Genomic DNA, 72,089 nt, shown 5'->3' with positions numbered 1-72,089 from the left:
TGAGGACAATATGAGGGGTTCGGTTGTATGACTTTTTCTTTCTATCTCTTATCCGGACACTGACCAAGCTGTCCGCCCAGACTTATAGGGAGCAATTTGGGTTTGGGGGGGGGGGGGGGGGGGGGAGGTCCGATAGCTGGAATTTGGAAAGATTTTCATATGTTTCCAATCCTTTCGAAATTTAACAAATATTTGCCTTTAGATCACAATAATGGTGGCATACATATTCCTATGAAATAGATTCCTATACTTCAACTCCTTCAATAGGAATTTCAATAACTACTCAAACCTTTTTAAAAACTTAATCCAGCAGATTGACGCAAGTTTCTAGCGTTTCATCCAAACGACTATCTTTATATATATTTTTGCGTAATCCTCTGTTTTATAATGTCAATCATGTAAGATTCTTGTGTTTTACAATTTGATGATTCAAAGAGGCGCTATAGGAATTAAGAAAACACAGTAATAAAAGGGAATACATACACAGAACATACATGAAAAATCTGCTACTTTGATACCTATGATACTCTATAATATTATGCACTATGAAGGTAGTATTATACATTATGATACTCTAGGGGTACGCGCACGCCCCGTAAACTGAGAGAGAGAGTACTCTATGATACTATGCACTATGAAGATAGTATTATACACCAGTATTATATGCATGATACTACTATATGATACTCCCCACTATGAGTAGCCTAAGTGGCTAAAATAATAAAATATACTTTTTCATGCCACACTTAACAGCGTTGGTGCCTAAAATGGATGAAAGTGCCACATAGAAAACAAAATTTACAACTAGTGACAGATAGAGAATGTTTTTTTTCTTTACGAGAAATAGGAATGCACATTCTAAAAACTGACTGGATAAAAAATTCTTGTTTTAAAATGGATTAATGTTAATAATGCTAATATCTCTGTTCGTAGTACTATACTCGAGCAGTACTCGTACTGAGCAACAGGGTGCAAAGAGCGATCAGCCATCGGACGATCTCAAAAGATGCTCTCTATGCATTAACAAACATGCATGTCTCTCGTGCTTAGCGCCTCAAAGAAAACAACATTGTTAATTTAGAGCGATCTCGAGGCCTTTTTAGGTGACAGCTTTTTGAACAGCGATCTCCTTCCCCTTTCCTTGGGGCAACCAATTTGGCGCTAACTACTGCTAATTGTTCCATCTGACGGTTGATTCTGCATGCCAGTTATATTTAATCTACTTGATCAGTCATCAGCCGTACGTAGATTAGCTGTGTATGTCCATGCATGTGATCGACCAACCTCAGGTTTGAGAACACTAGTTAAACTCCACTAGCTGCTGTTAACCACGGATGGGGGTGGACTAATCTGTGGTGCGGCATTGACTACCATTAGCCTGTGCAATGCAGTACTGATTCTAGTTTAATTAATTCGGGTGCCAGAGTAGGTCTGGGTGTATATCTGACAAATGTATTTTTTTTTTGCAAAAATATGTACTGTGACAAAATTAAGATAAAATTTCAGCCAAAAATGACATTGTTCATGCATTATAATATTTGCCTGCGCGTCACCAATTTAAGAGAAATTAAGCCTCATATGAGCTAAGATAATATCTTAATATGTTCATTCCAAACGACATGCATGACTTCAGAATTTTTTTGCAGTTGACTTGCTTGTTCTACGGTTGTTCTCAACATTAATTTATTCATTTTTTTAACCCGCAAAAAAAATTATTCAGTTTTTTTAAATAGTTCCACGCTATAAATAATCATGTATTTATACAAAAATAACGGTCAAAGCTGCCAAACGGATGCTGTGCAATATATTGGACAAATCTAATATGTGAAGTAAAAGAAAGAGCATTGCTATTTACTCCTTGTTTTCTTCTACTTGTCTTTTCTTTAACACAATATAGACGCAAGTGCTCATATATACGCACACGCATACACTCAACTCTATGACTTACACACGCACACCCTACCCCTATGAGCACCTTCGAGAGACTGAGCCGGCATATCATTTTGAGATTTTAAACAACCAACAAAGCATAATCAAACTAAAACCCTACTAATCGGACTTGGCGAGGGCGAGCAACTCCGCCCTAGAAATCCCATCGTCCATGGGGTCAGGTCATGTGACGTCGTCGCCGGAGTCTGGGAAGATCCTCCGCCATTCTTCAACGTCAAAGTCGCCGTCAGCGCTGCCTCCGTTGTCGACGTCCTCGTCAGTCGCTTGAGAGGACGATGACCCCCCCCCCCCCCCGGTCAGCCGCTCGCTCAGCGAAGATCTTGTTCTCCACCTCCACCAGCTTGGGGGACCGGCGACGGAGGTCCGCCATGTACTCCTACTCCTCATCGGCGGCCTCCACCGCGACCCACTTCCTCGCCTCCCGGTCTTCTCGAGCCGCCACCAGTCGTCAAGCGGCGGCATCTCGCCCCACGGGAAGTTGAGTTGGGCATCGGCGCCGTGAAGCCGGACCTGCCACTAGTCGTACTCATGGCAGTGAGCTCGGCAGTGTGGAAGGACCCGAGCCAGTGCTTCTTGTGGGTGTCCCGGTCGGTGATCTCGGCCACCCACGTCCCCCACACCCGCTACCAGACGCTGAGGTACTTTCTATGTGGCTGCCGCGGCGCGTGGAGATCGAGGAAGCCGGGGACGGGGCCGCATTGTCACAGCGGTGGCGGCAGCTTGAGGACGCGCCCGCGCAGCGGATGGGCGGCGGGGACTGGCGGCCACGGGATCTGGTCATTAGGGGAACGGGGAGGAGGAGAGGCAGAGGAGGCGTGGAGATTATTTTGAACCGGGTTTAGGGGATAGAGTTGGCCTAACATGGAGCTCCATCCAATGAATCCGCGGCGATGCGAAGGCAAAGTTCTCGTGACCACCGATGCGCACTGCTGCATCGATCTGTCCGTACATACCCAAGCTAAGCCCCTGCGTCTTTTTCCTCGTGAACCTCACCTAAGCCTGCTTCTTTCCCTTCTTTGACTCGATGAGACGAGCTCCATCGAAAGAAAGCTTCATGTAGGCATCTCTCCATCTCCATACATATCCGTTGTGTTTTTGTCGTCGACGTACGTACACGAGCACCTCGATATACGCATGCATGCACTGCATGGCAGTAGGAGGAGTATATACATGGTTTGTGATGGATTCGGTCGTGGAGAGTCGCGCGGCTCCGAAAGGGAAAGCCGGCCGATGCCCACCAAAAACCGGCGAAAGAGAGCCAAGCAGCAGGTGTACACATGGTCTTCAGACAGCGTAGATGCAAGGCTGGCTGTAATTCTGTTTCCGGTCTCTTTTATGTCTACTTTCGCTGCTCCTGCAGCTACACTCATTTTCATCTGGTTTGCTCCTTTGGTCTTTCCTTCCTTTTGATGCTGGCTAGCTATACACTGCTTCCTTTGATTTCTAATCATACGACCGCAACGGCCTTCCTTCTCCAGTCAAAAATAACAGTAAAATTTTGGTGGAAACCACGTACTTAGCGCCTGTTCGGCGGCTCTCCGCGGAGCGGAGCGGGCGGAGCGCCCTTTTACCAGCTCCTCAATTTATAACTGCATCGCCACTCCGCTCCGCGGAGGGAGTCCGAACGGGCCCTTAAACTACTACGACGATCTCTTTCTCGTGGAGTACATTACATGGACGGTGGCAGCCCGCACAGTGGTTCAATTTAACAGAATGCACGGGCATCGGCCGGCGTGCACGTGGAGCAGTACAGCAGCGTCTAGTCCATCTTGTTAGGTGCATCCACATCATGCACGTACCAACACGACCTTGTAATTGTAGAGGTACACTGGTACGTGGTGCACCTCTGTATCGCGACGTTTCATGGGTGTACGTTCTTTTTTTCTCCCCGAGTGCGTGCCCAGGCCACTGTACCGTGCGTACCACACGGCCGGGCCGGGCCATCGCATTGATCGGTCGCAATTAACCAGGGCAGGTACACGGCACGGCATGCAGAGGGCACGGACATTCATCTATCCGTCGCAACCGACTCGGGTACGCTTCGCCGAGCCAGGAGTGGGCAGGCCGGCGCCTCCGCCCGCTCGACACGACGCGCCAAGTACGCGCGCAGGCCGGCGGCAGCCAGCCGTATGTGCATGCATGACGTCGCCGGCCGGAGCTGCATGCACGCAGTCGCTTTCCGAGTCGGTCGTTATGTGTCAACCTGTGATTCAGGGAAGTGCTCGCCTTGCCCGCTAGACACGTGTGTAATAACCCTTTTCTTTCTCTACGGAAATTAGTACATTTTCATATGTTTTTCGGGGGCATTCGTAAGCTGCCTTAAAAAATTGACGTCACTCGATCTTCCAACTTCCTGGATTCAGTTCAATGGTTGGCTGTGGTCTCCTTGTTCGAGCATCTATAGTCGGGTCCCTCAAATTCCTCGCCAAAAAAAAAGCCGGACCCCTCAAACTGTCACTGTATATCGGCGCGGACAGCCAAGTCAATGATCGGTCACAAAAACTCAACTCAGTCAGACCCATCAAACAACCCCTCTACGTTCGGGTTGTCCGGCAAGGGCACCTCTCAAACACAGCCCATATCTGGGGTGGATATGGAGAGGTTCTGGCACGCCCGGACGCGTCTGCCACATCGTATCCGGCACAACCGGCCAACCCCGACCCCATAAATATCCCCTCCTTTCCGTATGTGGATTAAACCCTAGCCACTCTAGTATTTTGAACATGCCAATTTATGATAGTCCGATGGCGTGTATGATGAACTGTCCCTACGCTATGTGTGTGATCTTGATGACCTACGTGTGCTTTATTTATATGTTGCATGAGAATGTATGGGCTGGACGATTTGAGGGGTGATATTTGATGGGTCGGCAGTACATGCTCTTACAAAACTAACGGCCTATTAGAAACTGGTGGGCCCAAATCGGCCACTTCTCCTTCCTTTGGTCAAATGTAAAACTTAACTTAATGTGAACACTTATCCCTCACCCCCTATCTCTTTTATTAAAGGGGAGCTGATGATTGTATGTCCGTATATCCCTCTCCCCTTGAACCCATTCTCATGTCCTGCATTAACTCAATTAATTCAAACCATATTTTATCAAAACGTCAACTAAATTAAACATTATTTGCTTTTTCTTATCCATACCCAAATCAAATCTTACCAAAATCTCAACTAAATCATAATTTTCCTTGCTTTCCCCTACCCATACTCAAATCAAACCGAATCTTACCACAGACACGGTTGATGTTGAACCACTACATATGTATGCTCGCGTTACAATGCACAGATAATTAGCTACTAGTTATATAAATAGGAGGGCGTCCTTTTTGTATGTACAGTTGATGAATCCTAAATAAAGAGCTCTCCAACCATAATTCTCTGTGTCAAATTTACTTTAAGAAACACTGCTAATCAATAATCTGATTAGAAGCTGACATTGGACCACACGAGTACCGTCGAGTCTAGCATAATCTCATGGCCGACATATCACTATTTTGGCCCGCTGCTAACCGCTCGCATATCACGCACCCCTAATTACTCGCTTGTTTATTGACTAGGACGCCATGCCTCTCTCCTGCCTTGCACACACCTCCGCCTACGACCCTACCTTGCCGTCAACCCTACCACCAATGTACTCTTCAATTACGCCGCCTAGTTTCCATCTACTCCCTCCATCCCACAATAAGTGTCTCAACTTAGTATAAAGTTGAGACACTTATTATGGAACGGAGGGAGTACTACGCACCGTGCTTCCTTCACAACTCGCCGACGACCACACCATCCACCCTCTCTACCCAGATCTGATCCCCTGCCATTCCCACTCCATCTACCACACCATCGATGGCCCCTAAGGGGGGCCTGATGTTGCGCCATGTCGGCATTAGGAGGGCTTGCCCACCATCTCCTCCCCGTTTGGTGCTTCACCAGGTTAGCCAGAGGTTCAACCTACTGTCGGTGTACCACTCTTTCGCTAGAGAACAAGCAGACGCCTCTCCATTTGTATTTCCCTCTTTGAAGCCCCTCCTCAAAATATAAAGTATCGCACTCCATCAATCCCCCCACCCATCCCCTGATTCCATCACCTCATGTCCTTTGTTCATATTATTCTCAATTTAATGATCTTTAATTTCAGCATTACAATTAGGTATATAATACATTGTGTGCTTAATATTCATTGGTACATATGTTCATTGTGCGCTAAGTATTACCTATTGTTGGTGTAAAAATTGTTCTATCAATGCATTCCGTCATTAGGTCAACAAGAATTTTAGTTGTTTTAGGTTTTTAGACTACCCGGACTCATTTTAACATAGTGTCTGGGCTTTCAGTTAATGCCAAAAAAGTAAGATCTTCTTCAGTGGTATTTCCTTTTCTTTGAAACAAACTATTTTTGACTTGCATAGCCACTCCCTCCGTTCGAAAATAAGTGTCGTGGTTTTCATTCAAATTTGAACTAAAACCACGACACTTATCTTGGATTAGAGGGAGTAGTTGTTAGTTTCTAGTTTCAAATTTGAATGCTTCCAATAAAGTTAAGAATTATCGATATAGAAACATGCTTCTTATATATGGAGCTTCCAGAGTGTACTGCAATTGTATAGATAGTATTTACTGCAAATACTTCAACTCACTTGTTGAATTTCTAGTATAGTTGGCAGAAATATGAATCTACATGTTGGTGTGTACTTTGTTTAATTTCCATTTCAAATTTTTATGATACCAGTTAAATAGGTTCCTTGTGACATAGCACACTGCAACGTGCATCATACTAACCAATTCTACACCCGGAGCACTCTTTCCCCGCTTCATATTCAAGCTTGTTCTAATTTTAAATTTGTATGCTTGAAACTAACACAATACCTAGTTATCCTCGTTACTGGTTTGTACTCTTTTCTCATTACTGTATTTTGAGTCCACGTGACTAACACCTTAGCCACTATATTTGGCTAAGAGATAATGGACACTGTAATATTGAATGGTCCCAAAGTGTATCTCTCGATCATCGGAGGAGGAAGTCTTGGTCTTGGCACATCGAACATGACAACATACTTTCTTGGTATAACTGAAAGCTACCATTCTAGTCACCTAGTTAAGGAGTGACTTTTGGCAACCTCAAAGTAACCATGTGGAATCCGGTTATGTGATATTCTCATGGTCTATGGACACAAGTAAATGTTAATACCTTACATGAGAATACCGACAACATATTGAGGAGTGATCACACATTATTTCATAAGTTGGGTCTATCCAACATCATTGTTATCATAACAATGTGTACACATTATTCTAGGCATCCTTGTTACAATAACAATGCCTATGGTTAAGAAAAAAGAACTGTAAATAATACATGAGCTAGTCCAAAGGCATGACTAGGGATGTGTTTGGTGTTTATTCTTCCACACATGTTAATAGTTGGCAGACCACGTTGTGGCGACTACAATGAAGCACTTTGGCAACACAAACAATTTTCGAGCTCGCTGCATGCTGAAGATCAGATGGCTGCCATTCGAGACTGTTTGATGATGTACGAACTTTAGGACCTGGAATTCTTAGGTGTTCCATCTAGATACGATAATGGGCAGCGGGGCAGTCACAATGTCCGTGTGCAAATGGACAGGGCATGTGTGGATGAAGCTTGGAAAGAGATGTTTTTGCTTGCTAGAGTGGTAAATCTAGCCACCTTATGCTCTTACCATTGCCCGTCATGGTACACTTTACAACCGACGAGGGGCAACAACATTGCTGACCACCCAACCTCCCCCTCCCCGCTGAGGGAGTCCTGGATTAGGGGGTCCCCGGGCGTCCGGACTATGTGACGTGGGCTGGACTGATGGGCCGTGAAGATACAAGACGGAAGGCTTTCCCCCGTGTCCGGATGGGACTCTCCTTTGCGTGGATGGTAAGCTTGGCGTTCGGATATGAAGATTTCTTTCTCTGTAAACCGACTCTGTACAACCCTAGGCCCCTACGGTGTCTATATAAACCGGAGGGTTTAGTCCGTAGAGGCAATCACAATCATACAGGCTAGACATCTAGGGTTTAGCCATTACGATCTCGAGGTAGATCAACTCTTGTAACCCCTATACTCATCAAAGTCAATCAAGCAGGAATTAGGGTATTACCTCCATCAAGAGGGCCCGAACCTGGGTAAACATCGTGTCCCTGTCTCCTGTTACCTTCGATCCTTAGACGCATAGTTTGGGACACCCTGCCCGAGATCTGCCGGTTCTGACACCGACATTGGCGCTTTCATTGAGAGTTCCACTCTGCCGTCGTGGAAAAGCTCGATGGCTCCATCGATCATCCACAGCAATGCTGCCGTGAAGGAGATTTTTCTCCCCGGCCAAATTTTTGTATTCGGCGGCTTCACACTGCGGGCCAACTCGGTTGGCCACCTAGAGCAGATCAACAGTTGCTCCCGCGGTCATCAGATCAGTTTCGGAAATCTGAATTATGTCGCTGATATCCGAGGAGACTTGATCTTCCAAGGGTTCGCGGCCCCAACCACCGCTCTGGCCTTAGATCCGGAGCATGTCACCAGGTCCGAAGACGGGAGTTTAGCGCCTGCCGGACTCTGAAGGAAATATGCCCTAGAGGCAATAATAAAGTTATTGTTTATTTCCTTATATCATGATAAATGTTTATTATTCATGCTAGAATTGTATTAAACGGAAACATAATACATGTGTGAATACATAGACAAACAGAGTGTCACTAGTATGCCTCTACTTGACTAGCTCGTTAATCAAAGATGGTTATGTTTCCTAGCCATAGACATGAGTTGTCATTTGATTAACGGGATCACCTCATTAGGAGAATGACGTGATTGACTTGACCCATTCCGTTAGCTTAGCACCCGATCGTTTAGTATGTTGCTATTGCTTTCTTCATGAATTATACATGTTCCTATGACTATGAGATTATGCAACTCCCGTTTACCGGAGGAACACTTTGTGTGCTACCAAACGTCACAACGTAAATGGGTGATTATAAAGGTACTCTACAGGTGTCTCCGAAGGTACTTGTTGGGTTGGCGTATTTCGAGATTAGGATTTGTCACTCCGATTGTCGGAGAGGTATCTTTGGGCCCTCTCGGTAATGCACATCACTTAAGCCTTGCAAGCATTGCAACTAATGAGTTTGTTGCGAGATGATGTATTACGAAACGAGTAAAGAGACTTGCCGGTAACGAGATTGAACTAGGTATCGAGATACCGACGATCGAATCTCGGGCAAGTAACATACCGGTGACAAAGGGAACAACGTATGTTGTTATGCGGTCTGACCGATAAAGATCTTCATAGAATATGTGGGAGCCAATATGGGCATCCAGGTCCCGCTATTGGTTATTGACCGGAGAGATGTCTCGGTCATGTCTACATAGTTCTCGAACCCGTAGGGTCCGCACGCTTAACGTTACGATGACAGTTTTATTGAGTTTTGATGTACCGAAGGAGTTCGGAGTCCCGGATGAGATCGGGGACATGACGAGGAGTCTCGAAATGGCCAAGACGTAAAAATCGATATATTGGACGGCTATATTCGGACATCGGAAAGGTTCCGAGTGATTCGGGTATTTTTCGGAGTACCGGAGAGTTACGGGAATTCGTATTGGGCCTTAATGGGCCATACGGGAAAGGAGAGAAAGGCCTCAAAAGGTGGCCGCGCCCCTCCCCATTGTCTGGTCCGAATTGGACTAGGGAAGGGGGCGCCCCCTTCCTTCTTTCTCCCTCCCCCTTCCCTTCTCCTACTCCAACAAGGAAAGGAGGAGTCCTACTCCCGGTGGGAGTAGGACTCCCCCCTATGGCGCGCCTCTCCCCTTGGCCAGCTGCCTCCCCCTTGCTCCTTTATATACGGGGGCAGGGGGCACCCCATAGACACAACAATTGATCCTTGAGATCTCTTAGCCGTGTGCGGTGCCCCCCTCGACCATATTACACCTCGAGAATACCGTTGCGGAGCTTAGGCGAAGCCCTGCATCGGTGGAACATCATCATCGTCACCACGCCGTCGTGCTGACGAAACTCTCCCTCAACACTCGGCTGGATCGGAGTTCGAGGGACGTCATCGAGCTGAACGTGTGTAGAACTCGGAGGTGTCGTACGTTCGGTACTTGATCGGTCGGATCGTGAAGACGTACGACTACATCAACCGCGTTGTGATAACGCTTCCGCTATCGGTCTACGAGGGTACGTGGACAACACTCTCCCCTCTCGTTGCTATGCATTACCATGATCTTGCGTGTGCGTAGGAAATTTTTTGAAATTACTACGTTCCCCAACAGTGGCATCCGAGCCTGGTTTTATGCGTTGATGCTATGCACGAGTAGAACACAAGTGAGTTGTGGGCGATATAAGTCATACTGCTTACCAGCATGTCATACTTTGGTTCAGCGGTATTGTGAGATGAAGCGGCCCGAACCGACATTACGCGTACGCTTATGCGAGACTGGTTTCACCGTTGCGAGCACTCGTTGCTTAAAGGTGACTGGCGGGTGTCTGTCTCTCTCACTTTAGTTGAACCGAGTGTGGCTACGCCCGGTCCTTGCGAAGGTTAAAACAGCACCAACTTGACAAACTATCGTTGTGGTTTTGATGCGTAGGTAAGAATGGTTCTTGCTAAGCCCGTAGCAGCCACGTAAAACTTGCAACAACAAAGTAGAGGACGTCTAACTTGTTTTTGCAGGGCATGTTGTGATGTGATATGGTCAAGACATGATGTGATATAATTTGTTGTATGAGATGATCATGTTTTGTAACCGAGTTATCGGCAACTGGCAGGAGCCATATGGTTGTCGTTTTATTGTATGCAATGCAATCGCCATGTAATGCTTTACTTTATCACTAAGCGGTAGCGATAGTCGTAGAAGCATAAGATTGACGAGACGACAACGATGCTATGATGGAGATCAAGGTGTCGCGCCGGTGACGATGGTGATCATGACGGTGCTTCGGAGATGGAGATCACAAGCACGGTGCTTCGGAGATGGAGATCACAAGCACAAGATGATGATGGCCATATCATATCACTTATATTGATTGCATGTGATGTTAATCCTTTATGCATCTTATCTTGCTTTGTTTGACGGTAGCATTATAAGATGATCCTTCACTAAATTATCAAAGTATAAGTGTTCTCCCTGAGTATGCACCGTTGCGAAAGTTCTTCGTGCTGAGACACCACGTGATGATCGGGTGTGATAGGCTCTACGTTCAAATACAACGGGTGCAAAACAGTTGCACACGCGGAATACTCTGGTTAAACTTGACGAGCCTAGCATATAACAGATATGGCCTCGGAACACGGAGACCGAAAGGTCGAGCGTGAATCATATAGTAGATATGATCAACATAGTGATGTTCACCATTGAAACTACTCCATCTCACGTGATGATCGGACATGGTTTAGTTGATATGGATCACGTGATCACTTAGAGGATTAGAGGGATGTCTATCTAAGTGGGAGTTCTTAAGTAATTTGATTAATTGAACTTAAATTTATTATGAACTTAGTCCTGATAGTATTTTGCAAATTATGTTGTAGATCAATAGCTCGCGTTGTTACTTCCCTATGTTTATTTTGATATGTTCCTAGAGAAAAATTATGTTGAAAGATATTAGTAGCAATGATGTGGATTGGATCCATGATCTGAGGATTATCCTCATTGCTGCACAGAAGAATTATGTCCTTGATGCACCGCTAGGTGACAGACCTATTGCGGGAGCAGATGCAGACGTTATGAACGTTTGGCTAGCTCAATATGATGACTAGTTGATAGTTTAGTGCACCATGCTTAACGGCTTAGAATCGGGACTTCAAAGACGTTTTGAACGTCATGGACCATATGAGATGTTCCAGGAGTTGAAGTTAATATTTCAAGCAAATACCCGAGTTGAGAGATATGAAGTCTCCAACAAGTTCTATAGCTAAAAGATGGAGGAGAATCGCTCAACTAGTGAGCATGTGCTCAGATTGTCTGAGTACTACAATCGCTTGAATCAAGTGGGAGTTAATCTTCCAGATAAAATAGTGATTGAAAGAGTTCTCTAGTCACTATCACCAAGTTACTGGAACTTCGTGATGAACTATAATATGCAAGGGATGACGAAAACGATTCCCGAGCTCTTCGTGATGCTGAAATCAACGAAGGTAGAAATCAAGAAAAGCATCAAGTGTTGATGGTTGACAAGACCACTAGTTTCAAGTAAAAAGGCAAGGGAAAGAAAGGGAACTTCAAGAATAATGGCAAGCAAGTTGTCACTCCCATGAAGAAGCCTAAAACTAGACCCAAGCCTGAAACTGAGTGCTTCTACTGCGAAGGAAATGGTCACTGGAAGCGGAACTTCCCCAAATACTTGGCGGATAAGAAGGATGGCAAAGTGAACAAAGGTATATTGGATATACATGTTATTGATGTGTACTTACTAGTGTTTATAGCAACCCCTCGGTATTTGATACTGGTTTAGTTGCTAAGAGTAGTAACTCGAAACGGGAGTTGCAGAATAAACAGAGACTAGTAAAAGACGAGATGACGATGTGTGTTGGAAGTAGTTCCAAGATTGATATGATCATCATCGCACACTCCCTATACTTTCGGGATTAGTGTTGAAACTAAATAAGTGTTATTTGGTGTTTGCGTTGAGCATGAATATGATTTGATCATGTTTGTTGCAATACGGTTATTCATTTAAATAAAAGAATAATTGTTGTTCTGTTTACATGGATAAAACCTTCTATGGTCATACACCCAATAAAATGGTTTGTTGGATCTCGATCGTAGTGATACACATATTCATAATATTGAAGCCAAAAGATGCAAAGTTAATAATGATAGTGCAACTTATTTGTGGCACTGCCGTTTAGGTCATATTGGTGTAAAGCGCATGAAGAAACTCCATACTGATGGGATTTTGGAATCACTTGATTATGAATCATTTGATGCTTGCAAACCATGCCTCATGGGCAAGATGACTAAAACGCCGTTCTCCGGAACTATGGAGAGAGCAACGGTTTTGTTGGAAATCATACATACTGATGTATGCGATCCGATGAGTGTTGAGGCTCGTAGCGGGTATCATTAATTTCTGACCTTCACAGATGATTTGAGCAGATATGGGTATATCTACTTAATGAAACAGAAGTCTGAAACATTTGAAAAGTTCATATAATTTCAGAGTGAAGCGAAAATCATCGTAACAAGAAAATAAAGTTTCTACGATTTGATCGTGGAGAAGAGTATTTTAGTTACGAGTTTGGCCTTCAGTTAAAACAATGTGAAATAGTTTCACTACTCACGCCACCTGGAACACCACAGCATAATGGTGTGTCCGAACGTCATAACCGTACTTTATTGGATATAGTGCAATCTATGATGTCTCTTACCAATTTATCACTATCGTTTTGGGGTTATGCATTAGAGACAGCTACATTCACGTTAAATATGGCACCATCAAAATCCGTTGAGACGACGCCTTATGAACTGTGGTTTGGCAAGAAACCAAAGTTGTCGTTTCTTAAAGTTTGGGGTTGCGATGCTCATGTGAAAAAGTTTCATCCTGATAAGCTCAAACCCAAATCGGAGAAATGTGTCTTCATAGGATACCCAAAAGAGACTGCTGGGTATACCTTCTATCACAGATCCGAAGGCAAGATATTCGTTGCTAGGAATGGATCCTTTCTAGAGAAGGAGTTTCTCTCGAAAGAAGTGAGTGGGAGGAAAGTAGAACTTGATGAGGTAACTGTACCTGCTCCCTTATTGGAAAGTAGCTCATCACAGAAATCTGTTCCTGTGACTCCTACACCAATTAGTGAGGAAGTTAATGATGATGATCATGTAACTTCAGATCAAGTTACTACCAAACCTCGTAGGTAAACCAGAGTAAGATCCGCACCAGAGTGGTACAGTAATCCTGTTCTGGAGGTTATGTTACTAGACCATGGCGAACCTACGAACTATGAAGAAGCGATGGTGAGCCCAGATTCCGCAAAATGGCTTGAGGCCATGAAATCTGAGATGAGATCCATGTATGAGAACAAAGTGTGGACTTTGGTTGACTTGCCCGATGATCGGCAAGCCATAGAAAATAAATGGATCTTCAAGAGGAAGACGGACGCTGATAGTAGTGTTACTATCTACAAAGCTAGACTTGTCGAAAAAAGGTTTTTGACAAAGTTCAAGGTGTTGACTACGATGAGATTTTCTCACTCGCAGCGATGCTTAAGTCTGTCCGAACCATGTTAGCAATTGTCGCATTTTATGAAATCTGGCAAATGGATAAACAAAACTGCATTCCTTAATGGATTTATTAAAGAAGAGTTGTATATGATGCAACCAGAAGGTTTTGTCAATCCTAAAGGTGCTAACAAAATATGCAAGCTCCAGCGATCCATCTATGGACTGGTGCAAGCATCTCGGAGTAGGAATATACGCTTTGATAAGTTGATCAAAGGATATAGTTTTATACAGACTTGCCGTGAAGCCTGTATTTACAAGAAAGTGAGTGGGAGCACTACAGCATTTCTGATAAGTATATGTAAGTGACATATTGTTGATCGGAAATAATGTAGAATTATTCTGCAAAGCATAAAGGAGTTTTTCAAAGAAAGACCTCGGTGAAGCTGCTTACATATTGAGCATCAAGATCTATAGAGATAGATCAAGACGCTTGATAAGTTTTTTCAATGAGTACATACCTTAACAAGATTTTGAAGTGGTTCAAAATGGAACAGTCAAAGAAAGAGTTTCTTGCCTGTGTTACAAGGTGTGAAATTGAGTAAGACTCAAAACCCGACCACGGCATAAGATAGAAAAAGAATGAAAGTCATTCCCTATGCCTCGGCCATAGGTTCTATAAAGTATGCCATGCTGTGTACCAGATCTATTGTATACCCTACACTGATTTTGGCAAGGGAGTACAATAGTGATCTAGGAGTAGATCACTGGACAGCGGTCAAAATTATCCTTACTGGAATAAGGATATGTTTCTCGATTATGGAAGTGACAAAAGGCTCGTCGTAAAAGGTTACGTCGATGCAAGTTTTGACACTAATCTAGATGACTCTAAGTCTCGGTCTAGATACATATTGAAAGTGGGAGCAATTAGCTAGAGTAGCTCCATGCAGAGCATTGTAGACATAGAAATTTGCAAAATACTTACGGATCTGAATGTGACAGACCCGTTGACTAAAATTATCTCACAAGCAAAACATGATCACACCTTAGTACTCTTTGGGTGTTAATCACATAGCGATGTGAACTAGATTACTGACTCTAGTAAACCCTTTGGGTGATGGTCACATGACGATGTGAACTATGGGTGTCAATCACATGGTGATGTGAACTATTCATGTTAAATCACATGGCGATGTGAACTAGATTATTGACTCTAGTGCAAGTGGGAGACTGAAGGAAATATGCCCTAGAGGCAATAATAAAGTTATTATTTATTCCTTATATCATGATAAATGTTTATTATTCATGCTAGAATTGTATTAACCGGAAACATAATACATGTGTGAATACATAGACAAACAGAGTGTCACTAGTATGCCTCTACTTGACTAGCTCGTTAATCAAAGATGGTTATGTTTCCTAGCCATAGACATGAGTTGTCATTTGATTAACGGGATCACCTCATTAGGAGAATGACGTGATTGACTTGACCCATTCCGTTAGCTTAGCACCCGATCGTTTAGTATGTTGCTATTGCTTTCTTCATGACTTATACATGTTCCTATGACTATGAGATTATGCAACTCCCGTTTACCGGAGGAACACTTTGTGTGCTACCAAACGTCACAACGTAAATGGGTGATTATAAAGGTACTCTACAGGTGTCTCCGAAGGTACTTGTTGGGTTGCCGTATTTCGAGATTAGGATTTGTCACTCCGATTGTCTGAGAGGTATCTCTGGGCCCTCTCGGTAATGCACATCACTTAAGCCTTGCAAGCATTGCAACTAATGAGTTTGTTGCGAGATGATGTATCACGGAACGAGTAAAGAGACTTGCCGGTAACGAGATTGAACTAGGTATCGAGATACCGACGATCGAATCTCGGGCAAGTAACATACCGATGACAAAGGGAACAACGTATGTTGTTATGCGGTCTGACCGATAAAGATCTTCGTAGAATATGTGGAAGCCAATATGGGCATCCAGGTCCCGCTATTGGTTATTGACCGGAGAGATGTCTCGGTCATGTCTACATAGTTCTCGAACCCGTAGGGTCCGCACGCTTAACGTTACGATGACAGTTTTATTGAGTTTTGATGTACCGAAGGAGTTCGGAGTCCCGGATGAGATCGGGGACATGACGAGGAGTCTCGAAATGGCCGAGACATAAAAATCGATATATTGGACGACTATATTCGGACATCGGAAAGGTTCCGAGTGATTCGGGTATTTTTCGGAGTACCGGAGAGTTACGGGAATTCGTATTGGGCCTTAATGGGCCATACGGGAAAGGAGAGAAAGGCCTCAAAAGGTGGCCGCGCCCCTCCCCATTGTCTGGTCCGAATTGGACTAGGGAAGGGGGCGCCCCCTTCCTTCTTTCTCCCTCCCCCTTCCCTTCTCCTACTCCAACAAGGAAAGGAGGAGTCCTACTCCCGGTGGGAGTAGGACTCCCCCCTATGGCGCGCCTCTCCCCTTGGCCGGCTGCCTCCCCCTTGCTCCTTTATATACGGGGGCAGGGAGCACCCCATAGACACAACAATTGATCCTTGATATCTCTTAGCCGTGTGCGGTGCCCCCCTCCACCATATTACACCTCGAGAATACCGTTGCGGAGCTTAGGCGAAGCCCTGCGTCGGTGGAACATCATCATCGTCACCACGCCGTCGTGCTGACGAAACTCTCCCTCAACACTCGGCTGGATCGGAGTTCGAGGGACGTCATCGAGCTGAACGTGTGTAGAACTCGGAGGTGCCGTACGTTCGGTACTTGATCGGTCGGATCGTGAAGACGTACGACTACATCAACCGCGTTGTGATAACGCTTCCGCTGTCGATCTACGAGGGTACGTGGACAACACTCTCCCCTCTCGTTGCTATGCATCACCATGATCTTGCTTGTACGTAGGAAATTTTTTGAAATTACTACGTTCCCCAACAGACTCTCTGCAGCTATAGAGGTCGATACTGGAGAACTGGAGGAGATAGCATCACCGGTAGGCCCGGGGTTACGTCAGGCTCCTTCTATCATCATAAAGCCGGACTCTTCTCCGGACACTAGCTCCAAACCCTCGAAGTCCGCGTCATGTGAGCTCGACCAGGGAACTTCTGTCCCGCCCAACTCTGCGGACTCTCGTTTCCCCGTCCAAACCTCGCTCTTAAACGAGGCTCTGGACTTAATGTGGTTCCTCGCCATCACAGAGGAATCGGTTCCGAATTGCGCCCAGCCCGGACTAGGGGCTGAGAGCAGGGAAATTTACCTCCCACCCACCACCCACTTCATAGCCACTGTCGAGGATTTAACCGACATGCTCAATTACGCCTCTGAAGACATCGACGGTATGGACGATGATGCCGGAGAGGAACAGGCCCAAAACCCGCCGTTCACCGGACGCTGGACGGCCACTTCCTCATACGACGTGTACATGGTGGACACATCTAAGGAAGGCGACGGCGATGATGAGAAGGATCCAGTCGAGGACGAACCTCCTGAGATACCACCAAAGCGTCGACGTCAGCGACGCCCCTCTAAATCGCGTCGCGGAAAAGATAGGAATACCGGCACGGGAGACACTTATACTCCGGAAAATGCAGAAGACCAAGAAGCCTCCATCGAACCAACATCTGAATAGGATGGTCGGGAGAACGGGCAAGTTGACCCTAACAAGCCAGCGGGGAACAAGGGCTCGGAGGATAGCAATTATCTACCACTCTATGAGAACGACGTGAGCCTCGGCGACGAAGTTTTCATCGTGCCAGAGGAGCCCCTTGAACAAGAGCGCTTTAAGCGTCGGCTAATAGCCACTGCACGAAGCCTGAAAAAGAAGCAGCAACAGCTTCAAGCTGATCAAGATCTTCTCAATGACAGATGGACTAATGTCCTGGCAGCCAAGGACTACGGCCTCGAATGCCCAACTAAGAGTTACCCGAAGCGCAAGCTGCTACCCCAATTCGACGATGAGGCGCTGGACTAGCAGTTTCACCTCTGTCGATTGCCACGTACATCCACGAAATTCATACTACGCACGCATAATTATGCACTCAAAATACCTTGGGCATCAGCGGAGGCACAATACGGACAGGCCTATAGTATGGTTCAACCCTATGTGGCCTTCACCTTTTCTTTAATCATTTCTCCTCTTTTACCACAGGTGAATCAAAACCTATTCATCCTACGGACTTACAAAGACTCTCTCCGAGCCCAGTTTCGTACAAATAGTCGAAGACCATTCCTCTCAAGGAATCTTTCTCTCTAAGGCGACAGCGGCGCAGACGTGCGGCAGGAGGTCCAAAGGATTTTGTAGACCAAAACTTTATTCAAGAACCTGTATAGAGCTTTTCCCCTTAGTCTTAGACCCCCGGCATGTAAAATGGCCTTGGTGCTTATGGTCCCTCTGTAAGATTACGTTTTGATGTATCAATCAGATTCCAGTAAACACAATTCTTATTCGGTATCGCCTTTATTCATAGACTATATTCCGTCTCTTCAGTTGTCTCGCGCACACACCTCGGCACAAATTGCCAGGGGCTCTATATGGTAACATATGTGTTGCCAATCAAAAACCCGGACAGCTTTAGAGCACAATTCGGCGTCCCGAGCTTGGCATTATATGCACCGGCTCCGAATCATGTCTTTGGTCAATAGTTGGGTTGCCCGGCTCCTGTGTTTGCTACCTTACGTTCCGTCTGATCGGCTAGGGTACTAAAGGGAGAACTACTACGATTGTGTTTCTTGTTCGTCCGGTTAAGCACCTCAGTACAGAAAGCCAAAAACTGACTGTCATGATGCGGCCAGAGCTGGTCAGCCACTCGGCGACTTATTAAAATCTTTAGCGATTTTTTCCGTATTACACGAAGGACTGTTTTTCGGTCTCATATGTAACGCATCCGCATCCGGATAGCAACGTACATACGAGGGGCTACCTCGTAGACCCATCGTCAAATTCCTATGGCTAAGTGAGAGTGGTAAAGCCTCATAGTCCGATTGCCTGGTTCGCCGCACTGGCACCTCCTTCACGGACCAAGACGTTGGGTCAAGTGTGATCATGTGCTATTCTGAACACCCCCGTAGTATCTACGTGGGGCTGAAGCCGACGACTGGAAAACTCTCAGGAATACAACAACGGCCGCACAGGAGGATAGAACTTTCAGATAATAGCACAAATATATCGCAAGGCCTTAGTACATAATAAAAATGTCCAGGCAGTTCAGGTACATTCATTCGAAAATAATGTCCTTTGAGCACTGACCCTCTATCAAGCGGGCGCCCTCTAGGACGTCGTCTAAGTAGCGCTCTGGCGTGCGGTGGTCCGTGCCTTCGGGCGGGCCCTTAACTACAACATCGGCGGCCTTCATCTTCACCCAGTACATCTTGACGCGGGCGAAGGCCATCCGTGCACCTTCTATGCACACTTACCGCTTGACTGCGTCGATTCGTGGCACTGCATCGATAAGTCGCCGCACCAGGCCAAAATAGCTGCTCGGAATAGGTTCGGCTGGCCACAGCCGAACTATGCCGTCCTTCATGGCAGCTCCGGACATCTTGTGAAGCTCGTCCCATTGCGCCATTTGGTCCTTTAGCAACGCCGGGCGTTCCTGTGCAGCGAATTGTGACCAGAACAGCTTCTCCGTCGCATGTCCTTCCTAAGCTTGGAAGAACTGCGCAGCGTCAGCGGCACTCTTCGGCAGGTCCGAAAACGCGTCTGGATAACTCCACAGTCGATTAAGCAACGCATATTTCGGATCGCCGAACTTAGTCTGTAAAAGAAAGGGCTTACCAGCCGTTATCTGTCCAGCTTGTCGGATCTCCTCTCGAGCCGCTCTAGACTCGGACCGCGCCTCTTTGGCCTCCTGAAGGGCCTTGTCGAGTTCGGTTTCCCTGGCTTTATTATCCTCCTCGAGGGACTTGCACTTGCAGGCGGCGTCCCGGAGCTCTTGCTCTATGGCAGATATCCGCTCCTTGAACTGGCGCCGGGTGGCCTGTTCGGCCTTCAAATCGGCAACCGCTTTGTCAGTGGCCGCATTGCTCACCCTGGCCTGCTCCTTGGCCCGGGCAAGTTCAGCCCGGAGGGTCTCGACCGCGGCAGCACCATCTGCAATTATGCATATAACAATGTGTAAGTTTCAACCTAGTATTCGCACCGTCCTATAGGCACAAACGGGATGTCCACAGTATACCTTGCGCCTCGTCAAGCCGCTTGTTAATAAGGACAATGTCCTCATCAGCCAGCTTCAGTTTCTGCTTTAGTTCGGCAACCTCCGCAGCCTGGGCGGTCGCTGCTAACAGTGAAGCATGTTTTTCCAATCAAATAAATATGTTACTTCCTGAAAATATCTATAGATCCTCTGTTCGCCTCTCTTTACGAGCCGACCAGAGTCTCAGGGGCTACTATCTATATACAGGCGTATTTTTCATATGGAAAGCGGCTAAAGACATTACATCGCATACCTCAAAGCCTGTTAGTAGGCTCATGAAGGCGTCATTCAGTCCGCTTTTGGCGGACTGAATCTTCTCAACCACCATACCCATTAAGGTACGGTGCTCCTCTAAGATGGATGCACTTTGTAGTGCGCCCGTCAGAGTGTCCAGCGCCTCCGGATTCATGGAGGTCGCCGTGGGAGTAGGCACTCCCCTCTCCCGTGAAGGGGGCCGCTTACTTGACTCCGGATCCGTCTCCGGAACAGTATTCGGCTAGAGACTGGACAATCTAGGGCCCCCATCACCGGTTCCCACGGGGGTCCTGCCCCCCGTACCCTTGACAGCTGAGGTGTTACCCTCTGGCGCCGTCTTAATCGTCCCCTGCACCTCTTGCCGATCCAGAGAAACCCTCCGGGATGACACCTCAAGGTCATCCGCCCTAGGGGGCGAGGAAGCTTGTGGAGGCGTCTTGCTCTCCATCATCTCCAGCGGCAAATCCCACGACGAGGAGGATTGTTGAGGGAGATCGCGGGCCGGACTGCAACACGTAATTTGATATTATTCCCGCAACTCAAAAAGAACTGGATATGTGTAGAGCATCCTTAGTTACTTACAATTCGGCAAGGGGCTTGTCCCTGGGGCGGTGTTTTGGGACGGCTTCGGATTCCGAATCCGAGCCATACGACAGGGATATCTTTCCCCTCTTGGGTGCCTCCACCTCCAGGTCTTCGGAGGCCGCCCTTTTCCTCCCCTGGGGAAGAGGGTTATCGCTTAATTCCTCCTCTTCTTCTTCCCCTTCTTCGTCGGCGCTTGGTACGGCGCCAGGACCAGCATCTTCATTAACAGAGGATCCGCTGGGTTTTCGGGAAGGGGAGCCGAACACCTAATCCGCTCCGCCTTCTTTATCTAGCCCTGATTAAAGGATGGAATTCTCAACACATCACCTTAGATCAACGAACTAAGCTATGTTCGGAAATTGAGCACTTACCGGGGTGTCCGGATGGTTGCAGTCGAGGCATATGTCCTCAGATGTGTCCGACCATGACTTTTGAGCCTTGAAGAGCAGTTTCCAGATCCCTTTGTGCGTTGTGCCGAAGAATTGCTGCAGGGTCCGCGGCCCTTCCGGATTAAACTCCCACATACGAAGAGACCATCGCTGGCACGGAAGGGTTCGGTGGACGAGCATCACCTGGATCACGATAGTAAGACTGGTGTCTTTTTCGATGATGCTTTTGATGCACTTTTACAACATCAGCACGTCGTCGGACGATCCCCAGTCCAGACCCTTATTGATCCACGATGCGAGCCGCAGTGGGGGACCGGATCTGAATGCTGGAGCGGCCGCCTTGGTGCCGCAGGGTTCGGTGATGCAGAACCACTCCTATTGCCATACCTTGACGGTCTTCACGGTCCCCTTTGTCCAGGTAACGTTGGAGAACTTGCTCACCATAGCACCGCCGCACTCCGCGTGATCCCCGTCGACCACCTTCGGCTTCACGTTGAATGTCTTGAGCCACAGGCCGAAGTGTGGGGGGATGCGGAGAAAAGCCTCACACATGACGATAAATGCCGAGATATGGAGGAAAGAGTTCGGGGCAAGATCGTGAAAATCTAGCCCGTAATAGAACATAAGACCGCGAACAAAGGGGTGGAGAGCAAACCCTAACCCGCGGAGGAAGTGAGGGATGAACACAACCCTCTCACCGGGCTTTGGAGTGGGGATAACCTGCCCTTTGGCAGGGAGCCTGTGTGGGATTTCCGCAGTCAGGTACCTCGCTTCCCGGAGCCCCGCCATGTCCTCCTCGGTGACGGAGGAGGCCACCCACTTGCCTTGAGAGCCGGATCCGGACATGGCTGGAGTGCTAGGTGGTTGTGGGAGAAGTCGAGACTTGGGCGCTGGAGCTCGAGGATGGGAGGGGCCGAGGAAGAAGAAGGCGTGGGGGAGAAAGATGGGTCTTTATCCCTTTATAAAGGAAATTAATATCAAGCGCCTCCTCACGAGCCTTAAAACTCGCCTATTCCCAAGGGGCTGTGCAAACGGCACGGTTGGATTATCCAAACCCGTATTCATGAGCATCCCATAATAAGGGGACATGATCTCTGCTTGGACAAGACGTGTCAATGTGGGCCATGCCTCGAAATGCGAAGCGAGAGGCTGAAAATGGTTCGAAATAATAATGAGGCCGAGCATAATGTCTCGCCGAAAAGAGCTGTCAATAGACATGACTTATTTTTTAAGTATTATGCCCTTGTGGTAGTGGGTTGTAACTGTTAAACAGAGTCGGATATAGTTCTAGTTGATCAACTACTTTGAAGTGCTCGGAGGAGGAACCCGCCTTGCAATGCTGAAGACAATCTGTGCGCCGGACATATTGTCATTGAAGCCTGGTTCAGGGGCTACTGAGGGAGTCCTAGATTAGGGGGTCCCCGGGCGTCCGGGCTATGTGACGTGGGCCGGACTGATGGGCCGTGAAGATACAAGACAGAAGGCTTTCCCCCGTGTCCGGATGGGACTCTCCTTTGCGTGGATGGCAAGCTTGGCGTTCGGATATGAAGATTCCTTTCTCTGTAAACCGACTCTGTACAACCCTAGGCCCCTCCGGTGTCTATATAAACCGGAGGGTTTAGTCCGTAGAGGCAATCACAATCATACAGGCTAGACATCTAGGGTTTAGCCATTACGATCTCGAGGTCGATCAACTCTTGTAACCCCTAAAGTCATCAAAGTCAATCAAGCAGGAAGTAGGGTATTACCTTCGTCGAGAGGGCCCGAACCTGGGTAAACATCGTGTCCTTGTCTCCTGTTACCTTCGATCCTTAGACGCACAGTTCGGGAGCCCCTACCCGAGATCTGCCGGTTCTGACACCGACACCCGCCCCCCGTCCGTTCGAGATTATGTGAGAGCGTGACCCAGACTTGCCAGAGAAAATTGCAGCATCATGGGAAATAAAACGACCCATTGGTAACCTTGCTTCGGTTTTTTATTCTCTTTTGGAGTGATGAATAACTTTCTCTCCTGGAGCAAATAAAATATTTCTCACGTAATGAAGGATATAGAGAAGCTACAGGCTTAGTTGGTTGATCTACATCTTGCTGATGCTAGTCGTGTGGCGATCCAACAAAAAATGAATTAACTGGATGAACTGTTGTATAGAGATGGATGCTTTGGCTACAGTAATTACAAATCACATGGTTGAATGAGGGGGAGCGCAAGACATACTACATTTTTCGACGAGCGGTTTGGAGAGCATGGGAAGCTCGTATAAAAAGACTCCACAAAAAGGATGGTACTTGGTGTAAGGTCCCTTCTGATATTGAACATATGACGGCTTCGTATTTTCAAGAACTATTTACGAAAGATCGGACCCTAGCCCCTGATGTGGATTTGGATTGCATAATACCAAAGGTAACAGAGTTGATGAATGAAAAATTATGTGCCCCGACCTCGGAAGAGGAGGTCTCAAATGTGTTATCTCATATTAGCCCCTTGAAGGCCCCTGGTATGAATGGTTTCCAGCTTGGTTTTATCAGTGTAACTAGGTTGCTCTGAAGAACAAATATTGCAGCGGTTCTGCAACTCTTTCACACAAAATCATAGTGAAGGGAGTTAATGAAACGCTATAGTTATGATGCCAAAGGTTCCCCATCCCACAGATCGGAAGGATTATATACAAATAATTCTTTGCGGTGTAAATATTATTTCTAAGTGCTTGGTTAACCAATTGAGACCCTTCCTCGCAGAACTCATCTACAAAAACCAAAGTGCTTCAATTCCTGGTCGGTTTATTTTGGATAATTGTATGATTGCTTTCGACTATATCCATTATATGCATCCTCTAAAAAATTGCTCTCAATTTGTTGTGCCTATAAGTTGGATTTGTGGAAGGCTTACGATTGTGTTGATTGAGATTTTCCAGAGAAGGCACTTGGTAAATTGCGCTTCTCCCCGATATGGATCTCTCGGATAATGGCGTACATGACCTTGGTGTGGAACTCGAAGCAATTCAGTGGGAAATTGATAGAACCATTGTCCCCGTTGAGGGGCCTCTGTCAAGTTGACACATTGTCTGCTTTTCATTTCTCTTTATTGCTGACGCACTTTCTGCTCTCATCAACAAGTCAGTTGCGGAGGAAGGGTTGGAAGGTGTTCAAATTGTAGAGGTGCTCCAGTATTACCCATGTCTTATTTGCGGACAATTCAATGTTACTCTTTCGAGCTTGTTAAAGGCTTGTTGAACACATATCCATCAGTGATGGGTTAAGTTATAAACCTTGCAAAGTGTTTCATCCTTTTCTCGGATAATTGCCTGGAGGCGGTGGCCGAGGAAGTTAAGAGTATTCTGGAAATTACACAGGAAGTGTTTGAACTCAAATATTTGCGACTTCCGTTGTAGAAGGGTGAATGCATAAGGGGAGGTTTGAGACAATGCAAGCCATTTTGAGAAAAAAGATTAGTTGACTGAGGCAAACAATACATATCTTCTGGCAGTAAGGAGTTGTTAATAAAATCCGTTGCTCAGCCTATCTCCACCTATGTTATGAGTGCTTTGCGTCTCCCGACATCGGTTTGTGATGGTTTGACTCGTATGATGCGGCATTACTGGTGGGGTAGAGAAAGGAAAAAAGAATATGGCGTGGCTTAGCTGGGATAAGATTATGTTGCCAAAATCTAAAGTTGGTACCGGGTTCAGAGATATGAGAGCCTTTAACCAAGGATTACTAGCAAAGCAAGCTTGGAGGTCAATAGATGCCCCTGAGAGCTTATGTGAACGACTACTGCATGTTAAGTATTAGTCGCATGGGGATATGTTGGATAAAGTTTCTTACAGCAATGCATTTGCTGTTTGGAGGGCAATTGGGCATGGACTGGAACATGTCGAGTAAGGACTTATTTGGAGAGTGGATGGCGGGTCTCTCATTAGGACCTGGCGCAACCCATGGATCCCAAGGCCACTAGATTTCTGGGCTATAACGCCAAAGAGAAATTGCCGTTATAACTGGGCTGTGGATTCCTCGATGAACATGGGGCTTGGAACATGTAACGATTGGATGATATCTTTTGGCCAATGGATGTGCAAGAGATTGTGAAGATATGTATTTCACGGCGTAACTGAGAAGACTTTTTTGCTTGGTTCCTGAAGAAGAGCGGACGTTTTACGGTGAAGAGTGCCCACCGGTTAGCCAGGAGCAAGCATGATGAATCATTTGCAGGGGGGCGATGAGCTGCCACCTCGAGGGGGAACATCCAGTCTAGCATTGTATAGAGAATTCGAGGGTACGTAAAAAGAATGAAAATTACGGCATGGAAGGAGGTTGTAGGTACTCTTGCCACGAACCAAACCATGTCATATAGACACCTATCAACATGTGGTACTTGCTTCCTGTGTGGTGACAACATAGAAGGGAGCTTTCATGCTATTGTGGCTTGTGGACATGTTCTGCTTCTATGGGAGCGAATGAGGTCTATTTGGCTGCTCCCTAAGAAGTCTCTCTTGATTGACACTGGTAAGGACTAGTTATTGAATGTCATAGCGGGGTGCCAGGAAATTGTGCAAGACATGATTATCATGCTTATTTGGTGTACTTGGCGGCTTCGTGTGGATATGGTACATGGAAAGGAGATAGTCAAGTTCCTTCATTTTCGATAAAGTCAAGTTCCTTCATAGGGACACAAAATCACTGACACACTCATGTTGATGATCAAAGGAAAGATGCCACTGTTTGACTATGTACCTAGAAGGAGGCCAAAATACCTAGCCCAGCAAAACTGTGGTCGCCACCGGCAAACCATGTTGCCCTTTTGATCCATGGCTTATTCCTCGAGCAGGACGAGATTGTTATGGTTGTTATGGTGCTTAGGAGACACGATAAAAGTGTGATCTTTGCTGCATATCAGTTTGTCTATAATTACAATAATGCTCTCGACATGGAGATTCGCGCATTGATGCATAGGATGGCTCTTGCGATCTAGCAATCAGTAGGGACGGTCATGGTCGAGTCGGACTCCTCTGAGGCATTGACGATATTATTGAAGATGGCTTGTCTTGTCTTGCCCTGCATATGGTCGCCTAGTAGCGGACATTCTACAGTTGTTGAAAAAATGGAGTTTATTCCTTAGGAGATAAGACATGAACAAAATAAGATAGCAAATTGACCAGTGATGTACAATCGTAGTGCGATATGGCTACACAGAGAACCACCATATATCAAGGCACTTCCCACACTTGATTGTAATCCTACGGTTATGAAATAAAACCCATTTACCCTCGAAAAAAAGTTAAAACTTGTGAGTTCCTAGAATGCGCATAAGCATGCATATCATTGCATTAGAGAAGAAGCGATAAAATAAACCTGGATCCAACGCCTTCAGGTTACAAGGCTAATCACTAGGATTAGCAGCCACACAGCACAGCATACCACAAAACAAGCAACACCTAGACTAACCTCATGCCAATGCCAATGAGGCAAACCACAGAGCAACCAACCAGCATCACAACCAATGCCAAAAACCTCTACAATATGACAAGACCCGAGGACAACACGGAGCAACGTACCCTCACCCATTGCATCAAGAGAAAGTTGGAAGTGGGTGGCAGGGCCTGGGGAGACCTAGATAAGGCGTCGTCGAGAGAGCGCGCCAACGATGATGTACACTGTGCCCCGAAGGCCCACGCCCAAAGTAGTAGCCGACACCGACTCGAGCCACACCATCGGAATTCCTCGAGCAGGAAGACGACGATAGCTCCAAGGAGGAAACGACGACATGGCACGGCCACCTCCTGGTCCGGAGGTCGGACCAAAAATTTCCCCGCGAGATCACGGCCAAAACAACGCCTCCAGAGCTCGCGTCGCCGTTGTCAGCTTCGGACTTAAAACTTATGAATGCGGTGTCGTGTGTTTGTACCGAATGTTTAATGATCGGTGCTTTATATATAAAACGGGGCGAAAGCCTTTTTCGATAATTGTGGGACGAAGTTCATAGCCCAACGCATCGATCGATGGTACAAGGGTGCAACTGAAACAAGGCATGTACTAGTACTTCATAGTAATTCATATGTTTAGCAGGCTTGCTCAACGATAATGTCAGACAAAATACAGTACTAGCACTACTGCACATGCATATCCCACCGGCCGCGTGCAACCGTACGTCCCCAACAAAATCCCCAAAAAAACGTTGCAGCGCCCACCAACCGCGTTCCATGCCCTAACCACGTACCTACACGTACTAGTCACTAGTACTACTAGCTAGTTGTACTGGTACACTCCGTGCTGCCTGTCGGGCCACGCCGAGAACGCCGGGGCCGGCGGGACGCCGTTCAGCCGCCACGCCAGGAACGGCCCGTCGACGGCGCCGGCGTAAGGAAGCGCCTCCTCCGCGTACGGCACGGCGCGAGGGGCCGACACGTGCGCCCGCTGCGCGACGTAGCCGCACCCGCCGCCGGCATTGGTCTCCGCCGCGCGGCGCTCCTCCTTCTTGAACCGGATGCCGCACGCGTTGCACAGCGACTGCGACAGACAATGCACATACATGGCAACGAAGATCAATCCAAACGCAGTTGCAGCTACTTGAAGAGCGCACTGACAAAGTGAGCATGGGCGAGGGTAAATGTTTGTGTACCTTGGGTCCGCGGGGGCCGTTCCTCCAGAGCGGCGTGGACGCGGTGCCGCAGTTGGCGCAGCGGCGGTCGAGGAGCTGGTCGTGCCCGGCGGCGCCGCCCCTGCCCTGCTGCTGGTGGTAGTAGCAGGGCTCGGCCCCGGCGGACACGGACGGGTAGGCCTGCGGCGGAGCCCCGTGCTTGGTGCGGTCCAGCTCGGGTTGGCGTGTCGACGGCGTGCCGAGGGAGAGCGTGCAGTCCACGAGGTATCCCGAGGAAGCAGAGGAGGCCGGGGAGGAAGGAGAGAGGGTGGTGACGGTGCTGTGGTCGTCGTACGAGTAGGCAGTTTCCTCAGCCACCGGCCACTGGCCCTTGCTGCTTGGCAGCGGCGGGAAGAAGAGCGAGAAGGTGGAGGTGGCCATGGCGCCGGAGCTTGCGACGTTCTAGTGTCACCTAGCTTGGGCGCTCTGTTATTTAAAGAGAGGAGAAGCTGCTAGCAGTGTGTCGAGGAGGAGGCGAGGAGCTAGCTGGCTTGCTGCTAGCCGAGCAGAGTGAAGCTAGTGGTGAGCTACTGGAGAGTGGAGGTAGGCAGCGGCAGCTAGGATTTATAGGGTGACCGAGATGCGCAAAACTTGATTAGATTTGCATCCATCCATCTCATCTGGTGCCTTGCTTTGCTTTGCTTGCTGGAGTGGTAGTAATCGAGGCCCTGGTTTGCTTTGCTTTGAACAGCAGCCGCCTCGGTCGCACCGCGTACATGCGTCGCCACTAGCTAGGCTACGCTAGGATGCATGCTCCATGCAATGGAACAAAAGATTGTGCACGGCTACAGAGGCAAGCCAAGACCAGCAGAGCAGGCGGCACAGCAGGGCGGCCAATGAGTGCGCGGTTGGACTGGCTGGCTGCGCCGAAGCCAGCCCTGCCCCTCTGCTCCTGTGGATGACAGTCTTGGCTCCGCTTGGCTGGCCTCGCCGGACGACGGACGTCTCGACGGGAGGTTGGATGGATGGGTGACTGCTCGAAGCAGAGGGGCAGAGGCCGACGATCTGCCGCGCTTATCCCGGAGCTACAGCTACAGCTGCCGCTGCAGCGAGCGAGCCCATGCAAGCACGTCGCCTCAAGAATCAAATGAGCGATCACGGAGGAGGCAAAGCAAAGATGCTGCCCGGTTGGGAAACTGCCTGCGGGCTCGGCCAGGGGTGTCATATATAGCGACGGCGACGGCGAGTGACCGTTCCGGCGCTGGCCTTTGACATCATAACAGTATACCGGAGATCCCGTCAGCCAAAGGTACGCATGCATGCCAGAGGTGGCGACGCAGGCGTCCCTGACACTGACAGCCCGGGCCTAGCTAGCTACTCGTACTAGTAGTATCTTGACAGTGGCAACATCTCACTCACTGGCAGCCATGGCTGATGGCCCCGTTGCTTGGCCCGGGCGCGGTCAAAAGGTAGGTAGCGAGCCATGTGACGGGGTGCGGGGGGATGGAACAGTCTCCCATGCGCATCGCGTCGCCGCCCAGCCCAGCCCAGCCCGCGCGCGGGGCACGAGGAGATCGTTGCCGTGGCACAGGAGCGCGTACCACCACCGCTGGCCCTGGTCGCGTCGAGGGGCGTGCGCGACGGAACACGGAATAATTGCGTATTCCCATCTCGCTCGCTCTCGTGTGTCCCGGCGCCGCCTCGGCTTCACCGATCGACACGTTGGTACAGAGTACTGCTCCTAGTGCCACAGTTGCGTTTCAACGGCAAAAAATCGTTACTCCCTCCGGAGTACTGTACACAGTGTGTCATAAAGATGAAGTATATTTTAGATTCATTGTGTCTCGTCTCACTTTATCTGTAAAGCAACCACCGAATCAGTAAACGATCGAACAATACAAGATTATGGTAGTCCACATACAATGCCCATCTCGAGAAAACCGGATCACGCAGAACGCACGTGACTACACTATCAAAAATAGCATTGGAAAAACTGAGTACAACACCACACATTGCCCTAAACACCTAAACTCCACGGCAACGCCTCAGGCGGGAAAACGAAGTAAAGCGCCGCCATTGTCAAGTCCGAAAGAGATAAGGGTTTTCATCCGGAACCCTGGCATGAAAAGGAACGCCACGACGACGTCTTCAGAAAGATAATAGCGCCCGCAAGCGTCGCCATCGTCTGCGACAAAGCGCAGAGCTTTCGCTCGGCAGCTCCCCGTGCCACCACGAGATTTTCAGGACAAGCGCAATGAGTTCAACTCCCAGGTCCAGATCGGGGCGAGGCCACTGCCAAAGACAAGGAGAGCACCTGAGCCACCCACCGCTGCCCTCCTGCCGCCCACACGACCAAGAAGGAGGGCCAACACCACCGACATGGTGCCCGTGGGAGAGCCAACCATGCGGACCGCCATTTGAAACCGCCGCTCCGGCATCCACGTCCAAGCCACCACCATTCGTCCACATCACGGAGCACCAACCTTGAAAGGAGGAAAGAAAGGGGTCTCCTTTCATTTCTAGCCCGACATCAGTCACGAGATCTGGGTCGATGCCCCCATAGTAGAGGGCGTCTAGACCTACGTCCCCAGCCAGTCCCGATGGACCGGCGGGACACAACCCCGTGACTGCCGACGGCCGCAGCCGAGCCCGCTCACGCGACGCCTCAACCATAGTCACCGCCGCCGATCTGCCCGACAGATTCATTGTCGAGTGGAGTTTCTACAAATAATATTTCTTTTGTCACATTATACATGTTTAGGCCACAGACTTATATACCCCTTTAGACGGACTAGAAAACTTTAGCATGGAGCGACCCAAGTTCGGGACAACGCGTCTGGTCAGGACGTTGTTGGACGGCAGGTCGAAGGTTGGTAGGTGCGGGTCATGCGGCGGGGGGTCGCCGATGTTGGAGAAGAAGTTGGGATGGGATGGGATGCCGGAGGCGAGGGAGGGCTGGTGAATGTGGCAAGTTGGGGGGGGGGGGGATGTGAGCGGCGAGGCCGGCATCAACCCGTCGGTCATGGGTGGCAATGAAGATCCTTATTCTTTCAGGAAAAAGAATCATATTAAGGGGCATTTTGATTCGCGAGATTCTAAAAATATGAGAATAGAAAAAACATATGATTGGGATGTCATGCTCATCTCAATCCTATTAGTTTGTTTGATTGCATCATAAGAAATAAAAGATTCTTTCGAAGAGGTTTGAGTGGATACCATAAATCCTATGAGAAGTAGTACAAAGAAACTCTAGAAAAAATCTCATAGTATTCAGTCCTATAATTCAAACAACCAACATAGAAAAAAAATCGTAAGGTTTCCAATCCTTGAAAATTCCTATGATAATCGTTTGAATCAAAGGAGTCCAGAGTAATCCGATTAGAGATGTGGGTAGTTAGTTAGGCCAACTCCACCGCGCGACCCCAAACGGACGTCCGCTTTGTCCGGATTTCGTTCGTTTGGGGTGCCGATGGGTGGCAAAACGGACATCCATGTCTGTCTGTGGTTAGACGCGCATAACGCGGCCGACTATCCCAAACTGTCCGCCTGCTCGCTCGTCCCTGCCTGCGTGCCGCGCTCGCCGCCGCCTCGTCGCGCTCGCCGTCGACGCGCGCCGCAGCCTCGTCGCGCTGGCTCCCCACCCGCTCCCCGCAGCAGCGCGCCCACCGTCGCGCGGGCGCCCGCTGCTGCCTGGCCGCGCTCGCCGCCCGCGCGTGCCCCCGCTCGCCGCCCGGCAGCCCCGCGCCCTAGCCGCCCCCGCTGCTGTCCTCCCGCTCGCGTGACCGCGCTCGCCTCGTGCCCTGCTCCGGCGGCGTCGACGAGATGTGCAAGGAACTGTGGAAATGGAGGAGAGAGAGGGGATGGGTGGGTCCCTCCGGTTTCAATGACAGGTGGGCCAGGCCCATGTGCAGACGGACACAGCGGACAACAGGGACGTAGAAAACGTCCGGCTCGTGTCCGCTTTGGACCCAAAGCGAGACCAACTTTGGTCCAGAGATGGGGTGAAACAGACACGAAACGGACGAAAAAGTAAAATGGGGTCTGCCGCTGGATCGTCTGGTTTGTCCGTTTTACCTCAAACAGACGCGCCCGGACAAAATGGGGTCGCGCGGTGCAATTGGCCTTAGAGATCCAAGAAAACGTTTATAATCTTTTACTAACTATTTACAGTTTCACACCTATACTCTAGTAAAATGGAAATATAGTTACCCCGCAAAGAAAAAAGGAAAATAGTTAGAAGTGTCACGATCATGAACATGACAAGCAACTGACTGCGGTTGATAGAGATTGCAGGTACGAATCCGCGCATGCATAGTGGCCAATGGAAGCGCGCTGCCTTCTTCTCTTCTCGCAGGCTGTGGCCTAAACAGACTGACTCGGAAAGCGGCCGCGTGCAGCTAGCTCCGGCCGGCAGACGACGTCATGCATGCATGCTACGGCGGCCTGCCGCCGTCCTGCGCGCGTACCTGCGTCGTCGTGTCGACCGGCCGGAGGCGCCGTTCTCCGGTAGCCCTGCATGCGCACCGGTGGCTAGCTCCACCTCCACCTCCACGTACCTGAGGACTGAGTCGGTTGCGACGGATCGATGAATGTCCGTGCCCTCGCGGTACCTGGGCCACTCTCGACCGATCAATGCAACGGCCCGGCCGTGTGGTACGTACAGTGGTGTGCATGCTGGGCGCGCACTCGGGGAGGAGAAAAAGAACGTACACCCATGAAACGTCGCGATACAAGGGTGAACGCACGTACCACTTACAATTACAAAGTTGGTACGTGCATGATGATGATGCACCTAGCTAGACTAGACGCTGCTGTACTACTCATCAGCGTGCAACGTGCATGCACGCCGGCCGATGCTTCAACTACTGTGCGTGCTGCCACCGTACCCGTGCTACTCATCAAGAGATCACAGATTAATCGTGTGCCTTTGGTCTAAGAAATGGCTGATCCTGCGAACACATCGCCTGATCTACATGGTATGACAAGTTGAAATAAAGATGTGATGCCTTTTTTTTGTTCTGGGAGATCGAAGGCTTCTGCATTATTTATTTAAAAATGAAAGAATGGAGGAGTAGCTATCCAGCATCAAAAGGAAGGAAAGACCAAAGGAAAGGAGCAAACCAGATGAAAATGAGTGTAGCTGCAGGAACGGCGAAAGTAGACAGGAATTACAGCCTTGCGTTGCATCTGCATCTACGCTGGCTTTTTCTCCGGTTTTTCATGGCCGGGCAACGACCGGCTTTCCCTTTCGGAGCAGCACGAATCTCCACGCACCGGATCCATCATAAATCGTGCATGCATTCATGGGGTGTGCTGTCTGCGTATATCGAGGTGACGGGAAGAACACAACAGATATGTATGGAGACGCATGGTGCTTTCGTTCGTTCTTTCCATGGATTCCGTCGAGTCAGAGAAGGGAAAGGGGCCCTTTGGCTTAGCTCGGTGCTCCCGCAAACTTTTCCATGGCCGAGCTGTAGCCGTAGCTCACAATGGAGTAGGCCTGACTACCCAAGGAGCAGCTGTATACACGCGTGAATACTTATATAGTACACGGCTGCATTTGCAAATACCGGCGGCAGTAGTTTTGAATTTAGAGCCTCCCTTGATCTTGATCAGTGCAAGAATTCCTTCAATAAGGATGTCTGCCCGTGAATGAAAAGGCAAAATGTCACGTGCTGCTCCCTCCCTCCATGTTTACAATGCACGATTTTTCTGTCCTAGTTGCATCTCCAACATCGGACCCTCAAAACCTCCACAAAAATCTGAAACCAAAGTGTTCGAGCGTTGTAATCTATCCAACACGCGGTACCCCATCCGTCCGCGGACGCGTCTGCTTGTCAAAAAAATTGCAAATCAAGGGAGCCATCCGGGGCGTCTAGACCGTTGCCACGCAGGCGCCAGACCACCACGTCTCACCCGAAAAACCCTCTCAGTGCGAAGTGGTCGCCACACATTCATGCCGGTCAGGCCGCTCCAGAGCGGACGTGACACGCAACATTGATGTCGGTCAGAACGACGCAAACGGACAAATGGGCCGCGCCGCTTCAATGCCGACGGAGCGACTGAGAAGCCTACTCCGGCTGGTCCGCCGCATTCAAGTGGGCTGCCCGTTCGTTCGCTTGGCCATTCCTAATTAAGAATGGCTTGCTCGCTGTCCAAACCAGACCACATATCTTATCCTCTCCGCTCCTCTCTGTCGCCGCTCACCACCGTCAACCATGTCGAAGTCGTGGTTCTCCTTGTTGACACATGACGGCTTCTGGTCTCCTCCCGAATCCGGATCTTGGCACCGCCGTCGTCGCTCTCCAGGGCCACCAACCTCCACAGCAACCGGCTCCTTCGAGAAGGAAGAGATCATCATCTCCTTCGATGGCGAGGAGGAGCAGGAGACGCTGCAGCAGCCGTTTCTCCTCACGGAGGCGACGATAACGAACGAGGACTACCATTCGCTGATGGAACTCACGATCGAGTCCTCTCTCAAGTATCATGTTTTGATGCTGTCTTTGCCGCTGTCAGCCCGCATCAGAAAGGAGACGTCGTCACCACCTGGGCGGAGTCAGCGTCGCCGCATCGCCCCGTTTCACGCGGCAAGGCTGTGAAGGAGGAGGTGCCCTTGGCGATAACAAAGGCGCGCAGGCGCCTCCTCCACTACCTCGATGGACACGGCATCCCTCGTCATGTAGCTTTTTTGGATGAGTAGGCGGCGCGCGCGGGCGGTGTCTGCGAAGTTCGACGAGGCGCCGCAATCGCATTGGCCAAGGTGGCTCTCCGCACGACGCAGGAGTAAACGGAGCGATGAAGGTGCCGCCATCCAGGCCAGCGAGGCTTACAAGGTCACCGTCCGCTACAAGCTAGTTTAGTTTAGTTTTTTTTTGGTTTTTTGTTGAATGGACGAAATATCGTCCTGTTTATATGAAATATATCAAAATTATGTTCGTTTGCACGAATTTCATCATGTTTGAATGAGTTTTATCCAAATCTAATTTTAATGCGGGCGGAGGTTTACGACAAGCGTTGGATGACCGGCTTTTCTATCACTGTCCGCCGACAAATACTATGTCTGTTTGGGGGCCGGCGTTGGAGATGCCTTAAGTCATATTATTAAAGTTTGACTGGGTTTATCTCACATAATGTAAATATCTATGGTACCAAATCAATTTCTCCAAGACATACACTTTGATGTTTTAAGAATTTTCTAATAACTAGATTCATGTAAAATACTTCTAACAATTCAACCAGTCTGTAATGTTTGCGGAGATTTGAGAGACACAATTTACGAATTTCTACCTGAATTACAATATTTTATTATGGGATTTCGAATGCACCCATGTGGGTTACCAACTCACCTGCCCGCAAAAGATGGGGGTTCAAGAACTCATCATCCAAGAGAATGCTACTGCGGTGCACCATTGCGCTCTTCTGGTCAATGCCGCGAATTAGTTGGTCCACTCCATCATCCCCAGTTAACAAACACTAGTGGATCCGCATTGGTAGTTTAATCAGTGGTCTCAACCCTGAGACTGATCGATCACATGTGATGCATGGACATGCACGTACCGATGCACGTGCGATGCCCCAAAACATTCAGCTGATCAAGTAGATTAAATTATAAGCGGCATGCAGAATCCAGCGTCAGATGGAACAATTAGCAGTAGCGCCAAACTGGTTTCCCCGAGGAAGGGGATGGAGATCGCTGTTCAAAAGGCTGTCGCCTGAAAAGCCCTCGAGATTGCTTTAGTTAACAATGCTTTCGTTCACGCGCTAAGCACGAGAGACATGCATGCATAATCTATGGAGAGCATCTCTCGAGATCGATGGTTAATTAGCGGCTTGCACTTGCAGCCACCTCTTTGTACTTCTACCCTATAGCTTTGTACTGTACTCCTTTTGGGCTCCCTTCTACTGTTCATGTGCCCCCGAAACTGTAGTAGTACCTCGAGACCTTTTGGGGTATTCTGGTACTTGTATACTTGTAGGAGCATAATTTTAGCCCCAAAAATGTTCTTTTAGTAGTAAGGATATTACGGTATTAGGGCATCTCCAACCGCCCGCAAAAATCCTCCCGCATCCATCCGTGGATGGATGGGACTAGTCCGCGGACACGGATGCGGGAGGACGACATCCAACACTAGCCGCATACATTTTAAACTTTTTTTCATCAAACAAGATGAAATTCATACAAACATGGCGAATTTCATTACATTTCGAACATTTAGAAAAAAAGACCGGCCTCTAAACCTATCCTATGGCAGCGGCGCCCGCGTCCAATCCCGTGTCGTCCTCCATCCGCCGTCTCCATGAGCACCGGTAATAAGGCCGATGAAGTGAAGGTGTGGTCTCCGGCGAGGAAAAGTAGAACATGGAAGACGGACCAGCCCACATAGGACACAAGGCATCGCCGCCTCCCGTGGCCTACTCACCCTCCGAGGAAAAGTAGAACATGGAAGACGGACCAGCCCACATAGGACACAAGGCATCGCCGCCTCCCGTGGCCTACTCACCCTCGGAGGAGTTCGCGACCTGTCCGTCCCCGGTGTGAGGTCAACAATGAAAATGGTGGCGCCGTTCGCCGACGCTGTCTTCGTCCCACCGGGCTGGCTGATGGTTCGTCGGTGTTGCGTAGGAGGCGCAACTAGCGTTGTTCTCCTCTGCGATCGCCTGTAGCTACGCCTCCGCGGCGGCCGCTTCCTGACGAGCAGCGACTTAAGCACAGACGGCGTCGTAGATGGCACGCTGCTCCGCCACGAATTTGGGGTTCGCCGCAGCCATGGCCGCCACGGCCTCCTCGCTTGCGCGCTCGCCGTAGTTCTGGCCCTCCGCTAGCCGGTGCTGCTCTAGGAGGAACAGGTTATACCGTTGTTCCTCTTGCGCCTGCTGGAACACCGATAGAGGCGCCCGTGCAGGCTGCAACTCCGCAATGGCGGCTTTGAAGTGCTCCTGCGCCTGCTCCATGGTGAAGCCGGCCTGCACAGGAAGCGCGGGAGCCGGGGTGGAGTTGTCGGAGCCAGTCTCCATCGTGGTGTCGTCCTCGTCGACGGAGACCTCGGGCGAGCTGGCCAGCAAGCCGGCCTCGATCCGCCTGGCACGGCGGCTACGCCAGGCGGCGGCAAGGCCGGCCACTGCGTGCTTCATCTCCGGCGATAGACCGTCCCACAGTGCTTTCCCACTGGCAGTCATAGCGGATGTGGAGGAAAGGAGGAGGATGTGGAGCGGATGTGTTGTGCCGTGGAGATAGCCGGGAGTGGCTGCCCTTCAATAGCGGATTCCGGTGAGGCTAGGCATCAATGCAGGACGCCGGAGTGGGTTTCTCGGCTGGCGAGCCTGCTTAACGTCGGCATACGGACGGACGGGGCATTGAACCTGTCTAGTCACGCGTCTCCGACATTGAACCGGCGCGGACACCGGAGACGCGTTATGGGTGGCGCCCTCGGCCGGCGCGCCGCTTCAGTGGTGGAGGCAGTGAGAGGTCAGGTCCGCCTTGAGCTGTCTTCAATGTTGATCGGCGCATTCTAATACGGCATGAACGCGCGCAGTTGGCGCCGTGTGAGAACGTGCGCGGGCAAGGGAGGAGGGTTTTTGGTGGGCCAGGGCGGTCAGAAGCGCAGCCCCCCCCCTTTTGTCGGTTTACGAAAGAAATCATGTCCGGACTGCTCCGCGGACCGATAATGACCGCGTTGGATTGCTTCCGTGGTTCGAACAGCCCAGTCTGAATTGTAACGGGAGGTTTGCGGGTCCGACTTGGAGATGCGCTTAGTAAGATATGATACCACATAGTCCGACTTGGAGATGCGCTTAGTAGATATGATACCACATATTTCTTGATCTAGAAAAAAATCAGGACATTTCTTGGTAGTATCAGTAATCTGCACGATTAGACCGACGGCATTGGCAGCCCATATGTCAGGGCCACGTCACTCGGCTGCCCTCACCCGTGACGAATGCAGCCTAGTAGCAGTCCTATCGAATCGGCTGGCGTGACTAGCTGGCTGAAAAACGGATTCGATACGGTCCAACTGGGAACAGGAGTCTAGTTATACTAGACTCACGCAGGCTTACAGAACAGTAGAGCACGGCATGGTTTATGGTGTAAATGTGAGCAGGTCTTTACTGCAAAAATGGCGTAGAGACGTCGGAGAGTATCGGCGGCGCTGGACGCCACGGTCGTCTCGTTTGGCGGATCCCATCTTCCTCGTTTCCAGTTTTGAGAACCTTCCCGAGCATGGTTTTTTCATATTTTTTCCTTGCGTTTTCTTTTGGTTTTTCCCTCCTTTTTTCGTTTTTCCATTTCTCTTTTAAGTTTTGTTTTTTCTTCTTCCATTTTCCTTTTTCTTTTATGTCATTTTTTCTTTATCGTTTATCCAAATTCACGAGCATTTTCTGAAATTCGAACATTTTTCAAATTGGTGATTTTATTTTGAAATTCAAATTTTGGTCATCCAAGTAAAAACATCTTACTCATAGTGTAAAAAAATTCATGAACTTTCAAAAAATGTTCATCGAATTCAGAAAATGTCCACAAATTCAAAATTTGTTCATCATGATCAAAAAATGTTCATCATATTTAACTTGTTAGTGAATTTTTAAAAAATGTTCATCAAATTGGAAAAAAATTCTCGGAATCAAAATTCGTTCACGAAATAAATAAATTATAGTAAATACAAAAATGTTCATCAAATTAATTTTTCTTCATAAAAATACAAAATATCATCAACATTTATAAATATTAAATAAAAATTCAGAAAATGTTCATTCTTCTAATTTGTGAACACTTTTTGCATTAGTGAACATTTTTGAAACTCTAAAAGTTTCTAGAAATCCCGAACTTTTTTAAATAAACAGAAAAAGAAAACAAAAAAAGTAATGCAAAAAGGGAGCCGCGCCCCACACCTGGGCTGGCCCAGGATCACGCCTGCAAGTGCGAGGGTTTGTGCGCCAGTTTCTTCCCAGGGCGCATGTCGCTATATAGGAGGTCCCGTCTAGTTTGACCGACGTCCCAAGAAGAGCAACTAATTGAGGAGTACTCCTTCAGGAGCCCCCCCCCCCCAAGGGTCACCTGGGGTGGGCTTGGAGCGCTTTAGCCGGCGCACTCTCAGCAGCCGCCACGTGTCAATGCTCTGGGCGCTCTCTCTAGATTTTATTTTTTGTATTTTTTTTGGCTTTTAGATGATTTTTTGTTTATTTTTCCGGCTTTTCAGTTTTCCCCCGGTTTTTCTTAGGTTTTGGACCAAATAAATCGAAAAAAATAAGCGCAAAAAACATGTTTTCTCCTTCCCCGAGAGGCTCAAATTTATTTCTAGTGTAGGCACGGATTTGCTTCCGCGAGAGGCGCGGTCATGCCACTCGGAAAGGGAAAAAATGCGTTTCTTTTTTTCCTTCAGCGAGAGGCGCGGTCGTGCCTCTCGAAAAGGGAAAAACACGTTTTCCCTTTCTTCCTTTCGCGAGAGGCACAGATGTACTTCTCATGAAGGCACGGATTTGCTTCCGTGCCTCTCAGAGGAAAAACTTGTTTTATTTTTTCCTTCTGCAATAGACACAAATTTACTTCGCGTGGAGGCACGGATTTGCTTCTTTGAGAGGCACAGTCATGACTCTGGGAAAAGAAAAAACACGTTTTTTTCTTCCTCGAGAGGCACAAATTTACTTCTCGAGCAGGCATGGATTTGCTTTCGCGAGAGGCACGGTCGTGCCTCTTGGAAAGGAAAAAAATATGCTTTTTTTTTCTTTTGGAAGAGGCACAAATTTTGCTTCGCGTGGAGGCACGGATTTTCTTTCGCGGGAGGCATGGTCGTGTCTCTCCGAAAGTAAAATAAATGTGTTTTATTTTTTCCTTCTGCGAGAGGCACATATTTACTTCTCGTGAAGGCACAGTATTGCTTCCGCGAGAGGCACAGTCGTCTCCCGAAAAGGAAAAGAAATACGTTTTAGTTTTTTCTTCCACGAGAGGCACAAATTTACTTCTCGCTTCTGCGAGAGGAACGATCGTCCCTCTCGGAAAGTGAAAAAAAACATGTTTTTTTCCTTTCACGAGAGGCACAGATTTAATTCTTGTGAAGGCACAGATTTGCTTCTGCGAGAGGCATGGTGATGCCTCTTAGAAAGGAAATAGAGCGTTTCCGGTTTTTCCTTCCGTGAGAGGTACAGATTTACTTCTTGTGGAGGAACGAATTTACTTCCGCGAGAGGCGCAACCGTGCCTCTCTGAATGGGGAAAACACATTTTTTTTCCTTATGCGAGAGGCTCAAATTTTACTTCCGCTTGAGGCAGGATTTGTTTCCGTGAAAGGCACAGTTGTGCCTCTCAGAAAGGGAAAAAACGCGTGCCTCTTCAGAAAGAGAAAAACTAGTTCGGGTTTTTCGTACAATTTTTTGATGAATTTTGTTTCGTCGAAACCTATCAACATGGGATCTAGTTTTGAAGATGTCGACGTGAGAAATTCAATGGTGAAAATGGTTCGAGATTTGAATACCCGATTTAAGAGATACAACATTTTGAATAAACAAATCTGAAAAAGGAAAACTTCCAGGTAGCAACAAGTGGCAGCACGCCACATGTCGCAACCTGACAAGGTGGGAGTGTCTTTTGTAAGGAGTGCTTCTTGATTAGTGATTTCGCGTCCTGGTGCATGGTTGCGGTCTGATGGGCCTTTTGGTCAAAATCAGGTTAGCCAAACTGGGAAAGATAGAAGGCCCATGAAGAAGAAACACCAAATGAGATGACGGTTCAACCACTGGCGACAAAAGTGGGAGCTACTATGTCTCGCGTCACGCAAGACAGTGCCAGGTCTCGCCAAAAGGACCACGCGAATGGATCGGCCCAGTGCGCGGGAGGCGACTGCCTTGTTTTTTTTAATCTTTTTTTGGTATTTTTTCTATCTTTTTACTTTTTTAGACAGTTACAAATATTCTAAAAATAGATATTACAAAAAAATATTTCTAAATAATAATCATTTATACAATGTTTTTAAAATGTTAATCATGCATTTTAAAATGTTAAATATGTATAGAAAAAATGTTGACCATGTATAAAAATATATACAATGTGTATGAAAAAGTTGATCATATATTTAAACCTTGTTAATCAAGCATCTGAAAAAATGTTAAACAAGGATTGAAAAATGTTAATGTGTATAGGAAACATGTTAACCATGTAGTAAAAAAAGCTAATATTGTATTTGAAAAATGTTCAATGTGTATAAAGAATAGGTTTCATATCTGAAAGTGTTAATGAAGCATTTCAAAAAATGTTAAATGTATATATAAGAAATGTTGACCATGTATTCAAAAAAATGTTATTCCTGTATTCAGAAAATGTTAAAAATGTGTAAAAAAAAAAGGTCATCACGTATTTAAAAATGTTAATCTTGAATTAGAAAAATATTAAATGTGTATTTAAAACATATTAGATATATAACAATAATGTATAATGTGTATGGAAAAATTATACATAAAAAACAAATTTTCAAAAATGGTTAATCATGTATTTCAAATATGTTAAACGTGTATATAACAAATGTTTATGATGTAAAAGAAAAATATTGAATGTGTACTTAAAAAAGTTAGCTTGTGTTGAACTAAAAATGAAAATAGATGAAATTTGACCATAAAACAAAGAAAACAAAGGAAGAAACCCAATAAAAATCAATATAAGGAAGAAAATAAAATGAACACCCGAATAAAACACTACTAATGAATAAAACCAAAGAAAACCGATGAAAACCAAGAAAAATGAAGATAATAGAAAGAAAAGAAAAAAACAATGAAAACCAGGAAAATAAACGAAGAATTTTTTTAAAAAAACATTGAGAACGAAGGAAGAAACGAAGAAAACCAATGAAAAAGCAAAGATAACAGAAAAGCCGAAGAAAACCGTGAATAAACAAAGAAAACCGATGAAAACAAAAAACTGAAAGCGAAAAACAAGACGGTGGGAGGGAATCTAGCAAACGAAAAAAAAACCTAGTGATTATGGGATGACCCAGTTTTTTACAGGTGAGAGGGAATCCCTTCAGCAAGACGGAAGGAACACTCACACTAATTAGGATATAGTCCCAGCGAGGAAAAACGGCCGGAGAACAACAGGTATAACGGAGGGAGACTTGTATAGGATCTGACCTTTAGGTGAGATCGTAGGATCAACGCCAAAATTTCATATTTAGACAATTTTTGTTGACAAGATACCTGCAAGGTATGTTTACATGGTCTACAGTAAGAGATTCAGAAAAGATAAATTTCAACTATGAATAGTGTCAGCTGGGGGTGAATAGTATTTGACACTATTGACATCCGATTTTTTCTTTTTTGGTTCTCTAAGTGTACTTCGAATTAGGAGCTGGAATTTTTTGAGATTGTACATCAAACATGGATGTGTATCTACGAATATTTTCAGAATTTTTGAACATGTTTTGAGTATTCAAAATGATTGATCTCACCTAAAGCTAGATCCTATACAAGTCACCCTCGGTAATAACGACCGGGGAGTGTCTAGCCAACATCGATCGATGATGTGACATGAGAAAGTGAGAAGGTTTTTTCTATGGAAATGGAATGAATAGTCTAATTAAATAGTTACGTTTGTTGCATGCATCGTATGTTGCATTGTCGAGATAAGTCCAAGGACCCTCTTATGCTATGGCCATGCTATGTGTGAAGTTTGAATCCCGTTGTTTTGGTCGCAGTTACAGTAGGTATCGCATGTGAGGAGAAGGCGTGGGTCTCATTGTTTACAGTTCGAGGAGATGAGTTAATTTATCAATAACTAAAATATTTAGAAATTAAAATTAGGACAGATTTTATTTCGACTGCAGTTACAATAGGTTTCACATGTGAGGAGGTGAGGTGGGTCTCACGTGTAAGAGTTTGAGGAGATGAGTGAACTCATTACCAATTGAAATATTTTAAACTACGAAAGATATGTGAGTTACAACTTCTCCAAGTAAGCATCTCTTCTGAGTAATATACTTAGAGGATATTTATATATCATCTAGATAATTGTCAGTGTGTTGCAATGGAATATATATATTCTAACACGTTAGCCCGTGATTTGCCTGTATATACTAATGTTTTTATGTAAATAAATGTTTATAAAATCCTGCTCGTGATTTACCTATCTAAATAAAAATCACTTATTTGATAACAATTTATTGGCTTAGAGCATCTTCAATAGATGGTCCAAATGTAAAAATAACGAACTTTTGGACCGTCTGAGGCCAAAAACGCAGCTTCAACAGACGGTCCATATGTAAAAAAAAGGACCGCGGCCTCCTCATGATGTAAAATACAACACCTCGCGATGCAAATATACATCACGAGATGCATCTGGTCCAAAACCAGCCGCCGCCCGCGAACGCCCAACCACCACTTCATTTCCTTTCCCGCCCGCCCGCCCGTCCGCCGCCGCCCTGCCGCCTCCACACCCCGTCCGCCGCCGCCCCGATGTCGCCCGCATCAGATCCGACGCCGCCCCGCCACCCGCCCGCCGCGGATCCGGCCCTGCCGCCCACCGCTGTTTCCATGCCGCCCCGCCGCCCGCCCGCCCGCCGTAGCTCCGTCCGCCACCGCCCCGCCCGCCCGCTGTAGCTCCGCCCGCCCGGCTCTGTCCCGCCCGGCTCCGTCCGCCACCGCCCCGCAGCTCCGCCCCGCCCGGCTCCGTCTGCCACCGCCCCGCACGCCGCCGCCGCCCCGCAGATCCGCCCCGCCCGGCTCCGTCCGCCACCGCCCCGGCCGCACGCCGCCGCCGCTCCACCACTCTCCGATGGCGCCGAAGAAGACGCCGAAGGGCAAGTCGGTCTTCTTCGGCGTGAGGCAGAAGCCCTCCGGTAACTGGGGTGTGGAGTTCTCCGACGCCGGAAGGCGTTGGTGGATCGGCACGTACCCCTCCGCCCACGAGGCCGCGCGTGCCTACGACGTGGCGGTGTGGCGTGCCGAGAGGCCTTGGTCGCACCTCAACTTCCCAGAGATCGAGACTCGGGCGGAAGCGGAGATGCTTGTGCCGCAGGGCATCAACATGAAGGAGATCACGACGAAGAAGAAGAAGACGAAGAAGCCGTCGGTTGTCGTCAGTGCTGGCGAGACAGACGAGGAGGCGATGGCGAGGTTTGCTCGGGAGCATCCGGAGTACGTCTAGGCCGAGCTGGAGTACTACTGGAAGCGTGAGGCGGAGCAGAAGAAGAAGGGGCCGAAGAAGGAGGACGAGGCCGGTCCCTCGACGGTGATCCCCATCGGGTCCTCTTCCGAGGAAGACTGGGCAGAGTTCTCGGACGAGGAGGAGGAGGAGGGGTGCGACGACCCGACGAAGGAGGAGTTCTGGGCGCAGTTCCGCAGCTCCGACGATGAGGAGTAGTTTATCTAGTAGTTTGAATAAGTAGTAGTTGAAGTTCATGTATGAAACTATGTTGAACTTGATGTTTGAACTATGTTGAATGGACTAGTAGTATGTCGTTTTAAGATATTTGCATCTTCATTTTGGACCATCTATTGGGGTTGCTTTTTTGGACCATCAATTTGGACCATCTGTTGAAGTTGAGCTTTTTTCGGAGCTCCAAAACGCACTTTTTGGCGGTCCAAATTTTACATCTCCGGTTTTGGACCGCCAAATTTTGGACCATCTATTGGAGATGCTCTTACCAAAAGAAAACATAAGTTTTTTGGTAAGTTAGTAAAAGTTGAGACAATCAATAAAAATCAGAGATAGAGGGAAAAATTCAAAACAGAGAGAGGGAGGGAGAAACGTATGTAAGGTTGGACAAAGCACTCTGCCAAAGAAACACTATTCTTTTTTAAGTAGTGGATATTAGTGGGGCATGGAGGAGAGCGGCTTTCATGCTCCCGGGCACAGATGAGCCCGGGCAAAAACAAAAAAATCACTAAAATTGGAAAAAATAATAAATTGGAAAAAATAAAATTTGCGGGCAAGTTGCTCGTGTGCGTGATGTTTGTGTAAAATTTGGTGGAGTTTGGACACTCAAGGAGCGCACGACAAAAAAAAATCAGCTCTATGAGTAAGGTTACAACTCATGCACTCTTCGGACCAATTTTCTCTTCTTTGCCACGAGCTCCTCAAATGTCCAAACAGGATGAAATTTTACGTGGACATCACACACCTGAACATCTACCATGCAAAAAAATGAAAATAAGATTTTATTGAATTTTTCTAGTATTAAAAAAATTACTGTAGCTCGGGCGCAGAGATGGATTTTCGTACATTGAGTATCTAATCTCGAGCACCTGCACTGGACATGCTATTGGAGTCTTACCACACTTATGGCTAGTTCTTTTGGGGTTTATAGGTGGCTGCGAAGATAAGCTGCCCTGCCCAGCTTATTCGGACAACCCAATTTAAATTTTTATTCTAGAAACCTACTAGTTAACCCTAAATAACTAGACTTATTCAATAATTTTTTTAGCTTGGGTTGACATAATAAGCTGGGTAGGGGCAGATTACTTTGCGCATAACCCCAAAATGTGTTGGGGAACGTAGTAATAATTTAAAATTTTCCTACGTGTCACCAAGATCAATCTAGGAGATGCTAGCAACGAGAGAAAGAGAGAGAGAGGGAGTGCATCTTCATACCCTTGAAGATCGCTAAGCGGAAGCGTTACAAGAATGCGGTTGATGGAGTCGTACTCGCGGCGATTCAAATCGCGGAAGATCCGATCAAGCGCCGAACGGACGGCGCCTCCGCGTTCAACACACGTACAGTCCGGGGACGTCTCCTCCTTCTTGATCCAGCAAGGGGAGAGGAGAAGTTGAGGGAGAACTCCAGCAGCACGACGGCGTGGTGGTGGAGGAGCTCGTGGTTCTCCGGCAGGGCTTCGCCAAGCACTACGGAAGAGGAGGAGGAGTTGGAGAGGGGGAGGCCTGCGCCAGGGGAAGGGTGCGGCTGCCCTCCCACCCCCTCACTATATATAGGGGGAAGGGGAGAGGGGGGAGGCACCCTAGGGTTTCCCCTAGGGGGCGGCGGCTAGGGCAGATTGGATCTCCCTAGGGAAACCCTGGGGAGACTTGCCCCCCAATCCAAGCAGGTGGAGGCTTGCCTCCCAAGCCAGGTGGAGGCGCCCCACCTCCCCACACAAGTAACGTGGGAAAGGGTGTGGGGGCGCACAGCCCCTTAGTGGGCTGGTTTGCCCCCTCCCCTTGGCCCATGAGGCCCTGCAACACTTGCCGGGGCTCCCGAAACACCTTTCGGTCATGCTGGCCATAGCCTGGTACCCCGGAACAATTCCGAACTCCAATACCCTTCGTTCAATATACCGATCTTCACCTCCGGACCATTCCGGAACTCCTCGTGACGTCCGGGATCTCATCCGGGACTCCGAACTACCTTCGGTAACCACATACTATTTCCCATAACAACTCTAGCGTCACCGAACCTTAAGTGTGTAGACCCTACGGGTTCGGGAACCATGCAGACATGACCGAGACCTCTCTCCGGCCAATAACCAACAGCGGGATCTGGATACCCATGTTGGCTCCCACATATTCCACGATGATCTCATCGGATGAACCACGATGTCGGGGATTCAATCAATCCCGTATACAATTCCCTTTGTCCATCGTTATGTTACTTGCCCGAGATTCGATCGTCGGTATCCCTATACCTTGTTCAATCTCGTTACTGGCATGTCTCTTTACTCGTTCTGTAACGCATGATCCCGTGGCTAACTCATTAGTCACACTGAGCTCATTATGATGATGCATTACCGAGTGGGCCCAGAGATACCTCTCCTTCACACGGATTGACAAATCCCAGTCTCGATTCGTGCCAACCCAACAGACACTTTCGGAGATACCTGTAGTGCACCTTTATAGTCACCCAGTTACGTTGTGACGTTTGATACACCCAAAGCATTCCTACGGTATTCGGAAGTTGCACAATCTCATGGTCTATGTAAATAATACTTGACATTAGAAAAGCTCTAGCAAAACGAACTACACGATCTTGTGCTATGCTTAGGATTGTGTCTTGTCCATCACATCATTCTCCTAATGATGTGATCCCGTTATCAATGACATCCAATGTCCATGGTCAGGAAACCACAACCATCTATTGATCAACGAGCTAGTCAACTAGAGGCTTACTAGGGACATATTACGGTCTATGTATTCACACATGTATTACGGTTTCTGGTTAATACAATTATAGCATGAACAATAGACAATTATCATGAACAAGAAAATATAATAATAACTATTTTATTATTGCCTCTAGGGCATTTTTCCAACAAAATGAACTGACCCTTAGACTTACTCTGGCAGAGTCATTGTATTGGCGTGATCACCATAATAACAACTATTATGTAATTTTGGTAAAAAAGCAGACACTCTAAACAAAACTACCATAATTTATGGAGCGTCCTCCATATCTGGCGTTCCAGGCTCCATATATGATAATTTGGGCTGTCTTTTGGAGCGCGCTCCATATGACAGTTTTGTTTGACGGAAAGGAAACTTCACATGGCCCCCCATCTTACATGGGTTCTTATTTTAATTGGGGAAAAATATGCCCCATTGACACATGCGTCCCACAATTATGGATGCCACATTATGGTGATTGTGTGTTTTCATACAGTCTCTGCAGCCTCGTATAATATACATGGCGCTCCTTATGAACATGGAGTATGCTAATATGGCTACTCTGCTAGAGTTGCTCTTATGTTGATATATTATTATCTGCCTATTCACCTTACCACAATTACGTTAGGGGATCTAAGCAAAAAGCCAAGAACATGCTCCCTTTGTGAGTTGAACATGTAGGGCAGAACATAACAACTAAAGTCAGATTCATCATGACAGAGAGGAAAGAAGGTAGATGTCTAGTTTTCTACACATCGTTCACCACTTACCAGTTGTGAATCCAGATTTTTTGGGCATGGTGGCCGATAATTGACTTTTCATATGAATTGTGGGTCATGGTGGGCTATTTTCTTATGACATATAGTATTGGGAAATCACAGGATGGACTGTGGCCCATTCGTCCATCCCACCATCCTTTCAGGGCCATATGCGGTTATTCAAATCCTTTGAGATCAGTCCGGCTAGTGCATGTCTAGTTTTCCGTAGTTCCCGCTAGACACATGAAAAAAACAACATCTAGACGGAAAAGGTTGAATCATAGGTGAAATTTTGAAGAACATTGATGTAACTTGGAGTTTATGTGGTCGCAAAAGCAAATCTTTCTCTTATCGAACATTGATATAACTTGGAGTTTATTCGATCTGTTCCTGTTAAAATAAACAATTTGTCTTATCAGCGAAGTCGTATCTCTCTCATTGATAAGAGAAATTATTTATATTGATGAACCATAGCCACTGTGATGACATTGATCACAGATGGGTGAACTAGCCCGTCATTGATGACTAAGTCAGCATTGAGGATTGACGGCGTATCAATGATGACTACTTTTGATTGGTCAATGCTAACTGGACCTGTAGTAGTGCTTGTTGCCAAAATCAGTAAGCGGCAGTGAACGACCATGAGGTGGAAGATCACACTGTGCATTTTGAAACTGAACCAAAAAACCATACCGAAAATAATCCAAATTGGAACAATTTTACGGTTATTTTGGTTTTTGGTTTTGGTATGGTATGAACTTTTCATACCATTTTGAACTTTGGTTTGTATGATATATACCGAAAAATTGAACGGTTAACCGAATAAACCAAATTAAAAAATATATTTATATTTCTTGAGGCGAACAACCACACAAATTGTCATTTTTCTTGTACACGAGCCAAATTTCATACTAAGCACATACATTTTTCTTGTAACATAGTCATTTTTCTTGTAAAAAATGCTAAGCACATTCATAACCATCAGCATATGAATCCGTGCTTGCATAGATACGTATATACTATTTGGATAAAATAGTACTCACTCCGTCGGAAAAAGCTTGTCCCTCAAAAGGATGTATCAAGCACCAAGGTGTCCGTCCAAAAAAGCTTGTCCGAAAATGGATGTATCTCGCACCAAGCACCTTGGTGCTAGATATATCCATCTGAGGGTCAAGCTTTTTCGGACGGACGGAGTATGTGTTTTGAGTAATAAATTTGCAAATTATTATTACGTCATTTTCAAATTCATGCCAACTTTGGTTATTATGATATATACCGAAACCATATCGAAATAATTTGGTATATACCGAAACCGAAGCGTATTTTATTTTATACTGATGGCATGATTTATCGAAGTATTAATACCGTACAAACCGAAAAACCGTAAATCGAATAAACCGAATGCACAGAGTGAGGTGGAACGGGAGGCTGTGGAATTTCGTTGATAGACACTCCTTGTTTATTTGCCAAAGTTTGGAAAAGACTAGGGATACACCAAGTGGCTAGTTCCAAAGGCTGGCAAATACGTCCATAAGCTCCTAAATTTGTTAAGGTCTTGTAAGATTGTTCGGCGTATCTATTGGTTGAATGATATCCACCAGATTAAACAACATGCGCGGACTACATGAGAGCATCTACAGCCGGGTCCCCAACACGCTCAAACGCCCAGGCGAACGGCTCGGTCAATGACTGGTCGCAAGAAAGTGACCCAGCCATGCTCCTCAAACGGGCCTTAAACTCCCGGGTTGACTGACATCCTTCATATCCAGCCCAAATTTGGGACGGATATGGGGGCGTCCGGGTGCGTCTTCCACGCTGGATTGACGATGGGGTCCCACACGGAATCACCTGGAAACCCGGCGGTCTGACGGATGTCCCCTCTAGTGGGGGTGTGAACACCGCGTGGTGCTGTTCCGGCTTGCCGCCCGTGGCCAAGTCCGTCTATTTAAGCTGGCCGGCGTCCCCCAACCCTAGTCACACCCACCTCCTCCCTCTCCGCGTCGCCAACCCGAGCCCATCCATCCCTCTCTCGCTCCGCCGCTCTTCCCACTCCATCAGGCTTCGCCATGGCCCAACAAAAGAAGACCATGTATGCTGTGCTCATGTCGGAGCGCTGGTTCCAAATTGAGGAGGACATCAGGGCAAGGCGCGCCGCCTGCATCGCTGCCGGCCTGCCTCCGGACTCGCCGAAGCCGGAGGAGGAGGAGGAGGAGGATGATGAGGAGGAGGAGGAGGAGGAAGAGGAGCAATAGCCGGCTCTGATGGAGATGGAGGAGGAGGAGGAGGAGCCGAAGGAGGATGGAGGAAGAGCAGCTTCCGGCTCCGATGGAGACGGCACATCCAGAGGAGGACGAGGCGAAGCATTGGAGGAGGAGCTGGCGCCGGTTTCAAAGGAGGATGAGCAGCCGAAGGAGGAGGAAGAGGAGCAGTAGCCGGCTCCGATGAAGATGGTGCATCCAGAGGAAGACGAGACGAAACAGTCGGAGGAGGAGTTGGCGCTAGCTCTGGGCTTCAACATGGCGGATGCGGATGCGGATGCGGAGTTCGCAGTCGCCCAAGGGGCCGAGACGGCGGAGCAGCAGGCCATCCCGGAGTCCATTCAGGATGAGGCCTATGTGGAGGGCAACCGGCAGTTCACCCGGCAGGAACGGGCGACGACCGACGTACTTTTCTCCGAACTCGACGCGGAGATGGAGGTGGAGGCTGATGCGGAGCCGTCGGAGCCGGAGCTGTGACTGCCGCCCATGTACTAGGAACCGGGCACGGAGATAGTGGACATCTTCGACGAGGAATAGAGTAGTATAGGTTGATCTACATAGGTTTTCCTTGCTTGCATGCTTTTGTATGGATTTAAGGTTTTAAATATGGGATATCCGGATGCAGTGGAGAAAATTTGAGGTGTGACCGATCACTACCCGCGTACGCGTCATGGCGTTTGAGGGCCCAGACACGTCTGCGAATTTTTTAGGGCCAAATTCGGCTCTCGATGCTCTGAGGTCCCAATGGTAACGGGTGGGACATGGAGGCTTGAAGAAAAGGCAAAATACAATTATACAAAATAGAGAGCTGGAGGCAACGATGGACGACAACACTTGTGGTGGAAGAGTAGAAAAACTTAACTAACGGGGCCAATGGTAACGGGTGGATCGATGAAGCAGGCGCACTTGCAATCTAGCATGGATGAAGAGAGCATCGATCATTCCATTTTCTTGGTGATTTATCATGGCATCAACTCCCTTCGTTTTTAAATATAAGTCTTTGTAGAGATTTCACTATCAACCACATACATCCGTATGTAGATGCATTTTAAAATATAGATTCACTCATTTTACTCCGTATGTAGTTTATAATGGAATCTCTCCAAAGACTTATATTTAAGAATGAAAGGAGTACGTGAGAGACATGCAGGGACTCATCATGGGACGCGGGGGAAGGTAGGCAGACAAACGAGGAGAGATCGAGTGGTGACCATGCAATGCAAGCACACATCGATTTGGCATTAAGCTAGGAGGATGGCGACGGCAGGCAGATCTTGGAAGGGAAGGCAGGTCGAGGTCGGTACGCAGGTTAGTTGGTGTGACTTGTGACTTGTGAGTGACTGATTAGCTTTGGTGCGGCCGCGCCGTGGGATCCATCTATCAGCTCGCGGACAAGGTCGATCCGTGACTATAACCGAATAAGTAAATTTACCGGAGCCGGTAGCTACAGGTTGGCAATTCACCGTCAATCAATTTCATCAAGATCTGTGTTGCCTGACACATATAAACTTGTAAATCTATTATCTCTCCTATAGTACTACCTGGTAAGTACATCTGACATGTACTGACACATTGTACCAAAGTACATGCATGCCATGAAGTTTTGTCAGGAGAGAGTGAAAGTTGGAATGGAGAGACCGATGCATGCATGATTCTCTCTCCCCACACAGATGACATGCATTTTATTTCATCCTATATTTTGAATCATTGTTATATTTCAAACCAAATGTTCATTTTTGAAACTTTTTATATATTTGAAATCCTGTTCACAAGACCTTTAGAACAAGATCAATCTTGGCTATATTTGAACTAGTTTTTATTTTATATATTTCATTTATCTTTTGAATCACTTTCATAAAACATAAGATTGTTTCGCTATTTCATACAAGTGGTTTTTGACAGTTTCGCTAATTTTAAAAATTTATTTCACTCATTTACAAAGAACTAATTTCACTCATTTGTAAGCATTAATTTCACTAATTTTAAAATATATATTTCACTGATTTGAGAAAACATATTTCACTCATTTTCTAAAGATGGATTTAGGCCCATGCAAAATTATTTCATCAAACTAACTTCACTCATTTGATTTCACTCGTTACAAATAACTCATTTCAAGTATTAAAAAAAACGATTTCAATCAATTCACAAATCAAATTCGCTCGCTCATAAAACAGGTTTCGCTTGTTTCAAAAATTATATTTCAGTCATGTAAAAAACTATTTCACTCAATTCATAAAATTAGTTTCAGTCAATTAAAAAGACTATTTCACTTATTTCAGAAAAAAAATCATATGTATGCAAAACAGATTTCACTCATTTAAAAAAAATGGTCTCACTGAATTCAAAACACGTATTTCACTTATTTTAGAAAAAATGTTTCATATGTATGCAAAACAGATTTCACTCATTCCAGAAAACTGGTTTCACTCAATTTGAAAAACCTATTTCACTCATTCTAGAAAACCGGTTTCACTCAATTCGAAAAACCTATTTCACTCCTTTCAGAAAACTGATTTCACTCATTTCAAAAGTTCAAATTTAAACATGTTTGAAATGTATTCGAGAGGGAACTCATTCTAAAGGTCTTGGTGCCAGGAGTTCAAATATATATAAAATTTCAAAAACAAAATTATTGTTTAAAAATGTGATTGATTTAAACTAGCATAAATTGAATAAAAGTATATTTTATTCTGCTATGCATGTACTTCTGTGGGGCCTACTAGTACCTTTTAGCAGAGAATACGAGAGATGGGCTGCTGTCATACCGGGTTATACATGTAGATGGGCTCCACTTATGCACAGATCATAAAGCATGTAAATGGTGGATGCGGCCAAAACGCGCATTTTTCCCCGAAACCTAGGGCTCCCTGACGGCGCTAGGGTTTCGACGTGGAAACCGATCGGCGGCCGCAGATCTCATCGGTGGGCCGCCCCAAGGACTCGGTGAGGGTGATGGCTACACCACCCGCGGCGGAGACGACGCAGGAGACCTCGGGATCGAGCAACACCAGATCAGCGAGGGAGAAACTTGAGGAAGCGCTGGGAAAGCTGGACATATCCGAGGAGGAGGCGACTCCTCTCGTGATAGATGACCGTCTTGATGGTGCTCCAGTGAAGTGGTTGCTGGCGGGTAAGGTTCTGTACCGCAATCAGTATCATATACACACCATTGGCAATGCTTTGCGACCGGCTTGGGGAAACCCTAGAGGGCTGCAGTTCCGCTCGACTGGAGCGAATATGTTTGTGGCTGAATTTGAGTCTCAACGAGATCGTGACAGAGTTTGGGCAGGATCACCTTGGCACATCAACAAGAATGCGTCATCCTGGCCGAGCTTGAAGAGTGCATGCGCCCAGATGAGGTCAAGTTTGATCGCCTGCAGGTTTGGGCTAGAGTTCTTAATCTACCCTATAATTTGAGAGATGATGCATGGAGCCTCCCAATAGCCCGGATGATTGATAAAGAGGTTCAGATTGCTAAGTTTGATCACAACGGAGGCTATCTCCGAGCCAGAATTTCGGTGGAGGTCAATAAACCACTTAGGAGATGGGTGCTTATTGATTCGACAAGGAGGAAGAAGGTGGATTCCTATGACATACAATATGAACAAATTCCATACTTCTGTTTCTCTTTTGGGCGGCTGGGCCATTCGGATCTTTACTACTCTAACCCAGGAACACGAGATGAGAAGGGAGAGCTTCCGTTTGGGCCGACACTACGAGTTCCTGATGAGAACAGGTATCCAGCAGGCAGCGAAAATTCCTCCAGGGGCCAGAAGTCTGACCATAGCAGCAAGCAAGAGACGAGGAATTCTAGAACAAAATCCAAGCAAGATGCGGGGGAGGAAGTGGTCTCGCCCCTAAAGAACAAAGAGAACACTCACAATAAGAGAAAGGAGGGACCGACCGCAGTATATCAACCGAAGCAGTTGCTTCTTACGGCAGCACAAAACCCTGAAGATCGTGATCCGAGTACAAGCACTGCGGGTGGAGAAGATGATGAGGATCTTGTTCGTGAACCAAAGAAGAAGAGGCCTGATGTTTACTACACAACCTTCTTCTTGTAGACGTTGTTGGGCCTCCAAGTGCAGAGGTTTGTAGGACAGTAGCAAATTTCCCTCAAGTGGATGACCTAAGGTTTATCAATCTGTGGGAGGCATAGGTTGAAGATGGTCTCTCTCAAACAACCCTGCAACCAAATAACAAAGAGTCTCTTGTGTCCCCAACACACCCAATACAATGGTAAATTGTATAGGTGCACTAGTTCGGCGAAGAGATGGTGATACAAGTGCAACATGGATGATAGATATGAGTATTTGTAATCTGAAAATATAAAAACAGCAAGATAAATAATGATAAAAGTGAGCACAAACGATATTGCAATGCTAAGAAACAAGGCCTAGGGTTCATACTTTCACTAGTGCAAGTTCTATCAACAATAATAACATAATTGGATCATATAACTATCCCTCAACATGCAACAAAGAGTCACTCCAAAGTCACTAATAGCGGAGAACAAACGAAGAGATTATGGTAGGGTACGAAACCACCTCAAAGTTATTCTTTCTGATCGATCTATTCAAGAATCCATAGTAAAATAACACGAAGCTATTCTTTCCGTTCAATCTATCATAGAGTTCGTACTAAAATAACACCTTAAGACACAAATCAACCAAAACCCTAATGTCACCTAGATACTCCAATGTCACCTCAAGTATCCGTGGGTATGATTATACGATATGCATCACACAATCTTAGATTCATCTATTCAACCAACACATAGAACGTGAAAGAGTGCCCCAAAGTTTCTACCGGAGAGTCAAGACGAAAACGTGTGACAACCCATATGCATAAGTTCACGAGGTCACGGAACCCGCAAGTTGATCACCAAAACATACATCAAGTAGATCACGTGAATATCCCATTGTCACCACATATAAGCACATGCAAGACATACATAAAGTGTTCTCAAATCCTTAAAGACTCAATCTGATAAGATAACTTCAAAGGGAAAACTCAATCCATTACAAGAGTGTAGAGGGGGAGAAACATCATAAGATCCAACTATAATAGCAAAGCTCGCGATACATCAAGATCGTGCCGAATCAAGAACACGAGAGAGAGAGAGAGAGAGATCAAACACATAGCTACTGGTACATACCCTCAGCCCCGAGGGTGAACTACTCCCTCCTCGTCATGGAGAGCGCCGGGATGATGAAGATGGCCACCGGTGAGGGTTCCCCCCTCCGACAGGGTGCCGGAACAGGGTCCCGATTGTTTTTTGGTGGCTACAGAGGCTTGCGGCGGTGGAACTCCCGATCTATTCTGTTCCCCGATGTTTTTAGGGTATATGGATATATATATATAGGCGAAAGAAGTCGGTCAGGGGAGCCACGAGGGTGGGGGCGCGCCCAAGGGGGCAGGTGCGCCTCCCTGCCTCGTGGCCACCTCGAAGCTTCCATGACTTCAACTCCAAGTCTCCTGGATCACGTTCGTTCCAAAAATCACGCTCCTGAAGGTTTCATTCCGTTTGGACTCCGTTTGATATTCCTTTTCTGCGAAACACTAAAGCAAGGGAAAAACAGAAACTGGCACTGGGCTCTGGGTTAATAGGTTAGTCCCAAAAACAATATAAAAGTGCATAGTAAAGCCCATTAAACATCCAAGATGGATAATATAATAGCATGAATACTTAATAAATTATAGATACGTTGGAGACGTATCAACATCCCCAAGCTTAATTCCTGCTCGTCCTTGAGTAGGTAAATGATAAAAGAAATAATTTATGAAGTGTGAATGCTAGCAGGTGCACAAGTTTGATCAATGATAATTTCAATCACCTTTTCTAGCATCATTATATGTCATAACAGTAGCTCATCTCATAAAACTCTTCATGATTAAGTAACAAGCTATTCACATGTTAAAGCATAAATCATAAACTTTCTTGAAAACTAACAAACCGTGTTATTAGTCATTAAACAATTACAATTCATCTTATTTTCAGGAAGAGTCTATGTCAGAGCTTTGATTTAGCAAATCCCACATACTCAACTATCATATAGTCTTCCATGATTGCTACCACTCAAAGCATATTTTTAGAACAAATAGCATCCATCGAACACAGGGAAATATAGGGGCTTAATGTTTCGCCTCCCAACTTATTTATCATATAGATAATTATCAACAATAATAATTCATGATCAAATATATTTGAATGGCCATATATGCTTAGATCTTTCTCCACCACATGATGCTTGCCAACTAAAGAGTAGGTTGGAATGAGAAGGAATACTACCGACTCTTGCATAAAAGTAAAAGACAGGCCCTTCGCAGAGGGAAGCAGGGATTTGCAGAGGTGCCAGAGCTCGAAGCTAAAACAGAGATGAAAATAATTTTGAGAGGTATGCTTTCATTGTCAACATAACGACGAAGAGTTCCCAATATCTTCCATACTACATACATTATAGGCGGTTCCCACGCAGAAAGGTAAAGTTTTTACTCCCCCTCCACCAACATTCACACTCCACGGCTTGTCCGAAACAACGGGTGCCGTCCAACTATCAACATTCCTGGGGGAGTTTGTTTAAATTATTTGCGAATTTGTTTTTGATCTTTTGATCATAGGACTGGGCATCCCAGTTACCAGACATTTTCTCGTGAATGATGAGCGGAGTCCACTCATCGTGAGAATAACCCACCTAGCATGGAAGATACTGACAGCCCCTAGTCACTACATGAGCGATTCAGGCATACAAAACAGATTATTATTTGAAGGTTTAGAGTTTGGCACATGCAAATTTACTTGGAACGGCAGGTAAATACCGCATATAGGTAGATATGATGGACACTCATGGAAGAAACTTGGTTCAAGGAATTTGTATGCACAAGCAGTATTCCCGCTTAGTACAGATATTTTGGCTAGCAAAGGATTCTAAATAGCAAGCACCACATGTTAGAGGATCCATAACAATATAACTTCTATACAAATATACCCAAGCATAACTCATTATGTTGTCTTCCTTGTCCAACTTCAACTAATTTGCTCATGTTTGAAAATAATTAATGGGGCTCACAATCATAGAAGATGTCCAAGATAGTATATTTACATGTGAAATCTCTCTTCCTTCAATATTCTTTCATGAATTGTTCAAGTGACCAATACAATGTTTGCTAACCTTCAAAAAATTTACCACCTCTACTTCTTATATGTGAAGGCATTACTCCCCATGGGAAAGGCATATGAAACATATATAATTTCAGATTTATGACATTCAAATCATTCAACCATTTACTCATAGGATATAAGTGAAGCACACGAGTAAATGACAAACTACTCCAAAAAGATATAAGTGAAGATCAATGAGTAGTTAAATAATTATGTAGCTATGTGAAGACTCTCTCTCATTTAAGAATTTCAGATCTTGGTATTTTATTCAAATAGCAAGCAAAGCTAAAAAAATAAAATGACGCTCCAAGCAAAACACATATCATGTGGTGAATAAAATATAGCTCCAAGTAAAGTTACCGATGAACGAAGACGAAAAAGGGGATGCCATCCGGGGCATCCCCAAGCTTAGGCTCTTGGTTGTCCTTGAATATTACCTTGGGGTGCCTTGGGCATCCCCAAGCTCAGGCTCTTGCCACTCCTTATTCCATAGTCCATCGAATCTTTACCCAAAACTTGAAAACTTTACAACAAAAAACTTAACAGAAAATCTCGTGAGCTCCGTTAGCAAAAGAAAACAAAACACCACTTCAAGGTACTGTAATGAACTCATTCTTTATTTTTATTGGTGTTAAAGCTACTGTATTCCAACTTCTGTATGGTTTATAAAGATATAAGTGAAGATCAATGAGTAGTTAAATAATTATGTAGCTATGTGAAGACTCTCTCATTTAAGAATTTCAGATCTTGGTATTTTATTCAAATATCAAGCAAAGCTACAAAAAATAAAATGACGCTCCAAGCAAAACACATATCATGTGGTGAATAAAATATAGCTCCAAGTAAAGTTATCGATGAACGAAGACGAAAAAGGGGATGCCATCCGGGGCATCCCCAAGCTTAGGCTCTTGGTTGTCCTTGAATATTACCTTGGGGTGCCTTGGGCATCCCCAAGCTTAGGCTCTTGCCACTCCTTATTCCATAGTCCATCGAATCTTTACCCAAAACTTGAAAACTTCACAACACAAAACTTAACAGAAAATCTCGTGAGCTCCGTTAGCGAAAGAAAACAAAACACCACTTCAAGGTACTGTAATGAAATCATTCTTTATTTGTATTGGTGTTAAAGCTACTGTATTCCAACTTCTCTATGGTTTATAAACTATTTTACTAGCCATAGATTCATCAAAATAAGCAAACAACACACAAAAAACAGAATCTGTCAAAAACAGAACAGTCTGTAGTAATCTGTAACTAACGCAAACTTCTGAAACTCAAAACATTCTACCAAAATAGGACGACCTAGATAATTTGATTATTGATCTGCCGCAATTGGAATCAGTATTTTATCACGTTCTGGTGATTTTAAACAATTGTTTTCGTGAACAGAAAGTTTCTGGAATTTTCAGCAAGATCAAATAATTATTATCCAAGAAGATCCTATAGGTCTTACTTGGCACAAACACTAATTAAAACATAAAACCACATCGAACAAGAGGCTAGATGGATTATTTATTACTAAACAGAACCAAAAAGAAAGAAACAAAAATAAAATTGGGTTGCCTCCCAACAAGCGCTAACGTTTAACGCCCCTAGCTAGGCATGATGATTTCAATGATGCTCACATAAGAGATAAAAATTGAAACATAAAGAGAGCATCATGAAACACATGGCAAGCACATTTAAGTCTAACCCACTTCCTATGCATAGGGATTTTGTGAGCAAACAACTTATGGGAACAATAATCAACTAGCATAGGAAGGCAAAACAAGCATAACTTCGAAACTTTACGCACACAGAGAGGAAACTTGGTATTTTTGCAATATGTAGAAGCATATGATCCTCTCTCATAATAATTTTCAGTAGAATCATGAATGAATTCAACAATATAACTATCACATAAAGCATTCTTTTCATGAGCCACAAGCATAGAATTTTTATTACTCTCCACATAAGCAAATCTATTCTAATCAATAGTAGTGGGAGCAAACTCAACAAAATAACTATCATGTGAAGCATAATCCAATTGAAAATTAAAATCATGATGACAAGTTTCATGGTTATCTTTATTCTTTATAGCATACGTGTCATCACAATAATCATCATAAATAGGAGACATGCTTTCATCATAATAAATTTGCTCATCAAAACTTGGGGGACAAAAAATATCATCTTCATCAAACATAGCTTCCCCAAGCTTGTGGCTTTGCATATCATTAGCATCATGGGTATTCAAAGAATTCATACTAACAATATTGCAATCATGCTCATCATTCACATATTTTAAGCCAAGCATTCTATGTAATTCTTCTTCTAGTACTTGAGCACAATTTTCCTTCCCATCATTTTCACGAAAGACATTAAAAAGATGAAGCATATGAGGCACCCTCAATTCCATTTTTTTGTAGTTTTCTTTTATAAACTAAACTAGTGAAAAAACAAGAAACTAAGAGATTCGATTGCAAGATCTAAAGATATACCTTCAAGCACTCACCTCCCCGGCAACGGCGCCAGAAAAGAGCTTGATGTCTACTACACAACCTTCTTCTTGTAGACGTTGTTGGGCCTCCAAGTGCAGAGGTTTATAGGACTGTAGCAAATTTCCCTCAAGTGGATGACCTAAGGTTTATCAATCCGTGGGAGGCGTAGGTTGAAGATGGTCTCTCTCAAACAACCCTGCAACCAAATAACAAAGAGTCTCTTGTGTCCCCAACACACCCAATACAATGGTAAATCTTATAGGTGCACTAGTTCGGCGAAGAGATGGTGATACAAGTGCAATATGGATGATAGATATGAGTATTTGTAATCTGAAAATATAAAAACAACAAGGTAACTAATGATAAAAGTGAGCACAAACGGTATTGCAATGCTAGGAAACAAGGCCTAGGGTTCATACTTTCACTAGTGCAAGTTCTCTCAACAATAATAACATAATTGGATCATATAACTATCCCTCAACATGCAACAAAGAGTCACTCCAAAGTCACTAATAGCGGAGAACAAACAAAGAGATTATGGTAGGGTACGAAACCACCTCAAAGTTATTCTTTCTGATCGATCTATTCAAGAGTCCGTAGTAAAATAACACGAAGCTATTCTTTTCGTTCAATCTATCATAGAGTTCGTACTAGAATAACACCTTAAGACACAAATCAACCAAAACCCTAATGTCACCTAGATACTCCAATGTCACCTCAAGTATTCGTGGGTATGATTATACGATATGCATCACACAATCTCAGATTCATCTATTCAACCAACACGTAGAACTTCAAAGAGTGCCCCAAAGTTTCTACCGGAGAGTCAAGACGAAAACGTGTGCCAACCCCTATGCATAAGTTCACGAGGTCACGGAACCCGCAAGTTGATCACCAAAACATACATCGAGTAGATCACGTGAATATCCCATTGTCACCACAAATAAGCACATGCAAGACATACATCAAGTGTTCTCAAATCCTTAAAGACTCAATCCGATAAGATGACTTCAAAGGGAAACTCAATCCATTACAAGAGAGTAGAGGGGGAGAAACATCATAAGATCCAACTATAATAGCAAAGCTCGTGATACATCAAGATCGTGCCGAATCAAGAACACGAGAGAGAGAGAGAGATCAAACACATAGCTACTAGTACATACCCTCAGCCCCGAGGGTGAACTACTCCCTCCTCGTCATGGAGAGCGCCGGGATGATGAAGATGGCCACCGGTGAGGGTTCCCCCCTCCGGCAGGGTGCCGGAACAGGGTCCCGATTGGTTTTTGGTGGCTACAGAGCCTTGCGGCGGCGGAACTCCCGATCTATTCTGTTCCTCGATGTTTTTAGGGTATATGGATATATATATATATAGGCGAAAGAAGTCGGTCAGGGGAGCCACGAGGGGCCCACAAGGGTGGGGGCGCGCCCAGGAGGGGCAGGCACGCCTCCCTGCCTCGTGGCCACCTCGAAGCTTCCCTGACTTCAACTCCAAGTCTCATGGATCACGTTCGTTCCAAAAATCACGCTCCCGAAGGTTTCATTCCGTTTGGACTCCGTTTGATATTCCTTTTCTGCGAAACACTGAAACAAGGGAAAAACAGAAACTGGCACTGGGCTCTGGGTTAATAGGTTAGTCCCAAAAATAATATAAAAGTGCATAGTAAAGCCCATTAAACATCCAAGATGGATAATATAATAGCATGAATACTTCATAAATTATAGATACGTTGGAGACGTATCAAGGCCTACGCCTGACAACTCGGCAGAGACCGGCGATCGGTCCTGCCCAGGCCAATGAGTTGCCTCTCATGGAACTGCCGGGTGCTTGGGAACCCCGAGGCGGTTCGAGAGCTTCGCAGCATTGTGAAGCTAGAAGGACCCACTCTTCTCTTTGTCATGGAAACAAAAATTAAGGGGAAGAGAGTTGAGGACTTGCAAAGACATCTAGGCTTCGGCGGGTGCTTTGCAGTGGATAGTGTAGGCCTAAGTGGTGGCATCGGGCTTTTTTGGTCACATGATGTTATTGTCGATCTGAAAAACTATAGTTCTGGACATATTGATGCTATTGTTAAATACAAAGATCAAAACTCCTTTCGGTGGAGGTTTACTGGTTTTTATGGAGCGCCTCGAGCCGAAGATAGACATCATAGTTGGCGTTTCCTACGCACTTTGTATTCCATGCCGCATGCGGCCTGGATTTGTATGGGTGATTTTAATGAAACTCTCTACGCTAATGAACACTTCAGTCGGGCAGCTAGGCCAGAGAGACAAATGAGAGCTTTCAGAGAAGTCACCGATGAAGTGGCCCTCCAAGATTTGGGGTGGTCAGGCACAACTTACACCTGGGACGATCGGCAGGCGGGTGATGCAAATGTCAAGGCGAGGCTGGATAGAGCCTTTGCCAATGAAGAGTTCCGGCAACACTTTCAATACATCAGAGTCAGACACTTACCTTCTGTTGAATCTGATCATTGTTTTGTTGTAGCGGAGATAAAGGAAAAGCTTATGAACATGTCACGAGCAAAGAGACAATTTAGATATGAGAACGTATGGTCATCGCATCTGGACTATGACCGTATTGTTGCTACAGCGTGGCAAGAGGCAAACAGAGGTCTGGGCCTCCAAGGTATTGCGGACTCATTGCATCATCTGAAGGCAACGCTTGAACCTTGGGGGTCTCGCGAGTTTGGCTGCTTAACTCGCCGAGTCAGACAGTTGCAGAAAAGACTCGACAATCTTCGATGTCATTCGGTTGGATGAGGGCCAACGGAGGAGGAAAAAACTGTGGTTCGACAGCTGCGCGAGGCCCTTCACCAGGAGGAGATCTGGCTACGGCAGCGCTCTCGTGTTCCTTGGCTGAGAGAAGGCGATCGTAACACTGCATATTTTCAAGCTCAAGCAGCTCAAAGGAAACGTATTAACAGAATACAAGGTTTATGTCGAGCGGATGGCTCGGTTTGCGCAAATGAAGAGGAAGATAAGAGCGAGGTTCAAACATTCTATAAGAATTTATATGAATCCCAAGGTTTTATGGATTCAACCGAGCTGCTCACTCATGTTCCAGGTAAGGTCACGGATGACATGAACGTGGAATTAACAAAACCCTATACGACGGCAGAAGTCAGGGCAGCCTTGTTTCAAATGGCTCCCTCCAAAGCGCCGGGGGTAGACGGCTTCACTGCGGGGTTTTATCAGCGTCACTGGAGCTTAGTAGGTGAGGCAGTAACCGCGGCAGTGTTGGATTTTCTTAACGGAGGAGAACTACCAGTGGGTTTGAACGACACTTCCATCACTTTGATTCCCAAGGTACGGCACCCCCAGTTTATATCGCAGTATAGACCCATTGCACTCTGCTCGGTTCTATACAAGATTGCTTCAAAGTGTGTGACGAACCGAATGAGAGCATATATGGATGTGATAATCAGTGAAGAACAAAGCGCGTTCGTCCCTGGAAGGCTCATAACTGACAATGTCCTAGTTGCATATGAGAGTGTGCACACAATGAGAAGGCGAAAAAAGGGAAGAACTATGCTTGTGCAATTGAACTAGACATGATGAAAGCCTACGAGCGTGTCGAATGGCATTTTCTTGAGGCTATTCTCACAAAGTTGGGCTTCAACATGGTCTTTGTCCGGCTAATCATGAAGTGTGTATCTTCAGTGCGTTTCTCAGTCCGGGTAAGCGGTGAGCTACCGCCCTTCTTTACACCCTCGCGTGGGTTGAGACAAGGTGACCCGGCGTCACCTTTCCTTTTTCTGCTCTGTGCGGAGGGTTTCTCCTCTTTGCTGAAGTTTTACAATAATGGGCACATTGACAGAGGTATAAGAGTGAGCTACAGATCGCCATGGGTGTCACACTTGCTTTTCGCTGACGACAGCTTGATCTTCGTTAGTGCAACCACCCAAAGTGCAGAGAGATTGAACGACATCCTTAGAATTTACGGGGAAGCATCGGGTCAGTGTATTAATCGTACTAAGAGTGCTATTTATTTCAGCTCCAACACGCCGGCCCAGCTCAAGCAGCAGCTAAAATCGGTTCTCAACATCGACGTCGAGGCCTTTAGCGAGCGTTACCTGGGGCTGCCCACGGCGGTTGGCCGCATCACAAGCGGTACTTTCAACCACATCGGGGAGAGAGCTCGCGGGAAGATACAGGGATGGTTTGAGAAACTACTTGCATGTGTAGGTCGTGAAACATTGCTGAAATCAGTTGTTCAGGCGATTCCCACGTACTCAATGAGTACATTCTTATTGACAAAGAAGGTGTGCAAGAGTTTGACTTCACCAATGGCCAAATATTTCTGGAGCAGCTCTGTTGACAAAAATGCGTTGCATTGGGTTTCCTGGAAGAATTTAGCTACACCAAAGTGCCAAGGTGGTATGGGGTTTCGTGACCCCCATCAGTTCAATCTTGCGCTGCTCGGGAAGCATGGTTGACGCTTTTTGACTAACCCTAATTCTCTTTGCACAAGAGTAATGAAAGGCCGATACTTTCCTGACACAGATTTCTTGCATGCTTCTGTTCCAAAGTCAGCGTTAGCGACTTGGCGAGGCATCATTGCTGGCAGGGAAGCATTGCAAGCGGGCCTTATCAAGAGAGTTGGAGACGGGAGATCCATTGATGTATGGCAGGACAAGTGGATTCCGGGAACCATATCTATGTCACCTTTGCTAAAACCTCCAACCACGTCGGTTCAGACAGTTTCGGACCTCATTGATACCGATAACTGGACGTGGAGGCATGATCTGATTAGGACAACCTTCATCGCCCCGGATGCTGATGCCATTCTTAACATCCCAATCAGAAGGGGAGGAGGAAAGGATTTCTATGCTTGGGCTTTTGAACGATCAGGCAACTACACTGTTAAATCGGCGTACCGCGCTCTAATGACTCAGAACGAGCGCTTTGCTCTAGAGGAAGGGACGGCTACCGGTGCTTCTCGAGATGATAAACAGATGTGGACAGCCTTGTGGAAACTCAAAGTGATCCCAAAAGTTCAAGTGTTCTGGTGAAGGGTACTGAGAGGGATCCTACCGGACGAAAGCACTCTAAAGTATCGCCATATTGCAGTCTTAGATACTTGTAAAGTTTGTCTGGCAAGGGAGGAGGATCTCATGCATGCGCTCATTCAATGTTCCCATGCACGACGTTTCTGGAACAAAGCTTGTGCCTAGTTTGATTTGAGGCTTCCTCGACTACACCCACACTCGTGGGCCAGAGACATCCTATGTGGAGACCGGATCAGAGATGAAGATCGAGCAAAGATTATTACCATCGTGTGGACGATCTGGCATTCTCGCAATCGGATCAAGCATGGGGAAGAGGGGAGAGACCCAACAGCGGCCATCAGGTTGACGAGGGAAGCCCTAGCGCTGCTGGAATTACCGCGGAAAGAAACTACGCTTCTACCAGGCTTCGGATGGCGGCCACCCGAACCAGGTATGATCAAAATATCAACGGATGGTGCACTCAATGTGGCGGATGGCCGAGGAGGTGCGGGTGGTGTAGCTCGCTCCGCGTCAGCGCTACTGGGAGCTTGGTGCAAGCCGTTCGGTGACATTTCAGATCCATTGATTATGGAAGCTTTATCATTGCGAGAAGGAGCTCTTGTTGCAAAACTTCGAGGCCTATCGCATGTGATAATGGAGACCGGCTGTCAGGAGTTAGTGCAACTCTGGAATTCTCGCCACAATTCACGCTCGATTGTGGCTCCTATCCTAGATGAAATAGGAGGGCTAGTGTTTGAGATTCAACATGTAAACAGGGCAGCAAATTTACCGGCGCATCTCTGTGCAAAACGTGCATGCACTCTGAATGTGACCGATTGCTGGCTCGAGGAAACCCCTAGCTTCTTGATGACCAGCCTCCTGGCTGATTGCCGGGAGAACACTTTTGTTGAATAAAGCTCTCTGATTTGCCCGAAAAAAAAATGTAAATGATGGATGCTACGCTGCTACATCCCTGAACCGGTAAAAAAGGTGTTTGCGTGACTATAACCCATTGCTTATCCATCGATCGACGGTTGGCGGCTCGCTGGCGGTTGGCGCCGGGGAATCTATCGGCTTGCCGCCGTCCGCATTGCTGATCCATTCATCCATCGGTTTCGGCCCGTCTCCGTCCGTCCGTGACCGTAACCCACTGCGCTGCATTGCATGCATGTGACCGGCAGATGTGGCCGCATCGCGGCATTTGGTCGGGAGGGAATATCATCCTATCTACTACTCCACTATACGTGCGTGTTATTGGAGTAGTTTAGAATGTCGTTCTGGTTTTTAGCGTGTCATGCCATGACCGTGTAACAAGTGCCTGAGCTTTTCTGACCCTGTCACCAGGCAGTTGGCCCCTCAACCAACACTGTGACCTCGCCTCACCTCACCGGTATGGTGCAACCCACTTGGCTAGGGAGATCCTACACTTATGCTCGTGAGCCAGCAGGCCACTTGAGATCAGTTCCAGAAACATGTGCCCTGCTCTTGGTTTCTCCCAATCATCACGTACGTTTCGTGAGCCCACAAATACCATAGCTAAGAGCATCTGCAACCGCGATGGGCAAATCCAGCCTTTCAAACGCCCGCGGACGCGTCCGCCGGCACTGACCGGTCACGCCTTAAATAATGCAATCCACATCCGAAAACCTCAATTATCATATCTCAAATCCATACAAACTCATGCAACTACGTCGATGCACGCACATCGTCTGGCTACTCCATCACTACTAGTACTAAACGTGCCATCGGACTACCAAAATTTGACATGTTTGGCTATGGTGGAGATCATCCACGGCTGCCCTTGCCTCCCTTGCCGTCCTTCTCGCGGAAGTACTGGTCGAAGATGTAGTAGGGATCGAGCCAGATCTACTCATCGCTGGAGTTGTCCTTGCCATCGATGTCCTCCTGCTCCTCCTTCGGTGGCAATCCGGCCATGGCATGGACCGTCCTATTCTGCTCTCGGGTGAGGGCGTGTGTGTTACTCCGCTGCCGTTTCTTTACAATGCAGGCGCGGATGGTTTCCTCCTCTGCGGTTGCCCGCGCCGCGGCATCAGCCGCCTCTCCGTCGCCATTTCTGCCGCGATACGGGCCTCGGCGGCCCTTATCCTCTCCTTCCTACGACGGGCTGCCCGTTCTCGGTGGGACTCATAGTCTGTCCAGCCGGTGATGGGGAAGGAGAGATTTTCCGGCTGCCGGGACCGCGATGGTCCAGCCCCATAGGACCTGAGCGCTGTTGAGCCGATGCTATGTAGTCACGCCGAATAGATCTGTCCGTCGGGAGGGCGCCGTCCTCCCGGAAGCGGCGGAGTGCAATATGGACCACCCTTGCCTCCTCCAATCCGCACATGATGACACCCCAGTCGATGGATCCGGACTGATCGAAGTCAGATCTGCTGCCCGCCATGTCGGAAACGGCCGAAAATCGCCGGAGGTGAGCTCGGGTGGCAGATGGAGTGAAGGGGAGAAGTGTGAAGTTGCTAGGGTTTGGTCTGGCGAGCGGATGGGGACGGCTATATGTGGGGTCGGTGGGCTAGAGTGGGCCGGGTCCGACGTGACAGATGTGCCCGGGCGCTCCCATATCCGCCCCATATTTGAGCTGGATACAGGGAGTGCCGATCAACCCGGACGTTTGAGGCCTATTTGAGGCGTCCGTCTAAATCAGATTTTCATGTCCAATCAATGACCAAGCGGGCTGCCTGGGTGTTTGAGAAGAGTTTGAGACGCCTGGTTCTAGATGCTCTAAGCCAATACAACTGCGAAAATGGTATGCCGTGCATCTAGGAGCTCCTGCATGCCACTCGTTGAACAAAACGAACTGGATGACGCGAGGGATATGTAACCGAGGAAAAGGAGCAGTGAAGCGATCCACTGTTCATTTTCCACACCCCAAGGGAAAAAACACGTCCAAAAGAAGCAAGCCAGGAGACACTTTAATCACATGCTCGGTCATTTTGCATTACTAGTAAGCGTGTACGTGTAACGCATGAATAACGTATAAAGAAGTTTCTCCCTTCATAATTTTTTTTGGAAAAGGAGGCTTGCCCCCGGCCTCTGCATATAAACAATGCATGTAGCCATCTTATTTAAAAGTCTTAAAGTATCACAAAATTATAAAAGTATTATAGCTTGCAAGCGGAGCAAGAAAACATAAAAGAACTCAATACCACAACCGGTATGAAAAGAAGGACAAGCTCCGTAGACTCGTAGAAAAAGTAAACCACATTTGTAGTTTAATTTCCGTTGTGCTGTATTAAGTTTGGGAAATTGCTTCTGTGTGGTTCCTCTGTTTCTCCACAAAGTAGAGCTTATCCTTCTTCACGTCTCCGCTAGCGCCGGCGGCCACGGGCTAACCAGGCACCACAATTGGTATCAGCAGTCCGATCGATCTCGGCGGCAAATCGGAGTGGGTGCCGGCAAGGTTGGGATCTCCCATAGAATCCCTTGCCGTCCACTCAGTCTCCACGGCGGTGTGGTATCTGTCTACCTTGTCAAACAGTGGCATCGGAGGCGAGTTCTCGTAAGAAATTTTAAATCTCTAATTCACTCCCTTCTGATCGATATACTCTCGATCCTACAGCTCCCTTCTGGAAAGTTCAATGCGGCAGCCAAATCCTTGGTTGCCAGTGGAATTGCAAAATTGACGTGGATATTCTACATGAACTTCTTTTAGGGAACGTCCTGCATTTAGGAATTCCTGCATACCTCTCGTGCCGTGCAACCAAACAGAGGAATTGAATGTCGCGAGGGATATGCATATTGCCATGATCATTGCTCAGGTAGGTCGGTATCCTGAAGAAGAGCGGCAGTGAAGAGATTCACGGGTCATTTCCCGCACAGGAAGCATGCATGAAAAGACTGCCGATCCACACACAGTCAGGTGCTACACCGAACTTGTGGTCACATTGATTGTAAGCTGCTCCAAAGAATACTCTGACATGACAGCTGAAAACCAACCGCAAAAACAAAACCATGGAGCAAGGAGACAGGTAAGATTCAATCACCATGCAGATTGTTGGGGTGGGGCAAGGCCCTTGTTTCCGGCTTGCCTCCACCACTGAAGATGACTCATTGGAGATTTCGGCTGGCTCCGCACGGGATTAATTCGAGCCATTGCTACAACATCAAAGTTCAAAATGTATTTGTTTAGTACCTTGCAAGTAAAATGTGCACATGCATTACAACCCAATTGTAACTAAACTTAGCAGCAATATGAAAATAAAGCACATTTGTTCGTTGAAGAACCAAGAAATGATGCACCGGTAATTTGAGGATACTACTCCCTCTGTTCCTTTATCTAGTACGCATAGATTGTGGCTCTTATACCAATGAATGTGATGGCTGTTGTCCTTTGGACAAGATAGCCCTGCTCCACCGCATGTGACCCACCCACCACGTGCATGCTGCTGCGGAGGACAACTCCTCCAGCGATTCCAACAGAGGTCAGTATCATCCAAATTTGTTTCCAACAGAGGTCAGTTTCATCCAAATTTGCTTGGTTGGGTAAACACGCACATTTTAGCAGAAAACTTATATGCCCTATAAAGAGGAACGGAGGGAGTAGTAGATATCTCATACACTACATAATATTTATGTATAGCAAATGGGGAATCATACACTCTAGGAATCTCAATCAAGATATTTGTTAAAAACTACACTAAATCTATCTACTAAGAATTAAACTTACTGAAATAGCTGGGAACAAATAAGTATACATTATGATGTACCTATGATGCATACTGACCCATGAAGAAATACATTTTTGTGATTATAATTGTCTTGGATCTAAGAGAAATTTAATTCAATTTAAGGTTTTCTTAGAAATGTCTCAAATGAAGTTGTAAGGAAAAAGGCGATTATAGCTTTTGATGTTATTACAAGTTAGTGTGGGTGTATTTCCAAAGATATAGACCGTGACCGTAACCCTAACACGGAACATTGCATTTTAACATTTAGCGACATATATAGTTAACCATTTTAAGTATATAAAATACATGAATCAAAATATTATGTTGACAAATTAATTCATAAATAAGTAAAAAATTTTGGTATAAATACATAAAATATTGGTTTTGTCTATCTGTGGGCAATATGATGGACCGGTCAATTACAACAAGATAAGCGGGAAAGCATCATGAGCTGAATAAACAAGTGAAATTATGTGACTGCTAGACTGCACTATCGTCGGTTCGAAACGCTCAAATCATCTCATATGACTAGTATTTCAAACAAACATTGCAAGAATGACAAGAGATACCATTTACTCATGAGTCCATCGGTCAACTCCAGCAAACATGGTTAGCTCTATTTTTACACAAGCAAAGTCATTTTTATTAGTATGTATAATGGTTACATAATTTATAATCAACGAGGTGGTTTCACTCGGTGTGTCATCCAGTCAGTCAATAGCACCAAAGAATCTAGTCAACCTGTCAAGTTCATGAGCAACCATGTTTGCTTCCATATTACAATGTTTGAATATAGTTATAGAACAATCAGAAGCAATATGGTACCAATCATAAAGAATTGTCGCCGTTGCTCCCGCCAATCGGCTACCATTTTTCATGTTATTAACGATCACAACAATCTTCCGCCTTATTTTGCTTTGCTCCTACAACTAATTTGCAGGCATATCTCCGTAGGTCTCTAATAGGGACAAAGTCTAATTCATGTGCTTTCTGTGGGATCGATACTCTTCCTTCAGAAATGCTACAACTAAACCCGGTACACTTGCAAGCCATGAGACGACACCTGATTCGGACTCCATTCTTGGTGATCATTTACCTTACGCACCAGAACTAGAGTGAAGGCACCCCTAGGTACCTCCTCTTGGTGATATTTACTTACCTTGATCCCGAGTTTACGGTTAAATTATGTATTTGAGTTGGGACCCATATCAATTGATCTGGTTGGCGATACTCTTTGCTTTTTAATCCTTACCTTTATTTGGAATCGAGGTTTATGATATATTTGACTCGGAGTTTGGATTCAACTGGTATCTCGTTGCTTGGTTTTGTTTTTTGCGAGTACGTTCAACGTCCTCACCCGACTTATTGATTTTGGCTAGATCTCCAGGAAGACCGCTACGCTTGTGAAGATGTCGTTGTGTTCGCTGACTACGATGTGTCCCAGAAGTTTCCCTAGTGTGCTTAAAGTCTCGCTGCTGTTTACGCTTAGTTCTACTACTCTGATCAAGGTTTGTTATGTCTAAATAATGTACACTGATACAATAAGTCTGCCTTTTCAGTCGCCTCGCAATTGTTGCAATATCCTAAGCCCTTTGGTCAAGTGCTTGTAATAAAGTATTGGATTGGTATTCTTATGTTCAAGTGAATGTATAGATGTGTCTCAGTTTCAATGTGGCTGATCATCCTCTCAGAGAACACATGAATGGAAACTACTTCTCCTGTTTGAGGATACTCAAAGCCCAGGCCATTGGCTGTGCTGCTTTATGCAACTTGTAGTCATAAAACCATGACTCATCGCCATTTTGTATTCATCAACTTACCTCACATTGGTCACAAATGCATAGAATAGGATCAAGTGGATCAGCAGCCAATAGGCCCTCAACACAATTGCCAAAAAATACACAAACTCCAAAGTCAATTTATAATTAAGCGACACCCGCCTCCCCACAAAACTTTACTTGCAAGTTTCCCCACAAAAAGCTCTTTAGGTGCACAACCCCATTATGGTTTGGTATTGCTAACAATATTACTCCCTCCGTCCGGGTTTATTAGGCCTAAAAACAACTTTTCTTAGACCCAGACACATAGTAATTTGCTCACATTAATTCTTTCATTTCAGTCCCAATGCACTCTCTCACATGCATGCCGCTGGAATTTTGTCTATTCTGGGCCTAGCCCAATAGCAGTTTCAGAAATTCCTAATAAATCCTAGAGGCCCACGCAGCCCATTCGTGTAAGGCAAGAGGTGGAACTAAAGTTTAGTCCCACATTGCTAGTTTAGAGGGAGTTGGACCTCTTTATAAGGGAGGCTCTTTCTCCACATGTATGAGGATGAGAACAAGAGGGACATCCACGCGCGCTCCTCCACCGCCCGCCTCGCCACGCCACGCCTCGGGTTGCGGGTTGCGAGAATGAGCCGAGCCGATGTCTAAATTTTTTCCACGCACGACGGGTATACGAAAGGTCACGCGGAAGCTGAAACGTTTTTGCTGTAGTGGAGATTGAATACGAACGGCGCACCTCTTCGCATGATGCCTGTTCATTTCGTCTCCCTCGTTCTCTTCAG

At 46.5% G+C, this 72,089-nt stretch overlaps 1 protein-coding gene and 2 pseudogenes across 1 annotated transcript; 2 read left to right on the top strand and 1 right to left on the bottom strand.

Annotated features, from left to right (window-relative positions):
- Positions 1-27,558: 27,558 nt before the first annotated feature.
- Positions 27,559-29,322, bottom strand: LOC123177603 (GATA transcription factor 15). Its single transcript, XM_044591259.1, has 2 exons — positions 28,161-29,322; positions 27,559-28,048 (listed from the first exon to the last, which is right to left on the bottom strand). Exons 1-2 carry the CDS (start codon positions 28,557-28,559, stop codon positions 27,788-27,790), a joined length of 660 nt encoding a protein of 219 aa, XP_044447194.1. The 5' UTR covers positions 28,560-29,322; the 3' UTR covers positions 27,559-27,787.
- A 14,506-nt stretch (positions 29,323-43,828) lies between these two features.
- LOC123177588 (ethylene-responsive transcription factor ERF010-like) lies at positions 43,829-44,456 on the top strand (annotated as a pseudogene).
- Positions 44,457-53,160: 8,704 nt separating this feature from the next.
- On the top strand, positions 53,161-65,753 carry LOC123161212 (uncharacterized; annotated as a pseudogene).
- The last annotated feature ends 6,336 nt before the right edge of the window (positions 65,754-72,089 follow it).

The sequence above is a fragment of the Triticum aestivum genome, chromosome 1D (assembly GCF_018294505.1).
Source record: "Triticum aestivum cultivar Chinese Spring chromosome 1D, IWGSC CS RefSeq v2.1, whole genome shotgun sequence".
Classification (NCBI taxonomy): Eukaryota; Viridiplantae; Streptophyta; class Magnoliopsida; order Poales; family Poaceae; genus Triticum; species Triticum aestivum.
The sequence above is the reverse complement of the archived record's forward strand: the minus strand, read 5'-3'. Positions and strand labels throughout refer to the sequence as shown.

What these genes read in the sequence shown, in the direction of transcription:
- LOC123177603 (XM_044591259.1), bottom strand. Translation starts at nt 28,559, where the DNA reads ATGGCCACCTCCACCTTCTCGCTCTTCTTCCCGCCGCTGCCAAGCAGC. An exon ending in ACGGCCCCCGCGGACCCAAG is followed by an intron (nt 28,049 to 28,160) that starts GTACACAAACAT and finishes TGTCTGTCGCAG; the next exon opens with TCGCTGTGCAACGCGTGCGG.